At 37.5% G+C, this 56,075-nt stretch overlaps 1 protein-coding gene across 1 annotated transcript; it reads right to left on the bottom strand.

Moving 5' to 3' along the window:
• Nucleotides 1-419: 419 nt before the first annotated feature.
• LOC140245171 (metabotropic glycine receptor-like) lies at nucleotides 420-53,690 on the bottom strand. The gene is made up of 9 exons (XM_072324769.1): nucleotides 52,954-53,690; nucleotides 14,666-14,771; nucleotides 10,022-10,381; nucleotides 8,960-9,138; nucleotides 8,078-8,316; nucleotides 3,977-4,115; nucleotides 2,855-2,960; nucleotides 1,844-2,011; nucleotides 420-725 (listed from the first exon to the last, which is right to left on the bottom strand). Exons 1-9 carry the CDS (start codon nucleotides 53,688-53,690, stop codon nucleotides 420-422), a joined length of 2,340 nt encoding a protein of 779 aa, XP_072180870.1.
• Between the last annotated feature and the right edge of the window lie 2,385 nt (nucleotides 53,691-56,075).

Below are 56,075 nucleotides of genomic sequence, written 5' to 3'. Positions count from 1 at the left end.
TTACTGTAATGTCACTTTTTTTTCCCTCATGCGTCAGCTGGACTACAGCAACCATCGAGATGATCTTAGACGCAGGAACGTCGCAACCAAAATAGTATGACAGTTTATTCAGGCTTTGCATTATAGGCTTTGTATGATACTCTCAATGTAAGGTGACAGCTGGAATAAGTATGCTCTGCTCACTTCTTTCATTGCTATTCACGTTGATAGTCGCAGCACTAACCGTGCATGTCTATGAAAAGGTATCAGAACTAATGATACATAAAGAGCTTTTTTAGATATTCACCAAGATCTGAATGACGGGGTTTTCTTCAACCATTTTGCATACTAAGCGAAATTCACATCGTTACGATTCAGTTCGTTCACCTGTCCCATTTGCGCGCACTAGTCAGAAACGGCCCACATCACAGAAAGAAATGTCATGACTGCGGGGACCATTTTTGGTTGACGTGCACATGCGCTTCCAGGCCGTCGACGTGATTCGGCCTGTAGTCATGCAGTTCGACGGCCTTTGTCAGGCTCTCGTTGCTTCGAGCGATTTCAGAAGAAAATTCACTCTCGGAGTGACCACTGTGCGTACGCAGACTGTGACCGCGTGAGAATCTTCGCGGAGGGCGCCATCTGGGTCCACTGCTCCTTTTCTTCGAAGGAAGGTGAGGATTATCTATCCGTAGAGACTTTGTCTTGTAGTGCTCCAGCTGTGTATACAGGCGTTTTAGTTCCTCCTTTCCATAAAAACAAACAAACAAACAAACAAATCCAACCGTTAGTTTAATACGGTTTTCCGATTAGGTATTTATTGATGATTCTCAATGACTCCACTCTCAGTTCATACAATGGTCTTAGGTTCATGGGGTTCTTATGAGCTCTCTATAGCCTACCGCTATACTCAGTAATCGTGCCCAACCGTAGATAGCACGCACGATTTCAATGGCTGTTAAACTTATGCTCTTTGAGAAGAAGGTATCAAGACTCATGTCGACAGTTTACAATCGTGCTCGTAGAAATTTATTTTTTTTTTCAATTCCTTAATTGTGGCGGTTAAACAAGGAACCAAATTATATCCAATATATTTATTATATAATATTATCCAATATCATTATATCCTTCCGTTACAACTGACTTTCATCACAACTGGCAATTACATTTTCCATGCAGTTTGAAACATAATGTAATAGTACTTTGCAACTGATTGACAAATTGCCGTATATTGACGTTAATAAGCATCAATCATTCCCTTTTTTTTATTAATAGCCATGATAAAAATATCTCGGGTTTGATTCGAACCACGACCTCCTGACTGCTACCATGCGTCATATCCACTAGACTACTGAACTTTTGCCCGATAGCAAGCGATGGTTCTGATCCCATATAGTAGAGGTTACTCGACGCAAAAAATTTGAAGTTGAATAATGTACACGCTGTTCTACATGAGGTCACTCCGTGCAAAAGACCGATACCTGAATAAATCGCCTCAAGCCTGATTACAAGACCATTGTATGCTCTCTATTTCATTAAAAAGGGGAAGAAATAAATTACCTAGGTATGTAATTTTTTGTCGCTTTTCCCCAAAAACTCCGATCTAAAGTTGGCATTTTAAAGTGATATGCAGAATTCAAATAAATGGGTGGACGAGGTTCTTGCGTCAAGTATCTTGGTAAGTATGCAGTTAATCTTGTCTAATTTACGCATCTAATTCATGCGGCACTTAAATATAATAAACGTGATAAACCATATGATATATAATAATAGATGAGTATTATTTCCTACTTTACAGAGCTAATTTTCTCTTACACCCGTCGTCTCACACCAAATGAGAGAGTTGGGGAATCTAGACGCTTACCCTGACATCGTCGGCGTTGAAGTTATGCTGGTCGCTGGAAGCGTTTGATGTCGAGTTTTGCTTCAAGAAGGTCGAATTTTGCCACTTACTGGCAGCGTCGTAAACCACCCTGGAGTTGATTCTCTCTCGAAACTCATCGTTGTGAATCAGTTTGTGTAAGACTATCAGCTGCATAAAGAAATAGATTCAGATGCATAATGAGTGGCAAGTCTTTATTTGAATTAAGAAAGCAACCTTTTGCAAATCCTCTTTTTCTGCTGTTTAGTCCTTGTCATAATATCTGGTACTGTGATAACGATTTGTCAAATCTATTTCTAATGTACCCTTGCAACTCCCAGTTATTAGACAATTGATAATATGCATTGGTAGCCCATTTTTTAATGCTACATGATTTTGGTGACTTCCAGTTCATTTAGGATCAAGGATCTACTTCCGTAAGTCAATACTATACTGACTATGACTTTAAGAAAATTATATGCTAGTTGATGTCTTGTTGAGCCAAAGCAAGGGTCTCTCCGTCCGAGATCCCTATAGGACTTGTAGTAAAGACTTTTGTTTTTACCATAATGTCACATATAGTGAAATGAGATTGACAACTGTATGTTCTTAAACAGGTAATGTCAGTAAGTAACGTGCCTGTGTGCTTTTTCTGCAGTTTTGATAATCTTACCTCTATTTTCTGCGTTTACCGCATGAATATATATCCCGATGAAAACCCATTTTCTTTGCTCAAAGTTTTAGCCATTTATTATTTGTTTCTGGTCAGTTTTCCCTTTCTTGTTTCAATTTATATATATACATATATATATATATATATATATATATATATATATATATATATATATATATTATTTCCGTTTGAAAAAAAAAGATCTATTGATGACTGGTTGAATATGTACATCAATGAGAGGAAAGAACAAACGAAATGTGTTATTGTTGTTGGTGTTGTAGTTAAAGATACGAAGAAGGTAACGATGATGACTGATGGAGATGATTCTGTCTTCGACTTACCTTTGGTATGAAGATAATCGACACCATAACAGTGACGGTCAGCTGGGAGTGAATGAACGTCATCAGAAAAGTCCAGTCAGGAGGAGTCGTGGACCACAGGAAATGTCTGAATGGAGGTCAAACGATGCGGAAATGAAAATAATTAAAACATAGTTGTCATTTCCCACTTCTCTCTGTACTAAGTAGACTTACACATTTAGCCAGCCACAAAAGATACCCAGATAAATGTCATACATTGTAATTCCCGAATGTAATGTTGAAAGTAAACACATCTTCGCAAGACAGTGATTACAGGGTGTCTACAAGCCATGACATTGTAATGTCAAGGGCTGTCTTGTTACTCGATTTCACACAGAGTTCCACTGATGTATTGTTATGCTTTACGGTAACGTCTGAGGTGATGGTTTGTGGTGTTTTCTGTTGTGGTTTTCTTCACCTCGAAAGTTCCGTTAACGCTCAATGTTTATCGCTATTGCCCTGTAAGAGACACTTGAAGCAAAAAACAAAAACAAAAACAAAGACCCCCCCAAAAAAATGATTAGAGTGCTAATCATTTCATTTGATTATATCTGCGCTTTGACATACATCGTATTCCGAAATAGATAGGTGCTAATGTAAACCATAAAACTGAGAGATGTATTATGTGGAAGCCACTTTGCTGTCAATTCATTACTTTGTATTTGATGAGGGTGATTAGTGCTGAAATCAAACTCTAATATCAATGGAGATGCTTCTATGATTTTTTTGACTGCTTGTTATTCCGACGCAGGTACATACATACAAATACAGTCTACATTTTGGGACATGTGACCTCAAGGAACGATTTTGCAGAATGTGTGCTAGACATCCCTCTTAAAGTGATTGCATTACATTTGAATTTCCCAACCTTTCTACGTGGTCAAACACTATTTTGTTTCAACTCGGTTGCTTGTCGTAAAATGGTAATTACACTATTCTCATTGTCTGTCCAATGTGATTCTCATTTTCTAACTTGTTGTGATTATCAGCGCTTCCTATGACAATTTCTCAATATTTAGCAGGATTACAATAAAGAACTAAATGTATTGTAGGATAGCAGATGTTTGTATTACTAGTAAAGGGGAAAAAGAAAACTTTACACACCTCAACACGTGCAGAAAGACAGAGAGTATGGTCTCGTTGTAGATAGCGACAGTGATGTATCTCGTTTCATGAAACTCGCACGGTGCACCTCTTACAGCGTAACACAGGTAAATGGCAAACAGCAGGAACAGGAACTCAACTGTACAGAAAGGAAAGAACAAGAAGCCAATGAATCATGAAAAATGACCTAGTAGTCACTTTTCTTTCATAGTATTGGTATGGTAAGTATACCGGTACATAGATCGAACAGGTGTGATTTCACTGCTTCATGTTGAGAAAGCAATATACTGAAACAGAAGTGGTCAATGAAAAAGAGAAACACTCTGTGTTATGCCAGAGTCATTATTTACTGCTTTAATGGTTCCCACATAATAGGATGATAAATTTGGATACCAAATACATCTTTGGTCACAACACACTGGTATGCATGCTAATAAATAATAGGAACAGCTCGTAAAGAAAAGACCGTGATTTTTCACGAGACTAAAAGACGAGCTTTTACCAAGCTTCATGCAATTCGTTGTAATGTTCTTTGGATCTTTCTAAGAAGACTTTTCCTGAATCAAGAGGATAAATGTCAATAAAGTGTCGAATGCAAAGAAATCAAGGAATAATCCTGTGACATATCATGACAAAGAATCTGCCATTTTGAAAATTTTACTTGCTTCATTCCGTTTCCACTATATCAACGTTTCATCTCTCTATCTCATTCTACACCACTGTTTAGATGCTGTATATCAGATTATGAGAATGATATCACATTGTATATACACTCAGCAAAAAGAAAGAAAGAAAGAAAAAAGAAACTAAACACTTTCGAGTTCAAAATTGTCATAAAAGATTTTTATGAAAATCAAACTAACTAAACTAAAGTTAATTCAATTGGTTATCAACCTAGTAGGTTAATATAAAGGGAAACTTTAATACGCATGAGTTTACACATTTGTTTTTGTCCTCCAAGGCACAACAGTAAAAATTGCAAAAATTTACATATTGTCTTTCATTTGCAAATGCCCTTTAAGATAACAATGATGGCAGAAGATCAGCTTAACACAATGAGAGACATGAATGAAATAGCAAAATAAGTTTACGTTCTCTTTATCTCTTTATAAACTCAAACAAAATTAAAGTGGGAAACTCAAGGGCGGAAAATAAAAATTTTCTCTCAACTCAAACTTCAAATTACATAGGGAGTAAGGGCACAAAGATGATTAAATGAACAGAATATTTTTATTTTATTAACTTAATTTAGTAATTTAAGAATTCATGACACAGTTTCAAGAACCAAATATAATTTACAATTTTCCTAATTTGAGAAATCAATTCAAAATTCTACAATTTTCCTTAATGTTGCTTCTTATCTCATTTCATTTGAATTTGGATTTGACAGCATATTCTTCATTTTCTTCCATTATTTCTTTAGCCTTTATTGATCTTTTGGGCTTCAAAGATATTATAGAGATCATAGGTATATATTTGCAACTGAATCCATGTTCGTTATTATGTTAAATTTGTCTTTTGTTCTTCTTGTTACATTGAAGAGCATTTACGCATGAATGACAACTTGATCATTTTTTTCAATTTTCACTTTTGTGCCTTGGAAGAGAAAAACAAAGGTGTTCACTCTTGCGTAAAGTTTCCCTTTTTTATTGACTTACCAAGTTGATAGCCAATTGAATTACCTTTCATATGGTATAATACGTTAACATTTCGCCAAAAATTCTGTGAGAAATGTTAACTTGAAAAAGTGTTTACTTTCTTTGTTTTGTTGAGTGTACATATCGATCTCTTTTCATTCACACACACACACACACACACACATAAACACACACACACACACACACATATATATATATATATATATATATATATATATATATATATATAATTTTATACATATAGTGACAGCAATGGACTAAACCAGAGCATGGCGGGGTGGTGCAAGGGCATATATACATGTATATATATATATATATATATATATATATATATATATATATATGTATACATACATACATATAGGCCTACTTTAAGATTGCGAATTCATCGATAAGTTTGCATCAAAGTAGAGTCATTGTTGTTACGCAGTCATAGCGGGTGTACCGACCCCTGCATGGACCAGGAATGCAGACTTCGTGGCATATGCTGTCCACTTGTGTGTTGACAGCGGCAAAAGGCATCATAGGCATAGCATCACATTCTTCCCTCAGAACATCGGCCAACCCCTGAACAGTTTGAGCAGGTGACACGACATCTGGTCCTGCGACAGTTGCTCTGGTCTTATTTTCTCCAAGGGTGACTTAGAGTAAGGGTTAGGGTTCTGGTAGGGTTTTAGGTTTAGTTTGATGTGAGGATTAGTATTAGGGTTAATGTTATGTTTGTGGGAGGAACTAATGTCTAGCTTAGCGTGTACATATTTCATGGGAACAATTGTCGCAGGAGCCGTTGAATGTCATGGAACCGTTTAAGCAATAACATCTTTGTCTCGAGTATCCCTCCGCATGCTTTATGAGGCTCGTATCCAGCAAGCAAGATGACCATGGTAACTAGCTGCTCCACGTCCTCTGCCTCAAGAAATGTCCTTACTGTAGTGACCCCGTGCGGTCTAGCGTTGTCGCCTTGCAGTCAGAAATTGTGTACATACTCCCGTCTTGCATGTGGAACGCAGTGGTACTCCAAGATATCCATGTGTTGACAACTCCTTCCGGAACTGCCAGTGACATTTATCCACCATAATGGATGCCGGTCCATATCATCATCGACAACGCCACCACCTTGAGTCGTCTCGTTGATGCAGTGCGGTTCAGGATTGTCCGTGAAGACAGCAAGCAGCCAGTGTCCAGGATGAAACGTTCACTGCTCCCTCGTCCAGCGAAGACGAACAACTCCGCGGCGAATAGCCAGGCGTGGACTTTTTTCTTTTCTGTTTTTTCAACCGGCGTACTCGGTAACCATGTTGGAGCAATCCCCAATTAACGGTTGACCGGAAATAAAGTTGACCCCATGATGTCTCTTCCACAAACGATGAAGATGATTCGTCGGCACTCTGTGATGTCACTATAGGACATCCTTGATATCACTCTGTTTGTAGCTGTCCTGCCACTCTCTCTCTCTCTCTCTCGTTTTCATGGTATTTCACAGATTCCATTGAACCAGGCATAGCAAAGGGAACATCTCTATCATTACCCATTTTTATTGGAAATGATTCAAAGAGCTCGAATAACAATCTCGTTACAAGCACAACGTTGAAACGGGGAAAGGGAGAACATATTACAAACAATGGATTTAACAGTCTCGAACAAAAGAAATTGATACGTAATACACATTCTTGCAATGTTATGATATCACCTATAAGTAGTTAATGGGGAAACCTTATGTAATCACTCAACTATGCTTTTGTTCACACCTAGACTGTAAAGTGCCAAAAGGATATGTGGAATCAAGTTTGAAACATTTTATATATATATATATATATATATATATATATATATATATATAGCGAAGAATCAAGAAATAAACTAGTAATGCATTATTTCGCCAATAAGAGTGAGTTTATTGAACAACTCAAATTTTCGGTGGCCTCCACCTTCTTCAGGAGTCTCATTTATATATATATATATATATATATATATATATATATATATATAGTGAAAACTTTGAGCAAAGAAAATGGGTTCTCATCGGGATTCGAACCCGAGACCTCCGGATTACTAGACCGGTGCTCTACCGACTGAGCTATTGAAAGCCCAAGATCGGTGTTCGTCCCAAACCCTTAACTCTCTTTGCTCGTGTGGTCAGAAGCTATAGTGTGTGTATGTGTGCCACGCACACAAGCTGTCTTTTTCATTTATATTTCACTATTTATTATTTGTTTCTGGTCAGTTTCCCTTTCTTGTTTATATATATATATATATATATATATATATATATATATATATATATATAATATATATATTATACATGCTTCGTGTTGTTTCAACCACCTTGTCAAAGATACAATGAATGAAATGACAGATATACTATAAGTAATATAAATAATAAATGAATAAAAAATATAATAACATAACATAATTTCATTGTTCACTGCACTACATTACTTACTAACGTCAATGACGTAATCCCACCATTCTACTGCGCAGGTAAAGAATTTCATTCCCTGGCTGTCAGTGCCAATGGCTGTGATGTCGTTGCCCCGGTACTGCATGCTTTGTACAGAAAAAGTGGTCCACGTGGCGAGGTAGCCGGAGAGCACGAGGATGATGAGGAGTAACCACTTTAGCACGTCGCGGTCACGCACGAGCACGCGCGTGGCCGAACGCGTCTGGAAAATGGCTAATTTCCTACAGATGCCAAGGAAGAAGAAAAAGAGGGTTTAGGGATATTGCATGTTTATAGACTTTCATTTCATTTCATTTGTTGATTGGGTCATGTCTGCAATCTCGAATGAAGGGAAATGTGGAAATTGTTTTGAATGTTGCGACTAAAGTGGGAGTTGGAGTAAACAAAGGGGTAAGTAAAATACATTAATGAAATTCATCTATAAATAGGTCTCAACAGAGATTCTAAGATTTTGTCGCTGAAAAGTATGAAAGTTCATGTAAAGAAAATAAATGCGGTAATGAGAAAGTTAAATCTTTAGAATACAATTCCCTCAAAGCAGTACCATGAAAACCATTAATTGCAGAAATCGAACAGTCAAAAATAGAGTATGTCACAATTTCGACTTCACATCACGTTACCAAGTCTTCCGAAAGAAACAGACCATTACAGATATTCACATAGTATGAAAGACCACATTATTTATCAATGATGTTTTTGGCGTAGTTTGTCTTCACCTATAGCGCATCAGCATTTTTTTTTATTTTTTTTTTATTTCTGCAATATATATATCCATTAGGTGTTTTGCTAAGACCTGTCCTGAGACCAAACGTCTCTCGTTCATTGGAATCTTCAAGGCAATTTCTTTGAAAGTAGGGACGTTACCGGTATATTTTTAAGACGAGCATTCCGTAGGCGATGGCAAAGCCCCACCCTCGCAGCCACTTTCTGAGGAAGCAGGTGATCGCCTCGGGCTCAAAGTACATTGCTATGAGTTCCGAGTAGAGGACGAAAGCGCCGATAAGTACTACCACGAGCATCCATGGACTATCGCAACATACTACCTGAAGAATTATAGAAAACATGATGTAGATGATGAGTAGGGGGAGCGGGCGAGGAACATGGAAAATAATTCATACGAAGCGTTTTTTTTTTTAGATGCCTTCCTAACAATATTCTTTCAACCTTTTAAACCTTTATTCCTGAGAATAATAACTGTTGTTGCTGTTATTATCATTATTATTATTATTATTATTATCATTATTATTATTATTATCATTATTATTATTATTATTATTATTATTATTATTATTATTATTATCAATATTATTATTATTATTATCATCATCTTCATCATTATTATCATTATTATTACAATTATTATTGTTATTAAATTCCTTCACAGTTAAGTATATTTTCGATTGGGAATATTTTCCGATGTAGACATTTTAGCGCAGACAGATAACAGCGCACAAGTTACACGCACCTCCAGCATCTTGTGCCTCAACCATGTACATGTAGTACGTATTGCGTGATGCATTTTAACAGGCGCACGTCCTTCGTTTGCCATTACGCGAGGACATTACGGTCTGTTTTCACGTGATCTTAATGCCATCTCTGGCTTATATTTCACTAACCCATGCACTAATACATACAGATGTGCACGTCATGTTGAGAAACATAGAGTTGGTTACTAGCGTGTCTTGATTCTTGACATTGTTTAATGTGTACTTACAAAACGCTTAATTTTTCATGTCATTATCTTTGTGGCAGTAAAAGTGTGCGCACTTCTACTCTTAGTCCATATTCAGAGGAAGATTAATTTACTGGTATCCAAATTTTCCTCAGACTAGTGTATCCAATTGAAAGGTTCCGTTTCACATTCATAGATTCTGAACATAAGAGGTCTTGTTTCAAAAAGAAATATTCTTCCTTGTTGGATCCTACCTTTGCTGATCGATTTTTGAGGATGACCACAATGAGTACGATGATGGCAACCATGCACAAAGCCTGCATGCCTAGAATAACGGCTCGTAGGATCACATCGTTTGTCACAAAGCATGGCGAGTCGTCCGTGCATGTCGTGCACCCCTCGCGGCACTGCCGGCAGTCGAAATCAGTCTCATAGTAAGGACCATCTTCGGTGGCGTTGCTACGCGGTTCACCAAATGACGTCGACCAGGCACGCTCAATCATTGATCCGTTGAAGGTCTTAACCGGAGCAGCCAGAGAAGGAAAGAAGTAACGATCTTTGCAGTGACACTCGTAGGATCCACTGGTGAAACCATGTCCCGACACCGGAACGCACTATGGATCACAAACGTTCAAGAATTGTTCAGTCAGCAATCTTCAAATACAAGCCCCTCATTTTCATATATTGATCTGCAGTGCCACTCCGTGTTCTAACAAAAAAGATAAAATGCAGAAGCTTTGTCAACGACTAAGATGATTGCTTTATTGATATTGTTAATGTCTTATTCAGATCAGCGTAATCGTGAACGAAATTGAAAAAGTATGAAAATTTGAAAAATATTTAATGAAAATGGTTTAATGAAAATGGTCCACAAAGTTTACATTCAGTGATTCATTGTGCACGGCGACCCTTTTGAATCTAAAAATATCCGCCTCCAGTACACGCCGTCATTTACGTAGTACATTGTATTATCCATTCATTTTGCAAACAAAAACCAATGGACATTTTGCTCTTTCAACTTCCTTTGTCTCTGCAGAGACGAAAAGAATGTCAATGATACATATTCATCATAGTTGGGAACAGAATCTTTTTAGAGCACTGTATTTTGAATCAGGGTTGTTCAAATAACTGACGTCATAGTCAAATGACGTAGACAATTCTTTGAGTTTTTATTTTGATATAATATTATTTAAACACCACTATGGATGGTTTAAAGACAGATTAAATGACATAAACTCCTAAAGTGCAGACCCTTTTAGCTGAAGTTGTCACCGATTCGCGGTGTTCTGTTTCTTCAGTCACGAACATCTTTGCTCCTTTGCGTACATTTCCCACTAACCGTTTCATGATTTTCACAGCAAATGGTAATTCATAGAGTTTGTTAAAGAAGGTGGACAACTATTCATCTACCAGTGGTCGATTTGAATAAGATAGATTAGTTTCATGTATTGTCGACGTCACTCATGCGATTTGCATGAGGGCTATATCATAATCCTTCGATAACATCACGTTGAAAATGAGGAAACCTTCACTTGCGGTGAAGCCATTTTAACATGAAATTGAAATGAGGAAGTAGTCCTCGGCAGAGGGCGGTTGTCTTCAATGCACAACGAGGAAATTTAGGGTTGAGTATTGATGCTCTGTAAAGATTATCTCTTACTACGTTCGGAAGCGTTTGATACTGTTTCATATAAGAATACTTAGTTCTTACCATGGAGGTAGAAAAGTTTCTACCTCCATGTTCTTACTAAGAACAACATGCATAACATAGGCCTACTTGTGATACACTAACGTATATCCATATGCTCGAAAGGTATATAGGCTTATAGAGGTAAATTTCGCTTAGTGTCATTCTCTTGTTGTCGGAATTGTTCATACTCCGTTGCGAATGAAAATTTGATGAGAATCTATTCACATGGCTTGATTTAGCGACACTATTCTGATAGACAGTCATGAAAGCTTAACTGCTACAGTGGTCCAGTCATGGTCACTTGTTAGTTTATTGTTGTCCTGCCATTATGATCTGTGAAAACGATATACGGCTTGAATAACATCAGACCACTGTCTTAATCGTGAGAAACACGCCATGATCTGCAGTCAGTCAATCTTTGTGTCGTATTTTCTGAACCGTGAGGTGCTGTCTAGCCCTAATAGTCTTCGTCAAAATAATGAATGATTTGAAGACATTCTGACATGAAAATTTTCAATTCGCCGTTATGATACAGTAAGGAGATTTGATATCCAGAGGAATAGAAAGAGATATGAATAATAAATGAGAAAAAAAAAAGAGAGAAGTAAAAGATGTGAAGGTAAGGATGTACAAAAGAAAGAAAGAATAGCTTTACAAGAAATCACTGAATGACTCATAAAGCAAGAAAGAGCTTTTAAACATTTCACACAGTCCCAATGCCCAACGCACATACTTATGAGGAAGGGAAGGATTACTGATAGTTGTATATAATGCAGTATATAAGTGGGATTCTGTGTGCCTGGTTATCCTTCGATAAAATACCAGAAATTGTATTCTCCGGAGTGGCCTCGCTTTAGTAGAGTACGATGCAACTCTTACATTCATGATTGTGAGGGCATATCTATTGTGAAATCTCATGAACTCAATGAACTTGCACTGTCACTGCCTGCCAGTTTGTACATTACTTTGACTCCAGTGCTGATACAGGGATGACATCTTAAAACAAGTTGTTATATAGTGCAAAAGATGCTATCAGCTGCCATTATTGCTATCGTTATTGATTGCGGGTTGGAATGTCGACTTGTTTGTAGGTATATACTGGATAAAAAAAAACCTTTGTATATTAGATTATCACAAATACAAAATAAGTCCTACTACCAGGCTGTGTTTTCTGAAAACAAAGTAAAATATCAGAGCGATGATATACATTTCAATACAAACAGGGTGATTATTGATTTGGGGGAGGGGTTCGAATGAGTGACTGAATGTTGATAATAGGGTGAACAATAGGTCATTTGAATATATTCAGGAAGTCGCAAAGTTAAATGTCAATTAAAGTTCATTTGCATTGAGTCTCGCGTGAATAATCTAATGAAAGCGTAAGCTAATTGATTATTATTTGCATGTTCAAAATCGACTTCTTGCTATTCTCAACTGATTTTTTATTTCCCATTATTTGCTCACAAGCTTATTCAGAAAAGCTTATGTCAGAGTCCAGATCATAATTTTATCCTTTAACTTAACACAATACTGGAAATCCGATAACCTCAGGCAATTATAAAAGAACAGCGACGCACTTAATGCGGTGCAAGTTATTGTTATATGCTTCTATACACGAAACACTCACTCATGAAAATACACACATGGACCGTCATTATACTTGCCTATATAGCTTGCAATGTGGCATTTCGACCTTTGAATAATGTGTGTGAAACATATTGTCTAATACCTGTGGCTGTGCGCGGCCCGCACTCTGTGGTTTTAAAGGCCCATCTAACATGTTGTATAATATATGGTATTTTATGAGAGTGTATGTGTAATACATAACATATGATATATTCATATGAAGTGTCCCTGCCAATGTGAATGGGTGGGAGCAACACAAATTGTTCCAGAATAAATGCACATCACAGATCTTTGGATTATCTCATTACACGCTTCACCCTCTCAGTACCACCCGTATAAGAGAAAAGAAAGTCATTGCTGTATACATGTATGTCAGAATGTTCCTTAATTGGTTCTATGACAGAGAAACGTTTAGGGCAATATTGTTTAATGATGACGCTGAAGATCGATTCCAAAGAGCAGAAGTCAAAATGAAATTGGATTTCAAGGAACGTACGACAGTAATCCAGTCGTAAGATAACTGATCTCATACATGATCCACGACAATGGAATGTTGTAATGTCTGATATCATTTACCCATAATTGTATGCATTTTTTCATTCATTTTCTACAATAAATCCTTATCAAAATATTTTTACTAGACCGGAAGAAAACATAAGGTGTATCAATGCGAACACACGTAGGACACTACTAATGAATTACGCTACAAAATTTAAAAGCAAAACATAGACAAAAACGATGACATTGTGATGATGATAAACATAACAATGCGACACTACGTACCTTAGATAGAGTCATCGTACAAGAGAGACATTGTCATTGAATTATGTACTAGTATTGTGTCTATAAGGAAACCATAACGCTTATTTTTAGACCTTATTTTTTTTTTTACCTTTATTGTTTCCACAGTCTGCCAGGTAGTCTGTAACACACATGAATACACTTTTTACATCATTGTAATGTTGGTTCTCCTTAGAATTTAGAAGGTTTGATATCACATAAAGTTTGATGAAAAACTCAACGATGATTAGGAAAATTTGGAAGAGTTCTTTTGTATCTTATCAGCTAATCGGGACTTTAAATGTCGACCTCGACACACAATATTCTTGTACAAATTTCGGGAGACTTAAAACCTAAAGACAGGGTTTCTTCATTCCTTGCGATGACGTGCGCATTTACGTGAAGTAATACCATACCGCAGGGTGACGTTTTCACCTCTTTGACTGTTCCCCCCCCCCCCCTCTCTCTCTCTCTCTCTCTCTCTCTCTTCATGTTATTTGTAAAGAGAAAACAGAGGCTGCGGGTGCAAAAGCGGTACATAATCAACTTTAACAGTCATTGACGTTTATGATTAAAAAGGCAGGATTTTGTTCATCATGAGACAAATATTTTAAGGTGTAGATTTCAGATGTAGTTTGCACTTTTATACAGCAGACAAAGAAAAACGTGTCAAATGTCGAAGGTGTTCAGTTTTTGTGAATAATTTGTTTGCTAACAATCTTTTAGATTCTTGTCGTTTTTTTTAAATGGATTAGGGAATGGGTACACTGGGTAAGGTGTAATTTCCAGACATTGTACTTACTGTGGTGGTATTCCGGCATTTATGCGTCCCTGCAAAGATCCCCGTGCCATTCTCGCATTGGTTGATGTCCATGGACATTAAGTCAACATCAATGCTGACTACGCCCCTGAGAAGAGATAAGTGACAAAGATAGTTTGGCAATAAGAATAATAACCTTAGTGGATATTGTCAAATTACTGGGTGGATTATGATATGCGGTTATTTCCTCGCTGAGGGTCAACACAAGGTCTGGTGGAGATCTGGGATCAACGACAGGGTCAACATCTAGAAAGCTAATATGCAGCAAGGTGCGTGTCACACATAATTCAGAAGACCTTTTTACGGGGCTTTGGAAAAGATTATAGCCAAATAAAATATACGTGGATTATGAAAGTAAGCTTTGTTGAAATGTAAGGATATTTTAATTGTTTCTCACTGATAGATGAAGGGATTTGGCTACCGTTTTGTGACAATTTCCGTGGGAAAACGGGACGGATGAGTCAGTGCAACCACAAAATGTCTTGAAAGAGATAACTATCCGAATAAAGATTCTCGAGGAACGTTACTGCCTCAGAGTAATGTGATCATTTTTGCATCGTCGAAGGCGGCTGAGCGATGCACAATTCAGCATGCGGTATTGCAGCCGAGGCAACTGTAAGTCGAATATATTACATCGCATGCTTTCTCCACTAATGGGGTGTTATTGATTGAACGGGTTGGCAATGTCGAGACGGCATTCAAACTGACAGCCTGTTTTTCCTGTTTTGCCTTTAGTATACCATTCATGGTGATGGCACTCTTTTTTTGCGTAATATATATATATTCCAATGTGCTCATTCACTGCCACGTCACTACACGAATATGATAATATATATATGAGAAGAACATCTGGCGCCCCACCACAAGTACTGAGTGAGACAATGCTACGTACGTGGCTGCTGTACCTTAAAACTTAAATTTGTCTTAAAGGGAAATGCTTCATGCGAAACTGGCGTCGCTGTTATAGAAAGCTTCATACTTATATAGTGTATTTTCGACTTACCTGCCTCTGAATAATTATGTTAAAGAATTGATAAAAACTGTACATACACGAGCCACTTCGGTCCCCTGTAATAATTTTTGATCATTTAGTAGTATATAGCTAACTGTTTGATTGTATAATGATAGCAATTGAATCATTGGATGTTCCTTTAATGCGCTCAACTTATAGAGCTATATCACTTTGGGATAATGAACAACACAAAATCATCGATAAAAGAGATCCTACATTACAGGAATGATAAATTAGATATCCGTGATGAAAACATGATGAGTTACAATTGTATCATCGCAGCGTGATAGCAGAACACAAGGCAGAATGGCAAGTCTGTAATAGCCTAAATAAAACAAAGTATTCAATAAGCACATTAACTCCTTTTGAACTCAAAGAAGTTATATAAGGAAGAAATGAAGCACTGACGATAGGTTTTATTGTCGTATACATTGAATAACACAATTTACAGTAATAAGAGGTCAAAAAGTCTCAGTTCTTTATTTCTTATGACTAGATATTTTATAGTCGTATTTTATGTCATTGTTTTGGGAAAAACTGAATTAATAAAAGGACCGTCCTCATGTCCAGTAATATCGCATGATCTCTTGGACATGGAGAAACTCATCACGATGCAACGCAATGCATGCGGATTCTTCAAAGTAAATTTAGTGACAGCCAAAGGCATCTGTGACGTCAGCAGAGCTACTCGTGACGTATGTGTCCCGCGCATATCCAAGTTTAGAACGAGGACATGCGACCTAACATTTATCAATCGCAAACGTGAAGGCAACCTCGCTACTTGGCCATGTTCAACTTCGCTGTTACTTGGAGGAATTTAGGATACGTGAAAGTGGAAAATGCTCTTCTGATCACATGTATGCGTATACTGCAATAACGAAAATATGCAATGCAGTTAGGATATAAAGTGAGATATCTCCTCAGCAACTTTTTTTTTCTTCTGATATTGCTATTTCAACGCTACGCTACATACTGACAATGATTATCAACATTACTGCTACTTTATCATTATCGTTGGTGTCTTGTTGATTACATAGCTGCCAAATAATAATAGATACATGAATAAAAAACAAATGTAATCAAAGGAAACATCGGTTACCTGTCTCTTGCCTCGAGGTAGTCACAGGCATTAGAGCTGACAATGCATTATATAGGATTGAGGTATTGATGATTGTTGTATAACACCCTACCTAGTTTAAAAAAAAAAATAGGGGAGGGGGAGAAAGTGTACAATGACAAGAACTATGGATTCACACACCTCATGGCAAGTTTTAGCCAAAATCAATAATAAGAATTTATTTTGATGCGTAAAACAACAGATATTGGCAAGATATAGGGCCACAACTGCCTGAAATTTCCTAACATTTGCCCGAATTTGCTAAATGAATCTTTTGCAACATTTCCTGTTTCCTTATCATTGAAAACATAATTTTTACTGCCATTGAATGTCATTCTGATCATTCCATAAGATAGAGGTAATACGTGATGTCTCTCCTTTATGTACAAAATAATCGATGCCCTATTTCTGCATATCCCATTTAGAGAAGACGTTCAATGATGCAAAACGACAACACAGGAAAGCCCTGTAGCCTAAACCATGAAAGCAGACCAGCAACAGAGTACATCTGCCCCAACTGTGGACGCGACTGTCAAACCTCTAAGGATTAGACCGATTAGACTCGTTAGTCACGTCAGACGCTGCCCTCAAGACTCTACACGAGCGACATTTTAGTCTTCCGAGACTTCTTCCTCTATACTTTTCTGGTTGCTCGGATGGAGATTTTGTTTTGTTTTGTTTTTTGTTGTTATTTTGTGCCATCTTAATATTAAAACAACGATTGTTTTATCATATCATTGAAATAGGAAATAACAATGGCGCAATATTTTATTTGTACAGTTTTACAACGCAGTTGACTACCCAGATAGAACAGTTTGTAATTTCACTTTGCGCATGAGCAGAAAAGGTCATTTGTACAATCAGGCATGATGGTTTGTAAATTCACTGAGAAAAGCATCTGTGACATGACGATTATTCATGTAATCCTTATAAATAGTGCTTTCCAGCACATTCACCTGACGGTAAGCCTGGTAATTGGATGTATTAATGGAAAAAAAAAACCCAACACTTTAATATATTCAGGGGAAACAATGAAATATATGCTTCGGGGGGGGGGGGTTAATTGACAGATCATTATGGTCACCCGCTCTGTGCAAGTTTATTCTTTGTTTGAATATGAATTCCATAAATTGTCACGTCAGGGCAAGATCACGCATTATGCTGCTTTGAGAACAAGGTAAGTGCCTAGCCAACTGAGAAAAAAAAAGGTCATTGTACCAATGTAAATATGAGCTAATTAGGAGCTGGCTGTTTAGAGTGATATGCTAAAGCATTTATAACATTGTTTCTATCCTTTGAGAGTAAAGCCTCTTAACATACTTGCACGGATAGCCTAGGGCAGCTGATTAGCCTCACCGAACGAAACTCTCTCCAAATAGATTAGATGCTCCAAATACGCATTTTGCGACTGAAGAGAGCTCCATTAAGATAAATTACCTGGCAGTATAACAATCGGACCCAAGCTCAACAAGCGAGGACTTCAGTCAGCTTGTAGTTAGAGAAATGATGGGAAAATAGTACCACTGCATTTTATCTATACGTTTATCCCGATAAAGCTTCGATGACAAGCCATCACAGAAATTTTGTCGGAGAAAGAAGAAGATAAAGACAAAGAAGAAACCACAATAAAAACCCTTTATGACATTGATAATTTGAGCTTGTACAAAAGTAATCACCGTAGATCACAGCATCATCTTGTTTTGAAAGGATACTTGTCTTAGACTCCGTAAGTTGTTCAAAATATTTATTAGATACCCGTGCATACTTATGTGTAAAATAGTGATGAGTAATGACTATATTATGATGTGATCATGAGTCAAGCAAATAATTTTGACTCTCGTCATGCTCGTCTTTGAGGTACTATGAAATGCGATATCTTACTCACTCTCACTCCATACGATACAACATCTTAATAATAGCGGCTGTTACATGGAATAGTTTACATCATAGACGTTCCAATCTCTCCTCGATTAATCACAGCTTGCCATCGCCCTACAGTCTCGACATCCTTACTTGAGAGTGTGATACAACTGAACAGTGTCAGTGTGACCCGAGCCAATATCAACAGTACTTCGTGTCATCACCAGTCGAGGATGCTCGTGGTTGCTATGGTAACATGTAAATTGATCCTACTAATCTGGTTAGGACGGTAGACGCATGAGAGAATGGGAGAAAGAAAGAGAGAGATGGAAGAAGGAGAAGTGAAACAGAGAGGGGGAGGGAAGGAAAAGAAGGGGAAAGGGATGGGGAGCAGGAGAGAGATTGGGAGGGCCCTTTCTGTGAGCTCCGACGACTCGAACGATGTTCAGGGACAGCGGCACCAGTCCACTTCTATTACAGCGGAGCTTATCACTAGTGGCAGGCGCGAGCGTAACTCAAAAAGAAGGTTGCACATTTTAATTGAATGCGACGTAAGTTCGATGGTTGTGTCTGTTCTTTTTTTTTTTTTTTTTTACTACTAGAGCGAATCGTCATCACAGTAATTCGTATGTGAGCCTTGTATGCAGTTTTAATTAACGTTTTCGTAAATTGAACCTGGATAACACACGGGGCACTGTGTATTTCATAAAGTTTGCAATGAAATTCACGTGTTCTCTTTGTTTTCACTTATTACATTTATTTTACATGCTGAAAGGTCAGGCGAGAAAACGCACAGCTTGTAACACTTCCAGACATAATCATCCACTGCAAATGAAATAAGGTTTGGATGTTTTTCATTTCTTCAGGATGTCATTTCCTCAAAGTTGTTTGTTACACGCTCATCAGCTGCACAAAAAAAAAAAAAAAAAAATCACTGAAGCTGGGTGTCTTTATGTTGCCTTTGCTTAAGAAATGGTTAAATCCAAATATTTTCTGTATCAGTATATGTGTGTATGAGTGCACTCAGTTCTGTTCATCTTTGTTAGATGAGTAGAGTAAAGTCTTCTTTCATTCATAAACTTACTATCAAGTTAAATCAAGTTTCTCCTACAAAGAAACAAAGATTATGTCATCATGAAATGTTTCATTTCATGCAAACTCTACAATTCAAGATGTATGTCGTTCACAACCAGAACTATAGTACAAGAATTAATTTAATCCATTAAAGATAACGGTGAAATATCGGGCGATCAAAGATGAAGAAAGGAAGTGTAAAAATACCATGAATAGACTCGCGTACGTAATGAATATTTGTGTGCAACTGAAATATATAAAGCTGCAAGTGCTATACGTTTTCATATTTCAAAGCAAAGCGTACATGTGTCTAAGAGAGTTTGATGATATTGCGTAAGCGAGGAATTATTTATGAAGAGATATCAAAAGCTGAATTTTGCGCTTCATCTGTCCTTTTTTCCCCTCGAGATATAGGAATAATATTTTATGTCACGGAAACATATCATTCGTACGTGGACATGGCTCAGATATGACTGACGTTATTGCGTCAATAATTACAGTTACTTTTATGATGTTAGAGAAAACAAAAACAAAACAAACAGCGAGCTCTCCTTCTAACAGCTGACGGATAATTGTGAGAGGGTGTGTCGAAAACGAAATGTCATCGAGGTCACATTTCATTAATGTCGTGTCCGGTGACCTGCAGGTTTCATCTTCTGCAATGGGATCATGAATATCAAGTCATTGTAACTCAGGAAATACAAGCGATTGTCAAGGATGTCATCTTGGTAGTTACCTTGTTTTATAATCGCTTCATTGTCACCTGAATTTGATGGAATCACACACAAACACACATGCCCACAGTACACATTATTCTCTGTGGTAAAACCTCTGACGGTTTGCTCTAAGACTGTCATGTGTACACATTTGTGACAGAATGATGTCACAAGAAGACAGTGAGAGGTAAATCAATATCCCACGTATAGATATTGACTTGTAGCGTTGTTATAACATTTCATACGGAAATCTACTCTGATAAATGTTTTTGTGCATAAGAAAACGTTGATATATTATATGCTATATATATATATATAAAACACACTCAGAGAAACATGGGGCCTCTGCGTCTCTTTCGTAGTCAGTCAATCAATTGCGTTTCATTTCGTCAGACATTCGACGACGAGAACCAATCTAGGCAAAATAAAAACCACTCCAATCCCAGCCCGATGCATATAAAGAAGCCTTGGTGTGTTCACTCGCATGCATGCAAGTGTGTCAAGGCTCCCATTTCAGAATCCGCCCTTTATAGAGAAGTGAAATGCTTTGGAATTGCTGATATAACATTTTTAATTTACCAGGTAATTAAATTATCTTGCTGGTCGTTCCAATATCGAACAAGGCTTTCTCGGGTATGATGCGCATGTAGAAGGTCCGATGTAAACTGGTTGATGTTTGTTGATTTCTTTGAATGTTATGTATTTGTCTCTTCTGATATTGATATTGATGTTATATTGCTGTATATTTCTAGTATGTCTATACCACATCCATGAACATGTATCTATATTGCTGATGCTGCATGCTGTAAGAACAGAACCAGCACTCCCTGTCGGACGGAAACTTGGTGGTGTAGTGGATATTGAAAGACGCCTGTCCTGTGATCATAAGTTCGAACCTTTCCCGAGTATAGTAAACCCATTATTTTTTTTTACCATGGTTACCACTTAACACTGATTGATTTGGTGCTTATTTACGTCTATATGGAGCAAATTCTCGACGCAAGAATTTCATTAATTCTAATAGATACTAACGTACCCGCCGCATGCTATAAGGACTGAACATTCCAAATATTCCCTGGATATGAAATATGTGCATCAGATCGTTCTATTTCAATTCTTAAAACTGCAAAAGTTCCGTCGGAGGGATCCCCCTCCCACACCCTCACTTACGCTGCGTTTACACCATGTTCCCGGCAGCCACGGCAGTCACGTTTCAGGCCACCGTGGACAAAACTGGATGGACGTCAGACAACGCGGTGAGACGGGATAGGCAAACATGACAGGCCGTGATTGCAGTGGATAACGTGTCATATTTTTAAACTGTCAAAAATGCCACGACAGTCCCGGTGCTAATTAGAAACCCTAATAAATCGGGATGAACGCAACAAAACACGACGGCACGTAATAGGCCGTAACAAAACAAAAAATATTGATAGTCTAGCCTGATCAGATGCCGTGAGAACAGAGTATGATAGCTATATGGTCACCGGGGCGAGGACTGGAACGAACAAGACTAGAATACAAAGGAGGAAAAAGGAGAATGTTTCATCTACCACGGTGCACTACGTTTCGAGAGCAAACGGGATTGCCGTGGCCATCGGGAACATGGTGTAAACGCAACATAACACTTAGTACACAGTGATGACGCACACGCGGAACAAGAAATACCGCGATTTAGTCATTCACATTTCTCTGCACATTTAGTTTTCATACTTTTTTGACAGGAAAAAATTCCACAAATTTCACCCAAAGTGTGCACCAGATCGCTGAATTTCAGGTCTGAAAATGCAAAATCTCCCTAGAGTGGGAGGGAGGATACCCCCCCCCCCCCCCGATGACTCCTCTCCCTCGCACATTATCTTCCAAGTCCCCCCTTCCTTTCACCACCCCCCCCCCCCAAAAAAAAAGAATCATATATATATATATATATATATATATATATATATAATTTATATATAATATATCGTGAACATGGATCGACGCCCCTGGTTGCAATGCTTTTAAATTGGCGTGTTCCTTGTTTTATGGCATATTGGGCTTGGTTGATCCAGTACAGTGACCATTACTAATCCATTTTCAGCATCTATGCAAAAAAAAAAAAAAAAAAAAAAAGTTGATTTTATTCATCACATACAGTGTGTGATTACAAGTGGAATACAACCACCTCACTGACATTACATCCTTGCTTACAATTTTCTCTATATTTTCGTTTAACACGCGAAATAACATGTCGAAAAAAACAGCCATGTAGGCCTAATCTGGTGATTGATATACTGCGAAATCAGTCAAAGTGATACTGCTCTTTGACGTAAGACACTATTGCTCGAAGTCATAATTGTTCCTTCAATACCAAATGGACTGAACACCATTAACGGCATTGCCGTCTTTATCGTCATACGGGGAGACTTAGTGTCCGCTGCCTCTTTTCAATATCCTACATGGCTCAAAATGCTCTATTTGAAAACAGAAAGTGCGTTGATGTTTCTTTGGGCTTTCGTTATCTTTTACAATCAAATATCTCAAGGTATACTTGTAATGATGACCCCGAGCGATGTTCTTCATGGAATACAATGCCAGCATTGTGTCAATTCAAATGGTAATCATCAATGGATACCCGATAAGCTGGATGAAATACAATCGTAGTGAGTTTGTGAGCATGGGAGATGTAGCATTGATTATAAGAAATAGCGAAACCAGTTATACCTATCATTTACAATGGAATAATTTTGATACTTGATGTATTTTATGACTTCAATGTCTAGATCTTCGTTCACAATGCTTTTGGATAATGATCATTGTCATGCGTATAAGCCAGATCAGAGTTAGTTCATTGGTACATTGATCCAAAATGACTTTATTTTTCTATTTTTCTCAGTCGGTTAGGGGCACTTCACTCGTTTTCAGAGCGACAAAATGCATAAACTTTACGTAATAATTCATAGGATTCATCAATCCTGTTCAAACAAAAAGTGGTCTTGAGTAGACCAGATGACCAAAAAGTGCAAGGTTGCAAAAGCAGGTCATTTTTTGATAAGGAAATGGATATTTGGGAAAACATCAATTTCCTTTGCATTGAATGTATTAACAATCTCTTTCTATTGACATTGCCAAATTCCACTCTTGCTGTCAGGGGGATGTGCTGGCAAGCAGCATTCATAAGGATTATATGAAAATCATTTCATCACAGATGCTTATCCCAGTGAACTTAAAAACCAACATGCGTGTTGGTACAAATGACCTTCCTTTTTTTCTGCTCTTGCGCAAAGTGGAACTGCGAACTGGCTTATCATTTTCACCCCTAAATACTTTTCATGTTAACATTAGAACTACTTTTGTTATTAGAACCTTTCATGATTACACCCTGATAACCATTAATCAAAGAAAAAGGGCCATTCATGGATCATGTGCTTGGTGATTACTCAGATATGAAGCCAAGCTACTCGGTGATTTCCTTGTATAGCCTTCGCTCTACCCTAATTATGTGGTTCTCGCTCATTTCCATACTGTGAACATCACCTGCGCTTACGCTGTAATTATTTGATTACAATATACCTTAATTGTGATGATCAACAGACTCATTATCACCCTCTTACAGCAGATGACGCTAGATTATATGTCACTGATGGAACAAACAAGTCGTCCAAGCTTCTTTATTAGTGTGTGTATCATGGGAATATCAGAGCATTGAAGCTCAACACTGCCATATAATTATAAACACACATAAAACATGCGGTTATATAAACGGCAGTGCGCTTGTATTTGCTTGTATGCATAGGTGTGTATGTGTGTGTGCTTGTGTGTGTATGCATATATTATACAATGATACGATATCCGTATTGGTGTATTGAAGTGGTAAAAACAGAATTCAATTGCTGAAGAGAGGAGAATAAAGAAAACAATGACAGAAGCAACGATCAGAACATGGGAAGTGTTCATTGCATTGTGTGAAACTGTAAATTTTCTTTTCCTGAAAATGGATTAATATTGTTTGTTTGTGCCTATGCATTTTTCCCAAACCTACATTTTTGTTCATTCTGTCCTAGTCTTGAAATCTCCTGTATTTCTTTCGAGACTATATTTTCTATTCAATAATCTATGCCACCTCTTTAAAGGGGAATGAAACCCAACCGATACACTTGGATTGAGTGAATGCAGGACCATTGGCACAACACATCAGCGAAGATTGAGGATCAGCACAGTTTGAGGAAAACGTCAAACTGTTGAAAACTTAAAAATTTGTAACATTTTGGTGAAGCCATCGCTGGATAAACGGACTACTACAGTTCGTGACGTCACATATATATGTACAACTATATAAGGGAAATACTCAGAGAATTTCACCATTTTTTTTTTTTATGAAACGCAGACATTCCCTCAACTTGTTACTGATGTCACACTATTTTAAGGGCAATATCATTCCCCCTGCCTTTTTGAACGAGGTTAAGACAAATGCGCTTTCATTATGCTCGAAAAATCTCTATATTTTATCGTTTTTCATACGCGGCATCACACAGTGTTGTAGTCGTTTAATTCAGCTGTGCACCAAATCTTTAAAAATTCATACATTTTGAACAGTTTGTCCCATTTTCCTCAAAATGCACTGATTTGATGCAGTAATATCGCTGCTTTTCCTCAGTTCACATTATATTTGGGTCTCCCTATCTTTTTCCTTTAATCAGCTCCCATTCCCATTTTTGTTTTGTTTGATAATCTGTTTTAGTTGATATCATATTCTTGATCAAATTCATAAGACGTAAATCTCCACCACAGAGTCGGAAAAGCACTTTATCCTATTTTCAAAACGCAATCATGGCTTGAATACTGCCAGGTTCCCCAGAACCTTTTTTTTTATATTATTAACCTCGATAATCGGTTACCACAGCAGGCGTCAGGCAACAACAAATCCCACGCAAGGAATCAGCCAAAAGTGATCGAGATGCTATAGGCAACATTGCAGTAACTTCAATACCAAATTACAACTTACAATATCCAGATATCTGTAATTCCAATGCTACAGTGATCTTGTTCAAATTTCAGTTACTTTAAGGGGGTTTTCCCTCCTTCACCTATCTGTAAGTCCCTGCTATGTACTGATAAGCAATAAAGAGCAAGTAATGGCTGGATTCAATTCAATTCAATTCAAAGTTTATTTCATTTTTCGACAAAACATATAAGTTACACTTCTTTTAACCTCCATTAAGAGGTTTTCAAATTTATTAATTTATCTATCAATTATACTGACGCCCTCACCACACAAAAACGAAGCCCAAAAGGGTGTGACTACACAGCTTTCATGTGTAAGCCGCGGCAATAGCCTAAAATGAACAAGAAATTGACAAAGCTTTACCACTTTTTAAAGATAATCACATTACAAGGAACTTGACAGGACTTATTTAGAGTAGATGTAGTCTGCGTTTCACATCCAGTTTCTTTACGTGGTCAATATTTCTTTGCATTTACCTTCACATATCTATTAATCCATCAGTTTATTCATATCTTTGTATATGGGTTCAGTTTTAACTGTCATGATTATGTTTTTACTATTAATTCATTCTTTCGTCTTTATCCTTTGTCACATCCATTTCAACTCAGAAAAATACAACGACATGTAATAGTAAGACATGTAATAGTGCACAAATCTCCCATTCATCTTTATTCTAATCGTGGTGTAATATCTTCGTTACTTTCTTAGTCATGCTCTGTAAATGCCGTTCTTATGGTCCACTTCTTTAATAAATCTCTACATCTTGTTCGTCTTTTATGACTCCACAGTGCCATGTATGGGACTTACCACCTGTGGCAGTCAATTGATCTTCACAGATTATGCACCTGGCGCCTTTCGACTGTGCAGACACACCGCCTTTGATCATAATCCCAGCTTGCTTGGCGTCTTTGTCTGTGTGTGTGTTGGTGTGTGTTTTAATGTGAAAATTCATACACTTTATTTTCATATTTGAACTATAGTGGGGTATAAGATGTCCAAGAATTACAGTATATGTGTATAATGTATGTGTATAAAGGGCGGCCCAAAAGTTACAGGGTGTATTCAATTCAAAGATTTCCGTTTCCATATCAAAAAGAAGAATGCACAATTCATTTTACATTCGAGGTTTTTATGATCTAAGAATACACGTTGGTTATTAATGGCAGTGATCCGGATAGGGAACTACTGGAATGGGATATGAAGTTGAGTTGTTATATGCCCATTGGATGAAATCGACATTTTCATGTAATCCTTTTTGATGCACGATCAGGTTTTCACAAAAATGGTAAGGCAATCCTCTAGAATGCGTGATCAAGTTTTTCATCCTACAAAAGTTTCCCCTTCTGTGTCCAATCGTATTCGTCTTTGTCTGCTCTAGTTACAACATATCCCCTTTTTGTTATGATCCTTGGCTTTAATGTGTGAAGAATATGAGTTGTTCATGGCATATGCAGTGGTGTCCCGACACCTAGAGGCTGTGTGATTGGGGGTGATGTCAAGGTGGGGTTACACCAATGGGTTAAAATTGACATCATCACTTTCTGCCATAAATGCACAGACAAATTTTGGCGAGAATTGGCAGAAATCATGCCAAGGTATTATTAAGTTGTTCAAATTGTCAGGTTACTCTAAGGACTTTTTCGTGCCCGAAGAGACGGAAAGACGAGTTGTGACAACTCGTCTTTTCGACCTTTTTTTCCCGAAAAGTCACGAAGACGAGATTTCATACACACTGCATAGTTAATCTAGCCTTTCGCCTTCTCAGACCCGAAAGGCTGAGAAGGCGATATCTCGGATCTCGCCTCAAGATCAGAGATCTTGTCTTTTTGCCTTTTCAGGTCGCAGAAGTCGAGAAGACAAGAAGTCACATCTTGCCATCTTGTCTTCTCAGATCCGAGAAGTCAAGAAGACAGGTATTACAATGTATATCTCGCCTTCTCCCCTTCCCGGTGGCACTCATAAGCTTCCATATTTTTGAGAAGTGCTTTTTCGTCTCTTTGCCCTATATGCAATGCGCATCAGGCAGCGTCGATAAGCTCCCTTGTCATTGCTTCCAAAAATATGGACTCATTCCGCACACGCAGCATTCCCTATGCAACATTCGACCTGTAATAGCTATACTGACGACTCCTTTATGACATCATGGCAATCTCTTGACAAGTGATATTCTGCTCGTCGTGTTCCAAGTTGTTGATATCTTGTTTTATTCAGGACAACGCTGCAACAGGTGACATCGTCTTCCCGAAATATTCTCTGCTTTGACGAGGGTGATTTATTTCACAGGAAGCTGAAAATTTTACATATTTTCCATCTAATTCACAAAGTGACTATCTTGAATCGAGTCTTAACCTTGTTCATGATGTGGGTGCAGTCACAAACGGAACTTACGTTCTCCGTATAATATCCTCCAGTCACTCATTGTGCTGTTCAGAAAGTATTTAGAGTTCTTAATGGTCTGCTGAATAACTCCCTATAAGGATTCACGCAAGACCACATGACCTAGCCAAGAAATTGCGTCTTTCTGTCATTAGAAAGTAAGAAAAAAAAAGAATCGAGATTTTCTCGAGGTTCATGTAACAAATTGCATCTCAGGCACATATTTCCTTGACAAACTTAGGTTCAGTTTAGTCTTTTCGCGATGGTCTAATTGGAAGTCTTTCGCAAAGTGTTACTTGAGGTCTAGATTTTACTTTATCTATTTATTCACGGAATTAAAATACTTGCTCTCAGCTTACAGCTGTTTTTCATTAAGTCCGTTAACAGGTTGAAATACACGATATTTGCAAATGAATAAATGTATGACGTTGTATATACAAAGCACATACTTCAGAAAAATGCAGTTACAATAGTAAATAAAAGGTAAACTTAGATAAGTATCACAGAGAAAAAAGTACTGAGAACAGATGAAGATGAAATGAAGAGATATAGTAAATTTCAATCAATAAAACAGCATTGGGTATGCATTCGAAATTCTACTAAAAACATTTAATAATTTTTCTCGCATCGAACATCTCCAGGAAGATCATTTGATAATTGACAAACGTATGCATTGCGCTGTAACCCGTTGTACATGTAATTTGTTCCCGATGTCTGTGACTTCAAAACACATTCATCATTACGTAAACAATAACTTCTTCCTTTTAAATTTACTAGATAACAAAGAGACTCATGTGCAATTATATGATGATTCAATTCAAAACACAATGCCAATGTACCCTTTTTCATCTTAACAAATAAAAATCAAAATTTGTATCTTCATTTATATACTTTGCCGTTATGCTTATCACTACTACATGTGGTTGGATTCAAAATGTTTCGTATACTTGAAGCTATAACTGTGGTTTTGTATAACATAAGGCCTATATTTAGCATCACATGGGAGTCGCAATATTGAAGTACATTATATATGCATATGTATGAACGATGATTATGCGATATTTCCATGTGATAATGCACGCCATCGCACAAAATGGGGATTATGACTATTATAGTATTTACGGCCTGACTTCCAGGTAGCACAATATTTCACAAATAATCAGCCAGTACATGTAATATGTCAAACCATGATGGGGGAAACAGAGTCAGTTGGAAGAATATGAGGAAGTGGAGAGGATTTGATAGTGGAGTTGATTCAAAATCGAACATGAGGGTATCATCTTTCCTACGATACAATGTACACTGTAATGTAAACAGATTTCACTAAAGCCTTGATAAATCTTATAACATAATTATTATAATTCCAGAGCAGATTCACATCAGTTCAACACCTGAAAATGAAAATACGGTTCCGAAAATGAAGTAAAGTTGGTTAATCCGAAAATGTAAAAAAAAAAAAAAAAAGGAACCTTCAAGATATAGAACCCTTTTTTCAGTCTCGGCTTAACGAACCTTCGGAATAAAGAACTTCATTCATTTTCGGATTAACGAACCTTCGGAATAACGGACCTTATTCATATTTGGATTAACGACTTTAGGAATAACGAACCTTCAGAAAAATGAACCTTCGAAATAACGAACTGTAACCCCATTAACGCAAGTTCAAAGTCATCTAATACCCAAACCGAGTACCTTTCTAATCCACAGATTTTAGTTATAAAGAAGGCACACTACATCTGCAATAGCAAAAGTAATATGGGAAGTCATACGTTTAAACCCACTCAAAATGCCCTGCTTTGTAGCCTTCGTCCGACATTATATCGGGTGTAAGTGAGGGATGAGAATTGTATAACAGGGAGACATTAAAACTGTAAAATCCTATAGGCGCATGCTCTTAAATTTCGTTATTCGCCTGTTATATCACTATATTTGATACTTCTCGTTGATTTTATGATTGTTTTGCATATACTGTATATCTTAATGTTAATTTACCCCGAAGCTTTTATGTCTCGTGTCCCGTTTGGGCCACTAAAATCTTTAAGTCTGAAATTTTGGTGGTACTACAACGATATACATGCATAGTGGCCCAAAATAACAGCAAAAGTAACAATCCATTTTGAATCTTCAGATCTTAGTTGCCCGATCGGGGCCACCAGGCCACCGCTACACCGCTAATGTCGAACCCTGATATAATTATGAATGTATAATAATCAAAAAGAAAAACTCGTGGTATTTGGAAGAAAATGACTACTAGTATATCGGATAAAGAACAATAACACAATATTGACAGAAGATTGCAAAACTGTGTCAAAACATTTCGATCTCGTTCATTGTGTGTAAGCACTGGAACGGCTTGTATTGAAAGAAAACTGGAAGTTATATTTTCTTTATGGTAGTGATTAAACTTACTAAACTTTTTTTTTCCACAACTAAACATAAGCTTCGATATTTGGTCGAATTCATTATCCCTTTCTGAAGTAAAAATCTACGTTAAGGTTTTGGGAACGTGCGACGACAATGGTTGTTTTTCTTTGTAATTTCATACCAATGAATTTCGATACGCACTTTACGTGATTTTTTATGTAAATAAAAGGTTATTTTTCATAGAGTAATTTATTCTTTCTCTTGCACCTTACACATTCTATTCCGTAAATATCGAACGACAGATAATTCTTCCTATATCTGCTGTAGTCAGACCACAAAGCCATGAATTAATCGACAGGATACGATATCTCTTATCTTATGATTTTCAACGTGCAGGTAAAAATCCGCGAACTGAGTGATAACACTGCCATGAAGTTCTTGTGTTCATACATAGTTACATTGTTTGTTGAATAACGTGGCCATAACAGTAGATGATGACAACTGAAGCTTGTGAGAAATCTACATCACTAATCAAAGCTTGTATGTGCATACTTCAAAATATTGTTTTAATCATTAATCAGATAATAATCCTTTGAAGACTTTTGTTTATACATAGATTATACGACTTTATGTATTTAGTGTTCAGACAGATTTTCATGAGAAACCAGCTCCAATAGTAGAGCAGATAAGCCCTCAAAATCACATGAATTGTGCAAAATTTGACTAAAGCATGAAACTTTCACCAGTGTTAGTACATACCATAAGATTTATTTTAAGATCGGGAGGTAAGTCTGATTTGACCTCTGATGACCTCCAGAGGTCAATGTACTTAAGATATCAGAAAATCGATGTTTTTAGACATTTGCAAATGATATATGTGGTTATGTTGCACTAAACATGCATTTATACCACAGAGAAATCATTTCCAGATTCAACAGAGCACTGACAGGTTTTTACCTTTGACCTCTGATGACCTCCAGAGGTCAATGAACTTTAAATATCAAAATATCGATGTTTTTAGACATTTGTGAATGATATATGTGGTTATGATTCACTAAACAGGCATCTATACTTCAGGGAAACCATTTTCTGATTCCACAGAGCATTGACAGGTTTTAACCTTTGACCTCTGATGACCTTTGGAGGTCAATGACCTCAAAATATTATATTGATCTGTGATGTCATTGGTTAATGGTAACCATTGTTAAGATGTACAAAACAAGCATATCTGTCTTACAATGAAATTGTCTTCATATTCTAAAGAGCAGACAGGTTTCTACCTTTGACCTCTGATGACCTTGAGAGGTCAATGACCTCAGAATATCAGAATATTGAAGCATGACATCATTGGTGAAAGGTCAAACATGGTAAAGATGTACAAAACAAGCATATCTGTGTACAATGACATCGTCTTCATATTCCAAGGCACACAGACTAGTTTCTGCCTTTGACCTCTGATGATCTCGAGAGGTCAATGACCTCAAAGTATCAGAATAGTTTGGCATCATCAATGGTAAACATGATGATGTTTTAGAGAGCACTCGTAGGCCCTGTTTATTAACGAGCCATTACTGTTCACCTATGAAAATCACACAAGGTCAAATACCTCGAATGAAATGTGAGGATGTTAATATTGATATTGCGATAGTTAATAGTTAATAATTGTTTATAATGTAGGGCTTACAAACCATGCATTTCTGTTACCAAAAAAGTGGCTACTCATTCCGCAGAACTTTTCAGGTAATCATCTAAGTCGGGTATGTGCACAGAGCAAGGGGTGTCGATCTGTTTTCACGTGGGGGGGGGGGAATTGGAAAATATTTAAAAGCATAAGTTCATGGTGCAAAGGAATGAAGCGGAGGGGGAGGATGTGGGTGGGGGATTGGATTTTTGCAGGTTTAGACCTGAAATCAGTGATTCAGGGTAGCTCTTGTTTAATGTGTGCGTCATCACTTATACGGAAGTTGATGGGGTGTGGGCGCATCTCACCTACCCTCCTCCCAAAGACGAAGTTTTTTTTTTTTTTTTTTTTTTTTTTTTTTAAGAATCTGATGCATACGTTTTGGGGAATATTTGGAAAATTATGGATCACCAAGGTGTACCAAGTCTATATGGATGGGAACCCAGCAAGCGCAGCGTTGGCGAGGGTAGGGTATTCCACTCCCATTCGACAGAGCTCTTTTATTTTGAGAAATGAGATTCAGCGACCTGGCACACAGGCACTTTTGAAGGAATACCTCGAAATTGTATCAAAAAGGTGTAGTAAGTCAGCCATCTATGGAGGAAGACCAATCGACAGAAGGATGTGGGTGGAAGTATCCCCCTCCCACATTATGGAGCTTTTGCATTCTTTTGTTTGCATGGATTCAATGATCTCGTGCCACTCTTGGTTGAACTACCATTTTGAAAAAAAAAAGTCCATACCCAATTAATGTGTAGCCATAATCAATGCATGGAGGAGAGGTTGATACAGCGAGAGGAGGGTATGAAAGGGGCTGTCCCCAAATCCTTCCCATGCGAGGGAGCCTTTGCAGTAAGAATAGAAATGTAAAAAAAAAAATCTAGTATACACATTTATGATGGAATATTTGGGAAATTATCAGTAAAAGGAGTGTACCAAATCTAAGGGTAGAAACCGAGGAGGGATTGTTAATTGAAAGATACACTACCCCCTCCAACAAGAGGGATTTTCTTTAATATGTCGGAACTGAAATTAAAGATCTAGTACATACTTTGTGATGATATAGAACAAAAAATGGGACAAAAGCACTGAGCGTATATGGAAGGGGACATAACGAAAGATAGTGTGGGGGAGGGGGTATGCAAAGGAGATTCTGCCTTTTAATCTGGTGCATACTATAGCTGAAATGTTCAGTGACAATTCATTTTCTGTCAAAAAAGTGAAGAAAAAAAATCTCAATCTCAGGAAATACTTGGAGGCAAAGTTTTATGTCCCCACCATTCCCCCTCCCATATTTTCTCGGGAGGCGGGGCAAATGCCTCTTGCCCTCCAAAATGAACAATCGTGCATAATGTATATAGGAAAGCCTTTTCATCTTTGGAATTCAAATAAAAATATCTCTTAAAAACATTTTTCATAGAATAAGGGAAATTATCATTCCCCAAAGTATGTTATATCTGTGGAAGGAACCAAGCAGGGGGAAGGAGTCTATCGAAAGGAGATATCCCCTCTCACAGAAGGGAGATTTTGCATTTCAGAATTAAATTTTAACAATCCGATGCACACTTAAAGTGAAAAACTTGGGCAGTTTTCTGTCTAAAAAGCAAACAACAACAAACAACAAAAACTAACAACAACAAAACATAGTTCACATCTCAGAATTTAATGGGGTGGGGGTCAACTATCCCTGCCACCACCCCACCCCTCCTCCAAACTGATGCCCCAGTATGTGCATGTGTTTTATTCCACTTGTTGAAAAGAAGAGAGAGTTTTAAGAAACAATATTGTTCAGTGGTCGCTATCCCAGTCAAGTTAATTGTTTATCAATAAGGTGATTTCCTTCACCTGTATACCTTAAGATGATGTAGGCCTGGTATTTGCCTTGCACGTTATTACATCTATTTCTTTTTTAGTATTCTCGTTTATATTTTGATGTGAAAGTTGTTTACTTTGCCACGATTTTATTTGTACATAGAAAAAATAATCCAAGACTGAAAATGAAAATGAAACTGATACAATATTTAATGATTGACATGATGCACATATTATGTATTTCTATAGCAATAAAAGTGAGCAATTCAAAAGGCGTGTACTCATTTCACATGAACATTAGCGATGATCCTCTGACCCCTGGAGGATATTGAAAGATATGCATCAAAATGTAAGAATATTGATGTCTGGTCTCATTGGTTTGTAATGGCCAGCTGCTTATGAAATAATAATTATATTTAAAAAAATGCATTTTGTGTGTGTGTGTGTGTGTGTGTGTGTGTGTGTGTGTCCAAAATTGTATGCAGAGTATTCCACACACAGTTCAATTTTGACTTCCATCTAGGACAATGAGCGGTTACTTTTTTCTCAACTACACTGTAATATCAAAATCTATTGAAAAAACACGGTGGCGGCTGGGTCTAACACATTATCATTCCTTTTCGTTGGAGATCCATGCGGGATGGTCAAAACAAACATAAAAAAATAGATATCTCAGACCTAATTGTTATAACAAAGCATCATATCCTCATATACCCAACCCAACCCTCTATGCCCAGACAATGTAAACCACCCCATGGACTTACTTGGAGCTTTAGAATATCCTTTGTCAACAGAGAGAGACATCCAAACCTTTGCAGTGCCGACTAAGATCTGCCATGGAACTGATTGGTATTGGCTCTGCATCATTGACAGCAGATCTCGTTTCCTACTCTCCTTCTTCTTCTTCTTCTTCTTCTTCTTCTTCTTCTTCTTCTTCTTCTTCTTCTTCTTCATTATACTGTGTAATCTTGTAATATTCTGCCATGGAGCCTTTTCTTAATTGGTTAAAGAAGGTATCCAAAGAGCTATATGAAGCAAAAAACAACAAACAAATGCAAAAACAAAAAGAGAGACATCTTCTTCTTCTTCTTCTTCATTATACTGTGTAATCTTGTAATATTCTGCCATGGAGCCTTTTCTTAATTGGTTAAAGAAGGTATCCAAAGAGCTATATGAAGCAAAAAACAACAAACAAATGCAAAAACAAAAAGAGAGACATATGTATCTTTAATAACAGAGCTGAATATTGAGTATCTCTCTCCTGAAGTGTTTCAAAGAGATACAAGAGACAGTGGCCGAGAGTAGCCGCCACCTTTTTTGGGAGTAGGCCTACTTTGTGTTCTTGCAAATGATGCCTGACATTTTTGGTCATTTGCCCTTTTTGAAGAATGCAGCAATAGAGCCACAACTTCCTGCGGAGTGAATATTGTGGAGTTCTTGATGCAGAACATCATCGCTGAATTTGCCTCAGCTGTACTTTCTTACAGGGATTGCCATTGTAGTTTTGTTTTGTTTTGCTTTGTTTTGTTTTTCAAGTGTGGCTGTAACACTGCTTGTTTTGCATATGATGGTCATTGCAGCTAAAGAGTGCATATCTTCTCTGGATCATTCCAAACTTCATGATGTTTCACCTGGGTGAATGGATCCCAGATGATGCATGCATATTCCAGGACAGTCCTGAGCGGCATGGAGTAGCAAAACACCTGAACTTTATGATACTCGTATCTTCGTCTGGAGAGAGTCTTTGGTTGAAGTATAACCTTTTTAAGCTGCTGTGGCGATTTGATTCCAGCTGAGCCTCCTATTGGAACTCCAAAATATTTTGCACAATCCGCTTTCTCCATGGTTTGCCATGAATGCTTATCTATTCCCTGGGTAGGTCTCGGATGGCAATAGCTAGTTGCAATACACAGGATTGCTTCATGTGGAATGCATGTTGGGCCTCACAGTATGTCGAAGTTTTCAAGATGGTCCATGATGTCGCAGCTGTGGACTGTATACTCCAGGACCATGAGTCATTCATCGCAGTCATACTGTAACAACCCACCAGCTTTACACTGGCCAATACAGGCCCACCAGCTGGAAACTATGCAAATATTGCCCATGAGCTTGACACTTTGGCAAACCAGTCCCATAATGAGTCCGACAAATGGGGGAAAAGGTCTATGAGACTTACACTGAATAGATTAAACACTCTGTATATCAGTCTCGTGGGCCTTGTTTTCCTCGAGTGTCGAGATAATGGCCATATTTTCCTATATTTGCTAGTCTACATAAATAACCCAAACATAACAGTTGTATTTTAGGTCACTGCCATCACTCAAGAAACTTAAGCTTATTTCTGAAGTAATTGACCTCTCACATTTCAGAGACCTGTTACTATAAACCAATGCTCTGTGGAATATGCATACATACTTTGATCAAAACATCAGTGCGTGATTTGTACATGATTAAGCATTTACGATTACACCAATGAAGCCAAACATCAATACAGGTAAGCCTACACATGTGACCTAAGTGACCTCTCATTGTCCTGAGAGGTCAAAGTTGGATATAATGCACAGGCTAATGACCAATGTTCCATGAAATGACAAGATTCTTCTATTATAGCATAAATGATTGTACATCGGGTATTACAAAGTTGACCATTGACTATACATAGAATATCAATATTCTGATATTTTGAGGTCATTGACCTGTCACCTTCCTCAGAGGTCAAAGGTAGAGACACGTGAGTAATTTCTCTTGCTCTGTGGAATAGGAAAACAATTCAATTGTAATACAAATGAATATAACATCTAAATCATGTTTGTCATCAACCAATTGCACCAAATATCAATGTTCTGACATTTTGAGGTCATTGGCCTCATCATAGGTCATCTGAGGTCATCAGAGGTCAAAGGTAGAAATCTGACTCGAAAGGCTCAGTGGAACATTGAGGCAATTCCTCTTACAAAAATTAGTTTTTAGTACATAATTATCGTGTTTCAGTTATGAGTGACGCATTAAAATATCAATTTTCTGACATTTTGAGGTCATTGACCTCTGAAGGTCATCAGAGGTCAAAGATAGAAACCTGTCAGGGCTCTGTGGAATATAAAGACAATTTCACTGTGACAAAAATTAAGTTTTAGTACATCATTACTGTGTTTAATCATTAACCAATGATGCAAAATATCAATTTTCTGACATTTTGAGGTCATTGACCTCTGGAGGTCATCAGAGGTCAAAGGTAGAAACCTGTCAGGGCTCTGTGGAACATAAAGACAATTTCACTGTGACAAATATTAAGTTTTAGTACATCATTACTGTGTTTATCATTAACCAATGACGCAAAATATCAATTTTCTTAGATTTTGAGGTCATTGACCTCTAGAGGTCATCAGAGGTCAATTCAGACTTACCTCCCGATCTTAAAATTAATCTTATAGCATGTACTAACAATGGTGAAAGTTTCATGCTTTAGTCAAATTTTGCACAATTCTTCGGCTTATCTGCTCTACTACAATCAATATGCCAGCAATATTACTTTGATTTTTTTTTCCCACAAGATAGCGCTACTGGTAATATTTGACAGCGTGCAACAGAAATATCACCAAGGGTGAAATACAATGGCATTCATCATCTCGAATATTGTAATGGGTTTTCATCCATTCAATCTCACAGCAGAACGCAGGGAAGAAGTAGCATCTGAATGCAGACAAAATATGAAATGCCAGAATAATTAGATTAGGAAGTTCTAGGGTATGCTGATACGCTTCCTATACACACGTTAAAAGAAACGAGTGACAAAAGAGATATATTTACGACTTCGTAATGTATGCCCCACACTCTATTTGCGTCATCTACTCTCTCAATACTTCAATATTTTGTTTACTTGAATAAAAACTGTCAAGCTAAGCAGTATTTGCTTGAAAGTGAATTACCAGCTACTCTCAGATGTCCATTTGTCCTCCCATTGTCAATTCAAGTGGCAAATGGATGCTGCTTCGGATATCAATTCAATGGTGGATTCTAATTTGTGTGATAAAAGGGGGTGCCATTTCTCTCGCATAGATTGATGTTTCATTTTCGAAATGATATACCTCCATGCGCATTCTTTAAATATACACTGTAAATTGACTCAATGCATGCATCTCTTCGGACACGCTGCAAAAATTTAAAGGGTCTGTGCATTGTTAATGCATGCTTGTATTGATTCATAATAATCTGATCATCATCTATTATGTGGCCAAGACAATATCTAAATATTTAATGTCTGCCCTATCACTATCTTATAATGATTTTCTACTAGTTTTTTTTTTCAGATTACTTGGATACGCTAAGAAAAAAATCCTAACCAAAATTACGTCCATAACATCATGGATCCATTACACATCTATAAACGAGTGTCTTTCTTTGATCCAATTATCATCGTCGCCACCTGATTATGTGCATCTTAATGAGTACATTCAGATGTTTGGACAATGGCGATTGTGTCATTGTGCATCGTTACTGACAAAAGAACCGTTTTTCTCATTTTGGTTTTATTTGACTGTGGTACCTTTTTAAACTCAACTGCCTTTGAATAAACACCTATGACGAGGAGCAGGAAACCTCAAAACATGACAAATTTTGTGTCGCAAATTTGGTATTACACGCATGTAACGTGGTTTGATGGTAAAACCTGTATGTCGTCTACAGTTAGGCCTACTGTCCACGTTTACTCTGAAACAATGTGCGAGTAATGGGAAAAATTAGACGCGCCCTGCCAAATATTTCATTTCTCTTGAAAGTACTTGCATTTCGCAAATGAAATTACTTGAGCGATGATTTTCCAATATACATTAAAACTGGATATGCATTTTTCTTGATTTAAGAGAGTTATCATCTTCTGCGCATGTAGTTTTTAGCTTTCTCAAAGCGCCGTCTTGTTTTTATCCAGGCTGGCTATCGGCGTTATGATTAGATCAAAGCAGAAAAACATGCATTGTGTAAAAATGATATTGTAACGCTTCTAACAGAAACAGGTGCCTGAATCAATTAGCTAAAGATGAACACCCATGTATGACATCATCTTTCAATCACTGGTGAAGTACTAAATTATAATTAACAAACTGAGCACACTTTGCATGTTTCGATGCAACGTCGTTAAACGGTATCAGTCCAGACGGTTTTCATAATTCACATCATGTAGCACATAAATCGACAGCTCCATGTTGAGTTTTGTGCAAATAATTGTGTCCTTTGAGCAGAGAACTCAATGCTTTTACAAACCCAGAACAAATTACACTGAACAAGGATGATGACATACAGCTTCACCATGAAAATGCATGAGTACGAGGCTCACACTAGTATTTCAGAAATGTAGCAATGCGATGCTATTACAGTACCGCTTGCTTAACAAGGTCAACTGTGTAGAATTTTTGCATGCTTCTTCTTTTGTTCTGCTTCTTTGAGCCCCCACTTATGCATTATGATATGGTGAAGCTGCTATGTCATTATCTTTGTTCATTGTAATTTGATATCAATTTTGAAAACATTCTTACCCTTATCCCAATCACTATAAATCCTGAAACTCTGTACCCAATAGGCCTATAACCAAGTCATAGTGGTTCAAAGGGAAATGTCTGAAAATCAGCCGGAGTTCTCCTTTGATGTAGTTAATCATGATTATTAGTACTATGAAAAACACCGCAGGCACAGATGTATGTGAAATTGGATCATTACGTAATTAAACGATAGCTTTCAGAATGTAATTATGTATTTCATAATGACTTGACACTGCTATCCAAGCATTATCAGTTTCTGTTCGGGCCCCTGGAAATATTTTTTGTTTGTTTGTTTGTCAGTTTTTTGTTGTTGTTCAGAGAAGATATGATCCCGGTTTGAGGCATCTTAAAGCCACATCATTTTGCGGATGAAAGAAAAAAAAACAGCTTTTGTGCTTCTCAGTTGTTAGTTAGAGATAGAAACAACCAGCCTTTAAAATGTTCATCAGTTTAATCAATGTTAAGTATTGTTAATATACAAAATGTGAACAATAGTTTAGATAAAATCGTCTCTGGAATAAACGGTCTATACAGCTATGGTATATTGAGAAATTAGTCATATCTCCTTATATTTCCGGCTTTATTGCCAAATCTTTATATGGTAAGATGTTTTGTGATACATCTGAACTCTACATATGCATGAAATGTCATAATTCGAACATTTTTTAATCACTGCTCTCAATGGTCCCGACTGCAGGTCGCGTTTTGAACAGTATGGGTTGGGTAGGGTTGGGGAGGGAGTTATTTATGGTCATTTGCAGGATTTTTTTTTTTTCTAGCGAGGGGGGAGGAGGGGCAGGGACATTCTCAATATTGGGAAAACACTCAAGCGAGGGAGTGCAGCGACCGAGCGTGGGGAACTTGTGGCACGGCGTCTCTCCCTCTAGAAATTCAACAATCTGGTGCACTCTTTGTGTGGAGTGTTTGTCAAATTTTCCGACATAAAATTTAATGTAAGACGATAAGTTTGTTAGTCATTAAGGTTTTTTTTTTTTTCTAAACGCTGACTAACGAAATTCTGTGATTGCTACGTAATTTCTCATTTACTGATATACTTATTTGAAAATCTAATATCTAAAGCTAGCAATCAAGAGAGTTTTTGCATTTTTAGATTTGAAATTCAATGATATGGTGCCGTACACACTTTTGTAGGAATATGAGAAAACTTTCATTCTGAAAAGCAACAAATAAATATCAAGGGAAATGTGAGTTGGCTAAATCGTGTTATCTGTCACGTCTTGTTCTGCATGTGCGTCTTCACTGCGTTTACGGAGGTGGACGTAACGGGGAAAGGTGTTGCAGGGATATGTTAATCAGCAAACACAAGAAACAAAAAGCAAAACACAAACTAAACTCTTCAATTGTTACGTGATTTGCTCATTTAATGGTCAACGATTATCTTTAGGTATGATATCGGAATCTGAAGGAGATAGGGGGTATTTTTTTTTTTTTTTTTGAGGGGGGATCACTGTCAGATTTACACCAAAATGACAGGTATTTTCTAGGGACTACAATCTTGATCCAGTATTTATATTGTAAACGTAACTGTAAGTTAGATGTCCATTTAAACAAATTATTTCTTTTAATGTAAAGAGTTATGCATAAACTGGCAATTTTATTTTCGGATTGTAGTATTTTTATCTTATAGGACTTCAGGTTAAACGCTGGTTCCTAGTTGGAAGAATGTGGAAACTTCAGTGCTTGATGCTAATCATTGAGTATAATCGGTTCTGAAACTATTGTATTCAACAAACATTTTTTAAAAAGAGAGGGGAAAAAAACTTGATGCGTCGAAGGTTAACAACGTCACCTGTAACCGTTTCCATCTGGTTTATGTTATAGCCTTCAACTTAAGTTTAATTATCTGTGTTACACAATATGTTTTAGCCAAAATTTCCATTATCAAAAGAGATGGGCAAGCTCTGTGACCGTACGACAACATTGGCCTAATCCTGGTCAAGCCATCCGTTCACGTAGATATTAGATTAAGTGTTTATAGATATATTAATATGTTCACTCAATTTTTAAAGTGTAATGTCTCATTTTGACATTTGACATAAGTGTCAAACCATAAAACTTTTTACTCACAGTCTTTAACTTTCGTTAACATGTCTGATATCTTTCCACGAGCAGACCAAGACCGTGTAGAATGGAGCGATGTTACATTTCTATCATGAACGTAACATGTTCAGGAAGCAAATTTATTTGAAACACATAATCATGGCTCGCGCCGAATTTCTGCAACCAAATATAGAACATACTCTTTCAGGGGGCTGGATGCTCATGGCAAATATAACAGTGTAATTATTTAATTTTTCACGCAAGATCCAAGATGCTGAGACCACCTGCTTTCAAAACATTGTACCTTAAGTATACCCTTTTTCACCTCGTCTTTTTCAAATTCCACAAAATGAAAATGTGAAGAGTTCTATTCATTTCGGTTACATACTGTAAAGGTATTGTGCATCATGTTACTATTTTCACTTATCTCACTTACTTATCTACAAATCTTACCGTAGTAAATAAGATTTCGAATTTTCCACATACGCGTACCAACTATTCGTGTATTCTTTTTAATTTCATGAACAAATTCAAATGTTCCAGACTTTAAGTGCTGATATTGATAACGACCCGAAGGTATTCAAGAGGTTCTTTCGACCATTGCTCTTTGTCTACACAATTTTGAAAATCAAAGTAGCTTGACTTTTGAAAAAAAAAATACCTGTAGGTCCTACATACGTATAGGCCTACCAAAATTTGTTCGTTTCTTTCATGGCTCCCTTATCAGACTGAATTGAATAGATGAATATAATGCATTGTATCACCTGCCAGTTCAGAGATTTTGAGATTTGTTTAACTTTGCTTCTCACCTCACATCGTGAAAACATGTAGGCCTACCTTTGATATCATTGTCTTTCCGCATTTTCATTGCCAAGATGTCATCAATTACAGGGAATAGAAGTGAGGAAAGAGGATATCCTTGCTGGACTCTTTTGGGTCGGTGATTTTTATTCATCACTTACAATTTGCATTATTTCATATTGTCTTCATCAACTGCATGAACTGTTAAGTTGTATGTCAGAACTTCAAACAAAAGGCAGTGACAACCGATATTAAAAGCTTCATGTGTAAATCAAGAAATAAGTATGACGATTTGCTTGTGTAAGAGCAAAGATCAATCAAATCTTGGTCTAAACTTATGTTTTTGGAAGCAAATCTTTTCTTGGTGTATCCTATTTGATCAAATGTTATTATTTTGAGGATAACATTCTGTAGGCGCACGCTCAACAATCTTAATCTTTTGTTCAGTATAGGACTATCGGATGCCAGTTTCCTAAGTCACATTTGTCACCATTTATACACAAAAGAAAAAAACCGTATGACTGCTGTTAGATGTTCTCAATAGACTATTGACGGCTGTTCGTGCACTGAAATTATTTAAATTCATACAAATCATATAAATCATACCAAGTGAAATCTCTACAAATCTTAAGTCATGCACTGGTATAGGCTCTATCTGAACTTGGGGTTGAATTTGCTGACAAGCGAGAGAGAAAAAGAAATGAGGAAAAAGAAATATGAATAGAATGCAAAGATTACAAAAGCAAGTCCTCATTGTCACTGGAGCGTTTTGACATCTTAACTGCTGTTGGTTAGATTCTCAATCAATGTAAAGTTCCGTGAATGCTTTTTCAGACACTGTTCGCGAATTGATGTTTGTGTTTGTTTTGGGTTTGTTATTGTGGTAAAAAATGACGTCCATTCATTGACTCCGTTCCATATATACTGCTTTGGTTTTGTTTTTTGTTTTTTTGTTTTTAATATTATTTAAACAAACTAGTTCTACCACTTTAACACTCAGTGTTTTAAAATACAATGGGATAGCATTTCAAATAAATTGATCCTGAATTTAAACCTGAAATGAGGTTCGTCCACTTTCGAGGATACCAGCGCATGTCTCCAATTTAGCGTTCTGTCAATTAGCGACCCAGGCCGGTGTAACAGCTGCCAGTGACCAACCAAAGTGATAATCGACTCCCCTTAGAGTTGACTGCCATGACGCATCGTGTGCATTTTTTGTCCCCCCCCCCCCCCAAAAAAAAAAAAAGAAAAAGAAAAAGAAAAGATGGTCACTTCCCGTAGTTCCTCATACAGTGCATAATTGGCGCGACTGCAAGAGAAGAGCATATTACAGGAAAGGTATAGTCCCACCTTCAGAATCCCTTTGTTATGGATGTCAAGTCATTTCAAAAACAACTTTCATCATATAGACTTTAAATCCCTCTAAGAATCACATGCTCTTTCAGATTTCATATTTAAAGAGAATTCTCGTTATCGCACACACAAAAGAGTTAGGAACCTGAAGCTTCATCTCATCCAAAACTACACCATCCCTTTAAACTCCCCAAGTACACAAGACACTCTCCCTAGCCTGGAGGATCAGTGACATTCTAGTAATAAAAGACGAACAGGTCGACATGAGGATCCATTCCTAGCTACAAGGAATGCTGGGTCAGCATCTACTGCAAAATAAATAGGTAGAAACCGGGCAAGTATTTCTCATGAGCATTTAAGGAGGTTAGGTCCTTTTCCCTTGTATAATATCGACGATATACCGGACAAGGCGGTTTTCTTGTATCAACGTACATCCTATACAGAGCCTCTCCTCCCCCTGACAACTTGATCCTATGAAGAACACCTCATATTTTACATTCCAGATTCGGGTCAAGAGCGTTAGAAATGCTTTTGGTGAAGCCGTGCGGACTTACAAGCCACGATCTTTTCCACTATACTGTACAACTAAATAATGATAAAAGTAAAAATCTTTCTATGGAATATCAATTCAATGTCCATGATTCGTTGATGTGATATTATGTGCTGTAATAAAGTTTATACGATATAAAAAAATATATATATATATAAATATATATATATATATATATATATATATATATATATATATATATACATATAACAACGCACAAAACAAACCTGCTCCCGCCGGAGATCTCCGGCGTTGGTCCAACACAAAAAGGAGACGTCATCTTACTCTTCAAGAGAATCAGTCAAGCATAAATCACCCCCTCCCTTTCTTCCTATCTCTTTACACATGAACAGACGCTCTTACGTGTATATTCCTCTATTACTCCTTGATATTGGATTACGGAATGCAAAAGCTATCATCTGTCCATTTGGTGCGGGGATGGCAGTAGTGAACTGTGATAGCGGCGCCGAAGGTCCCTTTATTGTAAGCAACTGTCCTTTGAACTGATCACAGCCTACTGGAGTCTTATTTTTTCTAAAGCTGTTTGTGGATGAGCGATCATCCTGTGGAACACACATACTTTAAGTTATCATGTTCAACAAATCGTAAGGCTGTTAAACAGTGATACCTGACTTGGAAAAAACCCACAAAAAGCACATATTTCCACATTTTCGGTGAAGAAAAAATGTGTGCCTATACAGAACGGTGCTTCTGTTTAATATACCGAATTATTTTCCAAAAACTGAACATGTTAGCTTGCTGAAATATAAGGTAAGTTAGACAATGTGAATGAACAGAGTATACATCGGTAGTGAAACCTTATAGCAATGATACTTTGTAATGAACACTGGAGTTATCAAAGTAAACGATATACAATGTGCCAAGAATGAATGAGGAAGCCACTGAAAAGACAATGGTTGTAGAATATTGGCCCTCTGGAGAAGAAAGTCAGTAGAAAATAGGTTGAAGCAAGTTGATATTATTTGTAAATTTCTCATCCACATCGCACTGTATTCACCATAAGAGATGTCAACATTCCTCCTACTTCACTGATATTAATCTTGTCCAGATTTTAAAACTTTAACTCTTAAACTTAATTCACAACTATGAATTCCTCATCTAGACGTCACTTTGGACTTATTCCACTAACTTCTGTTCAAGACGTTTCTTTAGTATCAGAAAATACAATCTCTTGCCGAATGCAACTAGAAAACAAAAAGGACATATTTCCTATGTGTACTAATCTTTGGAAGTCTGCATTTGCTGTCTACATAGACATCTTTTTGTGGCTGCCTCACACTGTAAACATGAGCCACATTCACTGGCACCTGGCTATAATCAGTTATGATAGGCAAAGATTATGAAACATAAGCTATTTTGAGTCACCTATTAATGGCTTTAGACCTTTCAAAGTTTCTCACTTATTCATCTCTTGATATAGAAGATTTTGGTTCATGTGATAAGAGATAAAAGAAATTCCGATCCATCAACATTTACTTGATAATCCAGCTGGAATTGTGGTGATTCATGCTTCACATTGGACTTTAGCATGACATGACACAATTTACTGGCGCGATCATTTACTGTTAATGACGCCGTTTCCTTTGTTCATTGATATCATTTGCGTCCCTCTAAGTTTTACTGGTGTTGATGAAGAATGAAACGTCAATTAGATTGCATGAGGGCTTAGCTCTTATCAAGTTGAACAGGTGAGCACAACTTCTTCTTGCTTCGGGCAAAACAAACATGGTCCTAATAAAGAGTGGGTCCCAATTTGTATTAGCACCAAACTGTTTTACTTTGTATTTGGATATCTCAGCCATTTCAACACTGATTTTCATCAAATAAACTTTTAATTCATCTCAGAGTTGTATATGCTGCTTAATATTTCATATAAGTGGTTTCTAATTATCTCAAGTATCAAAATCCGAATCCCGTCTCAACCAAAACTATACCATCCCTTTAATGTTATGGCCACAGTCTGGAAGCATACATTCCCTTTTTGACACGCTTTAATTTGTAAGAAAGGTCTCTAGCAAAGTCTATATCGAGCGTTCCGGTGTTGTCTTCGGTTTCTAGCGTTCACTCTCGTTCGTACTGGGTTATCCTTCTTTTTATTCTGCTTTACTTACATCATGAGTGAGGGACGAAAATTATTCTAAAACAAAAATAAGGCAATCGTTTTTATTATAAGTTACCAATCCGTATTTTCTACGGTCCCTTCTCCCTCAACATTGTTTTTAGTGCGAGATACAGAGTCGACTCTCCTGTTAACGTTTATTTCCTTTTTTGAGGTGGACAGTCTATTGTGTATGCTTCAACCAGTCACTCTTCACATATCCTGATCACTCTCCCACTCTTGGCGCCCGCTACAAAGTGCATTGTTATGAGTGACAGTCGGCCTTATGAATTGCTGGCCCAGATTTGATTGATTCCCCTACGGGAGGGAGGCAATGAAATGCGCCTTCTGATTGGCGACCTCCGGGGTCGAAGCGACTCCAGCATGTCTGACTTTCTATCGCTTCATGTTATGACAGATTTGCGTGAAACAACAGGACGATCTTGCGATCTTGTGTAGACGATGGGTTCAGCAAAATTGTACTTATTATCTGCACGTTTTTGCAGATCAGCTGTATATTCTCATAAAACATGAATCAAGGTTTACTTTGAAAATTTTGTTTGAAGATTTCAATTTTGTTTTATAAACTATACCCGAAGGGAATATGCCGTCATTTGCAGTCCAGCGACACAGCACACGGAAGTCTATGACTATGAAATTTACATAGTATTTTCTCTGCTTACACAATGCACGCGCTTCACCTTTGTCAACATTATTAGATTAAAAAGCATTGGTCTGGAGGGGCTTCTTAAAGATTTACCCTCAATGAAGATGGCTGCATCACATGGTACAAACATATCAATCATTTTTGTTTCAGTTGAATAGCCAGCAGTTTAAAGCAGCACGGTGATAAGGATTAGATCGCTCCAACCTTCTCTGGAAAGAATGTGTTGCTGGTCTCCCTCACCCATAATTCCTTTACTTTTCCCTCTCAGAGAATTTAGTGTTCCTTCTTATATATCAAAGGAGTTTCAGCTTCCTAATTACGTTGCTCCACACCATCAGCACTAATTCCCTGTCGATCTTGTAAACAGCCCTTCATCGTCAAGGTACATTATGCATCCTGTAAAGCCTCAAGTTTGATGACTCAACTGATGAGAGAGATTCATAATGAGGAAATAGAAACTGGAATACATTTACACTAAAAATAAAAGTAATTTCACGTAGTTTGTAGACTGACTATTGGTTATACAAGACGAAAAACTGAATTTTGCCAAGTTCAATGAGTCATGAAAATCATGATTATATTGTAAGAAAATTTTGAAACATGGGTAATAGTAAGACATTCGTAAATCGAATTCACGTACCTTGTTCATCTTGTTCTGTTAAAATAAGAAATAGCTTTTGAAGTGAATTAAATTGAATTGGAATAAAGTCTTACTTCGGACCATATAATCTGACATCGTTGCAGCATCGTCATGTCTTACTTTGGACGAGGTGATCCAAATTTGTTGCAAAGCTCATCCATATGGGTCTTGATTGGGATAGGTCTTGTTATGCTGGTAAGTGATAATACAGTGGCTAAACAGCAATAGCACATGCAGTATCAACGGTTTCAAAGCAAAGTGTTCTAATTTTATTGTGGGTTGCATAAATAGACGTGTGACACTATTCTTGCCTTTCTAGTGTTGAATTGACTGTATATCATAATTGCTTAGCGCTAAAATTTAACAATTACATGGATATTGTTGGCTACTGATAAGACAGCTTGCAGTGGTTTAATGATTGACGCAAATCTGCTCATTCACCTCAGTAACTCGCCCCACAAACGTTATCTGAGCACTCAAACACACACGCTCGCGCGAAAACACACACATCTAAGCTGAGAGCGATGCCATCAGTCTATCGATGAAATGCTTGCCATACAATTACCATTGAAAATACAGTGTAATAGACAATCACGAGATGAATCATGTCACACATAAAATGAGACCCTATACTATTTCAATAATGATTTCTTCACTTTGTCTCTTTAGGGAGTGAAATAGTCAAAAACCTAACGAAAAACATAATTCATATGGGCCCGGATACGATATTTAAGAACATGATAGAGATATCAAATATAACTCGCGCAGAAAGTGATGTCATCATTCATTTTTCCTTTGCTATGAATGTTTAAGCCAGTCCATCTTGATATACATATATAAAAAATAAAATCACTTCTCAATGCGCGTTACTGTCCATCTCACGTTTAAACCTGCTGAAAATAATTATGACTTAGCTCGCATCGAAAACTCACGAAGAAAGTTATGTCATCATTCATTTCTCATTTGCCAGAAAAAAAAATTATGCCAATCGATCCTGATTAGACAAAAAAAAAAAAGGTCAGTTCCCACTGCGTGTAACTGTCCATCTCAATATTAATTCTCACTGTTGAACCTGCTAAAAACAATTAAATTTGACTCTATGTATTTTCCTCTGGAGAGAAATCGCTTCCTATGAACCACACCGGTTCACATCCTTCTCCCTCTCCAGGTCTCCCTTTCGCTTTCTCTTTCTCTTTCTCTGTGCATGTCCGATGAAGTGCCCGTTATACGAATGGGAAATATTGATTTTCCGCGGAAGAAACTAACCAGATGCACCTGGTATGTTTCCGGGTGCCGGGCGGTCTTGCAAGTGATTTCGCACGGTTTTCGTGGTGTCTTACATCGTTCTCGCCATTCCTGAGATTAATTTTACAGACGAGTAGAAGCTTGCCGTAGATGTTTTGAAATCAATGACGGAGGAGAGAGGACGCCTGTACTACAGCACTGGAACCAGGTACCCAAAGTGACCAAAACAGGGTCCTTTCTCGCCGTCCTCTGCCAGGAGTGTTACTTTTCTTTTCAATGACTCTGGAAGCATGAGGTGTAAGCCTCGATTCTAACTGAGCTGCTGTACGCGAATTTGATATAGTGTAAATTTTCCAAGACATAATCAAATTTATCGTATCTGAGTCACAAACACAAATTAAAGAAAATTTTGAATAGGGTATAATGGTGGTACAGTAAAACAAGAAGAAATGCTTATTCTACACTTCCATGTGTGTCAAGGAAAGAATAAGTCAGAAATCTAACACTTGACTCAAGGAAGCAAGCGGAGCGAATGATGTAAGATTAATTTCATTTCGATATTGTTTTTCCTGCCTTGTATACATTGTTTTTTGTTGTTTATAGTTCCGTTCATCCACGCAGAAATAACTTGATATCCCCTGGACAGATGTATTCGTGGACGAGTATTTGCAGGAACGTGTATGTGCCTGTGTGTAGTGGCACACACAGGTCCTTGTGCATGACCGCTTATCGTGTGTGAGGAGAGAAATGACATTGTGATACGGGGGTTGCTATAACGCACTTCGATATTTCTCGAAAATACGTACATACACACACGCATGCATGTTTCCCCCCCTGAAATATATATATATATATATATATATATATATATATATATATATATATACAAACATACATGATATATTTCTGTGTGTGCATGCATGCGTATATATATATATATATATATATATATATATATATATATATACACGTATAAATATATCTATATATAATATATATATATACATAAATTAATTATATATGAATACAAGTGACCTAAATATACATTTGTCTTATTGTCATAAAGATTTTATAACAAGTATTTGCTAGTATTACTTTTAATGTAAGAAGACTTGCTGAATGAAGAGGTAAACAATGCTCCATCGCTAGCTGCCAATCATGAGAGGCTATGAATATATCACGGGGATAGTCTCAGTCTCCTGCTCCACGAATGAAATGGCATTTTGCTATGGTAAACAGCAACGTCTATAATTATGCGTGAGCGAAATTCACGTTAAAAAGCAGACGAAGGACACAACAAAAAAGCTATAATGATGTGGTATGATGGTTATGATGAAGATGTTGATGATGATTATAATAATAATAATAATAATAACAATATGATTTTGTATTGCGCCAAATGCACTATTTCCACCCAGCATGACAGTGCTGATATAAATCATTCTTCACTCCCTGGAGAGCATTCCAGTCTTATTGCAACAATAAGAAGCGAGCAACAGGTGATTGTCGATTTAGATAATAATTTAGATAATGTGGAGATACTTATCATTGTTAGTACAGGTACCAATGTTATTATTATAGCTAATGTTATCGTTATCATAAAAATAATGAGTTAGCTCAGTCGGTAGCGCGTCTGCCTCACGATCCTAAGGACCCCGGTTCGATTCCCGGGTCCCACTGGGCAATGTTGTGTGTAATCATACCGTCCCCTCCAGTAAGAGGCAAAACACTCTGTCCCTCGGATAGGACGTAAAATTGAGGTCCCTCGTGTGAGAGATCCCGCTTCATCTATTCATCGCAAAGAGCAGGGTGTTTAACCCGGTGAAGTGGTCCCGCCTTATACACCCAACGGGACCCCATGGAAGACCAGCCATTGCAGCTGAATATAGGCTTTCCAGCCATCTTCTCAGATGGAAATGAAAACAAGACAAAACAAATCAAACTAATTGCTGCATTGTTGCTCTTACTACTATAAATCACATATTTCTTAACTATACACAGCTCAGTCGCTGTATAATTCGCACGGCGTCTGGTCGAATTGAATATTTTTTTTATTTCTTTTTTAATTAAAGAGTGGGATTGGGCAAATTGTACACACCTTCCCCCACGTAAGCAAAATCTGGGGAACATAATATGGTCCCTGCGTGTGTCTTCTGTCTGTGTAGCTATCTTTGAGTTCAATGGTAAAGTCATGGTAAGTCTTAGGGAGAAGCACAGGCAATCCCTTCTTTTTGTTTCTCAACAAACTGGTCTACGCTGACGCACTGAGGAGACTGGACACAGGCATCCGTCTGTGCTGATCCGAGCGAGAGCAATGGGTTGCTATGACAACCACAAATGCTCAAAAGGGGTCATTTGATACACACAATAACTTCAAAGTTTGAATTGCGATGGCAGGTATGATCTGTCGGTTTAATAGCAAAGACACGCGCCTGGCTCATCGACATTATCTTTAAAGGGCATGCCTTGTTCATCACATTTGGAAGGCTTTGCAGTGACATTAATACATCACCAGTCATCAAAAGAAACACTTTCAAGGTGGGCTTACGAGCTCACCAAATTCTTGGTTACCTTTGCAACGAAAAGTGCATATTACCCTGCCAATATCTAAAGCGTATAGTGGTATCGACACAAACACTTGATAAGAAATTGCATAATTTCATTTTACGCGAATCAATGACACGTTAAATACTTAGAACCATGAAGTTTTTTATTCCTCATTTAATTTCTTTTGACGACAGACATAATTTATTGTTTTGTATCTCTGATATCTTTTATCAGGTCCTCTTACAATTCATCTCGATCATGGATGACATGACTGGAAAACACACCAAAAAAAAAGCGATTGAAGTCCTCGACACAAACATTGTAGGTCATGTATTTTCATGACAAGAAAGAAATTAGGTCGAGTTGAAAAATACATCGCTTGTTATGCTTCAACTCGGCGCTAATTAATGTTGAAATATCACTTATAGATTTCGTGCAAGTCGCAGATGCTCAAGGTATGTTTCTGATGCCCCTATGATCCACAGAAGATGTGAACCTCCTACGTCTCGCGTGGTATGTACACAATAGATCAGCAAGCCCAAGGGAGGGTACTTTATGTACGTACCTGCGTGGAGTTACGTGACCCGTGTAAGTGCAGGTGTTGTTAATACGTGTCTTTTGTGTGTGTGTGTGTGTGTGTGCGTGTGTAACCGCAGAGGAACCTTGTTACACGTTACTTCTGCAAAGTTTATTTTCCATTATTGAATAAATCAGTAAAATATCACTAACATAAAGGGGACAACAGTTACATAATTATGCTCTGATTGAAGTGATCTGCTCTTGCAACTATAGCGTACAAGCATGATTAAGAATAATATATATACGCTAATTTTTCACTTTGCAATTTACTTTCCTAACTTTTGATTACGGTATGCGTTTGACACGAGTTCAGCAATTATATTGTATCATTACTATAATTTCGTTAGTTTTACTGAATGAAGAGAACACCATGTCAACTGATGCAAATTTCCAAGTTCAATATCTTATAACATGTAAGTAGTAGTTGCGTTAATATGGCTCTTAGATTTAATTGCTTTATAATTATGTATTAGTGCGAACAGGAAAAACATTGAATCATATTTTTCGTAATTCCATCTTTATCATTTGAGAAACAGAATGACCGCTGTTAACATTTGCTACTGTTATTGCAGTCTCACTGAGACAAATATCTGTTATGAAATAATACATATAGTTGGAAATGCGCGGAGAACCTGTGTCATGAAAACTTTACTTTCGTTGTTTCTTCCGCACCAGCACCTGGATCATCGGATTGATGAGAGAATAAGTCAAGGTATCAGATGACGCATAATGTACTAGCACGTAGCTTATACATTATGGAAAAACGAAGACTGCAAAGAGCAATTGTTGTCCATAAGGCAGAACGGTTACTGTCACAGAATCTAATGGTCGAAAAACAGTGCCAGCCGCATCAATTATAACCTTATCATTACCCGAACCCTTTCCCTTGGCCAAACCTTCTTTTTTTTAAGGAATTTGTTACGTTAACATTGCACGCAGCATAGTCTATTAGCAGGCCCCTACTATAATCGCCGTTCAGAAGAAACACAGGCTGGACTGGATGGCAAATTTTTTAAAGGGTTGTATATGTTTCATTAAGTTTAGGATTAAGTTTAAGAGAGACTGAAAGTGATCTCAAATATATTACGTCAATCTCTAAACAGATTAATGTCTATATTACAGTTGATATCAACTCTGTGGATAAGGTCAAAGTGAGCTTAGTGTACAAAAGGTGTACTTACATTGACGACCAAGATGAGTTAAAAAACGGGACAGTGTAGGATATCAACCAGCGATTCGTCTTGTTGCAATCAAAATACGGATCTGACCAAACACCGTGATCACTGGTGACAAAGGGGTCAGTCAAATTCTCCAGTATTCCGTTTGTGCTCTCGTTAAACCTCCGAATGAGGTAGTGTGGTTTTTTTACGCCCTCAAATAGACTGTCAAAATGTCCCTCCCACTTTTTGGAACTGGGAATCGGTTGATCGGTGGCAATTTCATCAAGGGTCGAACTGCCCGGTGCCACTCGGAGCGCACAAAGGGAGGATGATCCTACATTCTGGTACCATTCATACGAGAAGAAATATACGCAGGATCCCACAATGGCGTCATTGTTTTCCACATTATTTCTCACGATAGAAAAGTACAACTCCTTGTCGTTAAACACGCTGGACACTGAACGTCTACCGGGACCAAAAAAGCTGTTAAGTAAGTTAGCTGTGTGTACAGCAGTTACACTGTTCCGATCAACAGAATCAAAGTCCATTATCTGGGATAACCTCTCCGACTGTAGGCTAAACACCTGTCCTAAGTCCATTATGTGCCGTTGGCACGGTTCTTCAGCTCTTTGGTATCTTTCTAGCTCCTCAAGGATGCTCGTTATAGGATCGGGAGAGTCCGCAAGTCGCTGAATGGATAGCTCATCTCGCTTAACTCTGGAGACAACGTCTTGCCTTCCAACGCCATTTTGAATCATTTCCCCTGAACGGATGTGTACAAATTCAAGCAATCTACCTGAATTTCGGAGATTTCGGTCATACTTCTGTTCGTCTGTCCTTTTAACATGCGGCCCCATACCTTCTTTTGCATCAACACTTGAGCCACTATTCCTGTGTGGAACACTACCAAGATTGGTAGACAATATGCTTGTGCCGTTTGAAGTCAGTACCCTGCCGAAACTGTGGAATTTAAAGGCTCGCGCTGCGTGCGGCTTACAACATAACAATACAGAAATGAAAATCACCATTAAAAGATGCACGAAACAACAGCCTTCCATTGTAGATAACTTGAACGTAGTCGTGCGATGGTATATCCCTGTACAAATCCTTCCTCCTCGTCCCAAGTAAAGCCAAACCTTTTATCCCTTTAAATACACAATTCCAAATGGATTCGAAACCAGACAGCAGAAACTGGCATTCCTCTTTCGAAATTGAAATGTTTTAACTTTATACGCTAAGCCTTCGCATGAAGCTGTAGGAAATAAAACACAAGAGGTGCCTTCGTATGTAAATAAACTCCACGAAATAGATTTTGGCGATTTCTACTGGGATATTCCGGAATAATGATACAAACGAGCGAGCTGGGGGCCTGAAACTGCATGTAGATATCCCGTCGCACGCCAATAGATTCGCGTAAGTATGCGCGTGTGTGTGAGTGTGTGTGTGTGTGAGAGAGTGTGTGTGTGTGTGGACCAAGGGTATGCCAGACCTGCTGTGGATGTGTACAAGGTAGCGATGTATTTGCCACCAGTTTTCTACGCATCCGTGTAGGCACGGAGCGACCGTCGCGCACTTGTGCTCGCCATCATACGAACGCCAGGCAATGAAATGCAAATTAGATTTCTGGAAAACTGTGTTCCTCCCGTGGATTCATTAAAGCCCAGTCTCCGCAGACAGACTTGCCCCGGAATACCCGCCAACATCGACAAATTTACTTAAGGGTGAAGCAGAGAATCCGGCACATGACTTTGGCGAGCCGCAGAGCTGACTATATCCACATAATTCTAACGCATAAATGCATTGTATTCAATGCATCCTCTACTCTCTCTCTCCCCCTCTCTCTCTCTATCCATCTCACCCGCTTAGTTCCTCTACCTACGTCTTCTAAAATATTCTTAAAATATGTCTTCCCTCTGTGTCCCATAGTCACATCACAGTCAATGCAGCCTTATATACATGCCACCACGTAATAAGGCCGTCAGAAATGAGAGAAAGCATATTACGTGATGCTAGTTTGATCAGCCTTGTCAAGCGTCAAAATGTGTAATATTGGCCGGCAACGCATGATTTCATCAGTGTCAATTAAGTGTTTTACCAAAATAAGTTCGAGGATATCTCAACAAGAAGCTCTTCACAAGCGCGGGATATCTTTTTTTTTTCAATCATATGACATATCATATGAATATCTTTTTTTTTTCAATCATATGACATGCAATATGTATGTGTAATGGCTATAATAATATAATCCTGAGGTATAATATATTAATAAGCATGTGCAAGTAGGCCCCCTACGCCTTATTCAAAGTCATGTTCAAAAATGCATTATGCTATATTATGTACTGATAACATATTCCCGATTAACTTAATTCTCATTCATAATTATTGATGAATTGAAACAGCTGCAAAATTTCGAACTCTGAAACAATGGGTAATACGTCGAGAACGAAAATGATCAATAATTAAAACGCTGCCAGTGGCTGGCTGCTAGCTAAACATGTCTGAGTTGCCCTCTCAAACTCATTTCGCTTAATGCTGGCGACGAGTTTTGTCCCAATTTCTGCATTACGTTTAATGCAAATGATTTAGTTAATATTTTAGAAATAAATGTTTTTATGAGAAGAAAATGATTATATAACCAAAAGTTCATCAAGTGCAAAATGACGCTGCTCTTTTTTTTATGGATTGAAGCAATACAGTTGAAAATTCTTATGAAGACATACATAATGTGATTAGTAATTCTATGTCTCTATGTCTTCATATTTTTGTTTCTTTTTACTAGATTGCATGGTTTTTGGGAAACCCTTTTGCCGTCTAATACATTTCATTACTCCTCCATAATCACAATCGATTAGGAGAACATTATATAATATCTCTCTGCGTGTTTGCTGGAAAATCGTACCAGTGGCTCTCGCAGGAGTCGCTTTAGATATGGTCACTTTCCTTTCACATTTCAGCTGTGATCGATGACTATTGAACGCCATAATGACATGGCTTTCCATCTTTCTATTGTTTTATTTGATTGTCTTTGTCGTGTATATTCTTAACAGCTTATTTTATTTTGCTCATTTAACCTTCATATTGTAGTTTTGATATTGTAATTATTTTGAACATCTTTTTAAAGGGATCACAATTCATATATTCAA

The sequence above is a fragment of the Diadema setosum genome, chromosome 22, assembly GCF_964275005.1.
Source record: "Diadema setosum chromosome 22, eeDiaSeto1, whole genome shotgun sequence".
Taxonomy (NCBI): Eukaryota; Metazoa; Echinodermata; class Echinoidea; order Diadematoida; family Diadematidae; genus Diadema; species Diadema setosum.
Note: the sequence above shows the minus strand (reverse complement) of the source record. Positions and strands in the feature narration are given on the sequence as shown.

What these genes read in the sequence shown, in the direction of transcription:
- LOC140245171 (XM_072324769.1), bottom strand. Translation starts at nt 53,690, where the DNA reads ATGATTCAAAATGGCGTTGGAAGGCAAGACGTTGTCTCCAGAGTTAAG. An exon ending in AACTCATCTTGGTCGTCAAT is followed by an intron (nt 14,772 to 52,953) that starts GTAAGTACACCT and finishes ATCTCTTCTCAG; the next exon opens with GGGCGTAGTCAGCATTGATG. An exon ending in GGATTACGTCATTGACGTTA is followed by an intron (nt 4,116 to 8,077) that starts GTAAGTAATGTA and finishes CTTTCTGTACAG; the next exon opens with TTGAGTTCCTGTTCCTGCTG.